General features: G+C 39.9%; 5 protein-coding genes across 5 annotated transcripts; all 5 read left to right on the top strand.

The window, feature by feature from the left end:
- The first annotated feature begins 6636 nt into the window (after window positions 1–6636).
- Window positions 6637–7599, top strand: LOC100756775 (olfactory receptor 4F3/4F16/4F29-like). Its single transcript, XM_027421001.1, has one exon. The coding sequence runs from the start codon at window positions 6637–6639 to the stop codon at window positions 7597–7599; it is 963 nt and encodes a 320-aa protein (XP_027276802.1).
- Window positions 7600–18029: 10430 nt separating this feature from the next.
- On the top strand, window positions 18030–20057 carry LOC100774008 (olfactory receptor 4F3/4F16/4F29-like). Its single transcript, XM_027420895.1, has 2 exons — window positions 18030–18959; window positions 20040–20057. Exons 1-2 carry the CDS (start codon window positions 18030–18032, stop codon window positions 20055–20057), a joined length of 948 nt encoding a protein of 315 aa, XP_027276696.1.
- A 3531-nt stretch (window positions 20058–23588) lies between these two features.
- On the top strand, window positions 23589–24236 carry LOC100774300 (palmitoyltransferase ZDHHC3-like). The gene is made up of 2 exons (XM_035446976.1): window positions 23589–23866; window positions 23906–24236. Exons 1-2 carry the CDS (start codon window positions 23589–23591, stop codon window positions 24234–24236), a joined length of 609 nt encoding a protein of 202 aa, XP_035302867.1.
- Window positions 24237–35509: 11273 nt separating this feature from the next.
- LOC100769971 (olfactory receptor 4F15-like) lies at window positions 35510–36448 on the top strand. The gene has a single exon (XM_027421000.1). It carries the CDS (start codon window positions 35510–35512, stop codon window positions 36446–36448), a length of 939 nt encoding a protein of 312 aa, XP_027276801.1.
- A 16911-nt stretch (window positions 36449–53359) lies between these two features.
- LOC100770256 (olfactory receptor 4F3/4F16/4F29) lies at window positions 53360–54298 on the top strand. Its single transcript, XM_027420999.1, has one exon. It carries the CDS (start codon window positions 53360–53362, stop codon window positions 54296–54298), a length of 939 nt encoding a protein of 312 aa, XP_027276800.1.
- The last annotated feature ends 17791 nt before the right edge of the window (window positions 54299–72089 follow it).

Genomic DNA, 72089 nt, shown 5'->3' with positions numbered 1-72089 from the left:
TGAAATCAACCACATATTCAGCAACATAGCAAAACTAAATAGATATGAAAAGAAATTGGAATAACCCCCTATATCTTATTAGACCACCATTCTTTAAAGTCAGAATTCAACAACACAAATTGCAGAAACCCTACAAACTCATGGAAATTGAACAATGTGCAATTGCACCATTCATAGGTCAAGGAAAAAATAAAGAAATTAAAGACTTCCTACAATTCAATGAAAATTAAGACACAGCATACCCACTCTGAAAGCAGTGCTAAGCGGAAAGTTCATAGCACTAAGTGCCCACATGATGAAAATGGAGAATAGTCACAATGGAGAATTAACAGCACAACTGAAAGCTCTAGAAGAAAAAGAAGCAAACTCATCCAGTAGAGCTATATACCAGGATATAATCAAATTGAGGACTGAAATCAATAAAGTAGAAACCAAGAAAACAATACAAAGAATCTGTAACAAAGAGTTGGTTCTTCGAGAAAATCAGAAAGATAGACAAACCTTTATCCAAACTAACCAAAAGGCAGAGAGAGAACATACAAATTAACAAATCAGAAATTAAAAATGGAACATAACAGCGGACACTGAGGAAATACAGAGAATTGTCAGGTCATACTTTGAAAACCCATACTCCACAAAATTTGAAAATTTAAACAAAATGGACAACTTTCTGGATAGATTTCACTTACCAAAATTAAATCAAGAACAGATAAGCAATTTAAACAGACTGATAACCCCTAATGAAATAGAAGCAGTCATCAAAAGTCTCCCAACCAAAAAAAGCCCAGGGCCAGATGGCTTCAGTGCAGACTGCTGCCAAAAATTCAAAGAAGAGCTAATAATCAGTTCTCCTCAAAGTATTCCACACAATAGAAGCAGAAGGTTCATTGTCAAACTCTTTTTACGAGGCTACCATCACCTTGGTACCCACACCACACAAAGATACAACTAAAAAGAAAAATACAGGCCAATATCCCTCATGAATATTGATGCAAAAATACTCAATAAATACTCAATACTGACAAATTGAATCCAAGAAAACAGCACACAAATCATCCATCATGAGCAAGTAGGCTTCATCCCAGGAATGCAGGGATGGTTCAACATATGAAAATCTGTTAATGTAATCCACCATATAAACAAACTGAAAAACAAAAACCACATGATCATCTTACTAGATACTGAAAAAGCCTTTGACAAAATCTAACACCCCTTCGAGAAAAAAGGTCTTAGAGAGATCAGGAATGACAGGAACATACCTAAACATAATAAAAGAAATATACAGTAAACCAACAGCCAACATCAAATTAAATGGAGGGAAACACAATCCAATTGATCTAAAGTCAAGAACAAGACAAGGCTGTCTACTCTCTCCATATCTCTTCAATAAGGTACTTGAAGTTCTACCTAGATCAATAAGACAACAAAAGGAGATCAAGGGGATACAAATTGGAAAGGAAGAAGTCTAACTCTATTTGCAGATGATATGATAGTCTTCATAAGTGACCCGAAAAACTCTACCAGGGAGCTCCTACAGCTGATAAAAAGCCTTCAGCAAAGTGTCAGGATACAAAATTAACTCAAAAATCAGTAGCCCTACTGTATACAAATGAGAAATGTGTGGAGAAAGAAATCAGAGAAACATCACCCTTCACAATTGCCACAAACAACATAAAATAACTTGGGGTAATGCTAACCAAACAAGTGAAAGACCTGTATAGCAAGAACTTTGAGTCTTTAAAGAAAGAAATTAAAGAAGATACCAGAAAATGGAAAGATTTCCCATGCTCTTGGATACGTAGGATCAACATAGTAAATATGGAAATCTTACTAAAAGCAATCTACAGATTCAATGCAATTCCCATCAAAATCTCAACACAATTCTTCACAGACCTTGTAAGAATAATACTCAACTTTATATGGAAAGACAAAAGAACCAGGATAGCCAAACAACCCTGTACAATAAACGAACTTCTGGAAGCATCACCATCCCTGACTTTAAGCTCTATCATAGAGCTATAGTACTGAAAACAGCTTGGTATTAGCACAAAAATAGACAGGTAGACCAATGGAATTGAACTGAAAGCCCTGATATTAACCCAAACATCTAAGAACACCTGATTTTTTACAAAGGAAAAAAGAAAACATCTTCAACAAATGGTGCTCGCATAACTGGTTGCTGTCCTGTAGAAGACTGCAGATAGATCCATAACTATCGCCATGCACAAAACTTAAGAAAACAGAGACCATAATAGGGGGAAACATTAGGTTTAAAGAGAAATCTGGCACTAGGGAAATGTCCAGAGATCTGCAAGGATGGCCCCAACTAAGAATCTAAGCAATAGTGGAGAGACTACCTTAAATGCCCTTTTGAAATAATGAAATTGATAACTACCATATATGCCATTCTAGAGCCTTCATCCAGTAGCTGATGGAAGCAGAACAGACACCCACAGCTAAACACTGAGCTGAGCTCCTGGAATCCAGTTGCAGAGAGGGAGGAGTGATGATCAAGGGGTCAAGCCCAGGCTGGAGAAACCCACAGAAACAGCTGACCTGAACAAGGGAGAGCTCATGGACCCCAGACTGATAGCTGAGAAAACAGCATAGGACTGACACAGACCCCCTGAATGTGGGTGTCAGTTAGGAAGCCTGGGCAATCTATGGGGCCTCTAGTAGTGGATCAGTGTTTATCCCTAGTATACAAATAGACTTTGGGAGTCCATTCCACATAGAGGTATACTTTCTCAGCCTAGACACAAGGGGGTGGGCCTAGGCCCTGCTCCAAATGATATAACAGACTTTAAAGATCCCCATGGAAGGCCTCACCCTCCCTGGGAAGCAGAAAGGGGATGCAATAGGAGGTTGGTAGAGTGCAGAGGAGGAGGGGAGGGAGAGGGAACTGGGATTGACATGTAAAACAAGCTTGTTTCTAATTTAAATTTTAAAAAAAGAAAAAATTGAAATCTATTTATGGAAAAGGTTTCAAAATATATTAACTATCCCCTTCTGATAAAAGATTCTTCAATGCCACTCAGCTCAGGACAGTGAAAGATACCCACAGGTAGCCTGAGTCCTCTGAGTCTGGGCTGGCTGAGGACAGTCACAGGCCTGCCTGTGTCTTGCAATCACTGGGCAGTTAAAAGCTGTTATGAAGAACAACTATAAGGTGGAGAAATGGGAGAGACAGAGAATCAGAACAGTTCATGTGTTATGGAGAGAGGCTGAACTGAAGAAGTAAAAGGCAGTGAGGAGCAGGCTGATGTGGGTGACCTGTGGCCAGGGTGACATTCAGACTTGAACTGCAGCCAGGGGCATGTCTGGGTCCATGGCCCTACTGCAATCAGATTCTGTGTTGACATCCATGACCCATGTTACCACATGGATGCCCAGGGTCTGGGCTGCTACCTGTGGCCATGTTGATGTCTGAGCGTCATGCCACCACCAGAGCCTTGCTTATCTGATTGGCCTGTGCTTCCTTCAAGGGCCATGATGGCACCTTCTCCTGGGCTGAGGCATACAGGCATGTTTAAGTACATGGACCTACAGCAGCCAGGTTCTGTTTTGATGTCCATTGTTCCTACTACCACCACAGACCATGCAAATACCCAGGGTCTGCGCTGTCACCTGAGTTCATGTTAGCATCTGAGGGACTTGCTGCAGGTGGAGCCATACAGATCTGAGTGGTGTTTGCTGCCACAAGGTGCCATAGTGATTTCCCAGTCCTGGCTGCAGCTGAGGGGCATGTCTGAGTCTGTGGCCCCACTGTAGTCAGGGTCTGTGTTGATGTCTGTGACTCCTGCTACCATTGAAGGCCATGCAGATGCCAGGTTTGGGCCACAGCCTGGGGCCATGTTGGTTTCCAAGGGCCATGCCACCAATGGGCCACACCAATTCAAATGGCCTGAGCTACCACCTGGGGACATGGTGACATTTGAGCCTGGGCTGCTGCTGAGGGTATGCTTCTACCACAATTGGGGTCTGTGTTGATGCCTGTGACCCATGCTACAACCAAAGGCCACAAGCATACCCATGGTTTAGGCTGCAACCTGTGACCATGTTGGGGTCTGAGAGCCATGCAGCCATCAGGGCCATGCCTATCTGGGTGGTCTGTGCTGCCATATGAGGCCACGGGGTCATATGAGCCCAGGCTGGTGCTGAGGGCAGTATCTGGGTCTGTGGCACTTACAAACACCAGGGTCTGAGTTGATGTTCACAGCTCCTGTTACCAACTATGGCCTGGGGTCTAGTCAGCCACCTGACACCATGTTGGTGTCCAAGTGCATGAAGCCCTCGGAGCCATACTGATCTGAGTGACCTGTGCTGGACTGGGACCATGGTGTATTCCAGGCCAGAGCTGCTGACTAGGGCAATGCCTGAGTATAAGATTCTGCTGCTGCTGGGGTCTAGTTCATGTCCATGACACATGTTACTATAGAGGACCATAGTAACCATGCATGTTGAAATCTGAAGAATAATGGAAATTGTAGAAATAGAGAAAACACTGTGAAAAAAATATAATATAAATTCTTATTAAATATATTCACAGATAGTTGTTTGAAAACTTTGTGACATAACTCTTCTACTTAGGAATTAGCACTCAATTGTTTGACAATACTTATACTGGAAAATCCCTATAGTCTAAGGTCTGGAGCTTGAGACTTTATGGAACTGGAAGACACAAACTGCCAAAGTGAGTGATAGCTTAGTGTTCCCTGGTTTCTCATTTGCTGAATCTTCATTGCTCATTCTAGGATAGGTAGTTAACTCTTTTGTCTAACCTCTCTGCCTCTTGGGTTTCTGAGATTCTGAATTTCTCATCAATTACTTTAATCACTCATTCTGAGAAAAAATATTTCTGAGCGTCTATGTATGAGTTGCTTTGGTTCCTTGCTTCTTTTGCCCTTTTTATTCCCTGGGTGACTATATAGACTCAGTGGACCACACTAATTAGAAGATTTTTTACTGGGAAAAAACAACATAAGGCTCTTTGTTTTGTAAAAGTGCTGCTCTCAGTCAGAATGTGAAGTTATCCTCCTCTAAACCTGGAGAGATTCTCCCATGTAAAATATTACCATCCAAATAAAACACATGTGTGAACAGATGGTTCACAGTAGAGCAGGTGTCAGTCCAACCTACCTATGGACAAGGATCTGCCTAAAGCAATTGGACTTGAATTATTTATCCTCAGTTTAAGCTATAATTTAGTTCTTGACATGTTGTTTGCTTTCTGTGTTCTAGAAGAAGCAAGGAGAAGAAGATCAAATGAGCATGTATGAATTTTCTCAAGCTTTTGAGGAAGATGTTTACAGGATGTTTCAAGATGGTTTAAATAAAGGTAGAATGCTTAACACAAAAAAGTATTATGGGAGAACAGTGCATAATATTTTAATATGTTCTATTCCTTTTATAATTTCTTATCCTTTTAGTTTTTCATAGCAATAAATTTCCAACTTATCCTTGTAGTTTCTGTATTCTTTACAGTCTTGACTCATTTCACTCATTTCTAAGCAACATCTAAAGTAGTCTTTTATCTTTCTTATTGGGAATTACAGTTCTCATATGATTGAAGCTTCTCATTATCTCTTAGTTCTTTAAGAGTGTGATTCCCATCTGAGGACAGATTCTGTTGAACTAACTCAAATGATACTGACACTTCTATTCAGTATCAGTCATTGGCAGACCAGGAGATAGAGTCCTCTATTGTTCTTCATTTCTATTTACAGTTTTCATAATCAATCATTAATCTGCAGTGGGCTCCAGACTGACCCTGCATAAAATTTCCATGGAAGGTAAGAGGCTCATGGGGCACTACCCTTTACTGGCTATAGTGGATTCCGGGAAAGGAAGAATCACTGTCTCCAGTTGTGTACGCAGTGCTGAGCCCTCCAGCCTCCAACAGAAAGCTCTAGACCCATAGTTACACAGATGTACCTGATTAGACTAACCTATCAAAAAGCAAAATAAATAGATATGAACATAAAAGGGAATTTTTCAGGGAGTGTGAATGGGGTAGTAGGTAGATAGAAGACAATGATGGATGGGGGATGACAATGGTCAATATATATGGCATACATGTATGAAATTATCTGAGAACAAATTTAATGAAAGAAAAAATCACTATTTTAAGCAAGCAAAGATTTATATTTTCATTGGTGACATTATTGAAAACATAAGAAACCAAGATGTGTTAGTAATTTAAACACACAAAACTCCAGAACAAAATGAGGAATTAATACACCAAGGCTAAAAACACAAATTTCTTTTAGCATGCCTCCATTTCATGGCACTCATTTCCTATGTGGAAGTTAGTGAGTACAAGTGTCTGTAGAGCTTGTTTGACTCTCCTTAGATTATTAAGTGCCTTGGTCTCTATTTTTCCTTTATTGGATATATGCTTAAATATAAACTTAGGGTTAAATGACCAAATAACCCTTAGTACATGACCATAGGAAAGTTCTGTACATAGTCTCTGTGAGAGATCTGTAAAACCTCCCTGTAAAGCAACAGGGTGTCTTTAGTGTTTTGTATTTGAGTCACTGCTTTATAACCAGGACATCCTTTTGCTTAAAAAGTATTTTCTCCCTCTGTGTCTTTCAGATAGTAGTCACCTCATGGTCAGACTTGCACAAGTTGATGGATGGAGGGAATCACTCTGTGGTATCAGAATTTGTGTTGCTGGGCCTCTCCAATTCACGGGGAGTTCAGATTCTCCTTTTTCTGGTCTTCACAGTATTTTATGTAGCAAGCATGCTGGGAAACCTTCTCATTGTGCTCACGATCATCTCAGACCACCACCTGCACTCCCCCATGTACTTCCTGCTGGCAAACCTCTCCTTCATAGATACAGGTGTGTCCAGCATTGCTACTCCAAAGATGATTTATGACCTCTTCAGAAAGCACAGAGTCATCTCCTTGAATGGCTGCATCACTCAGATGTTCTTCATTCACACAGTCGGGGGAACAGAAATGGTGCTGCTCATAGTCATGGCCTATGACCGCTACATCGCCATCTGTAAGCCCCTCCATTACCTCACCATCATGAGCCTAAGGATGTGCATTTTTCTCTTGGCTGTGGCTTGGACCATTGGTCTTATCCATTCTGTGGCCCAACTAGCTTTTGTTGTAAATTTACCCTTCTGTGGAGCTAATAAAATGGATAGCTTTTATTGCGATTTCCCTCGATTCATCAAACTTGCGTGTACAGACACATACACACTGGAATTCCTGGTAACTGCCAACAGTGGTTTCATCTCTATGGCCACCTTCTTCATCCTGGTTGTGTCTTATGTCTTCATCCTGATCACAGTTCGTAAACACTCCTCACGTATTTCTTCCAAGGCCCTCTCCACTCTCTCAGCTCACATCACTGTGGTGGTTTTCTTCTTTGGTCCTTGCATTATTGTCTATGTGTGGCCTTTCCCTACTTTACCCATAGATAAATTTTTAGCAATTTTTGATGCCATTATCACTCCTTTTATGAATCCTGTCATCTATACACTTAGAAATAAGGAGATGAAGGTTGCAATGAAGAGACTCTTTATTAGGGTTTTAAGTTTCAAAAATTCTTTCATTGACAGTTCAAGAGATTCAGATTAAAATAGAATATTCTTGAGGATAAATCCCTTTTACTCTTTACTGAGCGATATTCCCTAGAAAAATGCATGCAAGCAACATTGAATTGACTGAGCAGGTTGTATTTTATATGTTATATGGTATGTATATGTATATATGTATGTATGTGTGTATATATATAATTTATATATATATATATATGTAATAATGGTAAATGAAGATGAGACTTTGAATTTGGTAGGGGATGGGTTGTCAGACATGAGAGTAGTATGAGGGAAAAAAGGGAAGAGAGAAATTTTATAAGCATATTTTAATTAAATAATTTTTATTTTAGTTCTTAAAAAAGCAATTTCAAAGATCTATTCAATTTGGTATTTTAAATACTGTGAAATGCCTCCTCAAATATTCTCTGCAAATCTCATCAGGTTTCATTAAAGAATTTTGGGGTTTTAAAAGTACTGAAAAGTAGTAAATTCAGCCTAAAATGTGGTTTATGTCAGATGCTGTGTCTCTTATAGAAATAATGGCCACTTCTGCAACCTTACACTTTATTCTCATCTCAAATGTGGGGAACTTCACTTTGACACTGGTTCTCTCCAGACTACTTCTTTTTGTCTTCTTTTTTATTTAAATTAGAAACAAGCTTCATTTACATGTCAATCTCAGTTCCCTCTCCCTCCCTTCCTCCCCTACCCCCACCAGTCCACTATCCCAACCCCTTTCTGCTCCCCAGGGAGAGTGAGGCTTTCCATGGAGAATTTTCAAAGTCTGTCATATCATTTGGAGCAGGGCCTAGACCCTCCCTGTGTGTGAGACAGAGCACTTCTAATATATAAAGCTACCCAGTTATACACTGAATAATTTTGAATTATTCAGTGTCTCAAGCAACAGGAACACTCAAAATCAAGATCTTTAGCTAGACAACTTAAGAGTCCAAAACTTTTAGTCATTTAAATTTGTTCGCCAAAATGTAGATTTGCCTTGTTCAAACAGTTTTATACACCGTTATAATTGAAGAGCAAACTATGTGGTCAATTATAGAGAAAGAAAGGAAATTTTAATAATGTTAGTCAATACATATTTTTTGAGACTAGAAGATATAAATTTCTATTTCACTTATATATATGAAAACTATTTTACCTCCTTTCTTTGTAGTAATTGTTTTTGGCAAAGAAATCTGTGTCACTGATAGGTTATTATTAATGCCTTGAATATTTTGTAGCTAAAAAGGGAAAATGCTGATTAATCAATAAAATACAAAATAATATTATTGGAAACCTTGTTTATAACTATATGAAAAGGAAAGTATAGAAATTAGAAAAAGCATGACATTATAAATATAAAAATGAGGAAGAAATATTTTACTTTTCATATAACATATCATTTATTTGAAATAGAATCTTTATAATTAATAAAAGCACACAACTTGTGTTGTCAGGTTATTCAATCCAGGTGTCACCTGAATACATTATTTTTCAAGTTTGGGTTATACAACTGATATGAAGCTGACCTGCCACACATGGGCTCCCAAATGATCTATAGCACTTCTTGCAAAATACTATGAGAAAGACAGTAGAAGGACAATGCTAAGAACTTCAAGCAGTATCTTTCATTGATGTCTTGCACAAACATTCCACTGAACATCAGCTTCATTTGCAGACCATCTTTAACTTGAAAAGAGATGAACTGGCACTCCTCTTTAGTGTCAACTATTTCACAACCCTACTGAAACATCCCCAAAGGCTCCAATGCTGGCTTCTGTCACAAACTCCAGGAAATAATATTGAAAGAGAAATTCCAAGTACAACATACTAATAAGATTATCTCTTTCCCATGATACCCTGGCCCTTCAAATTGTCTCTAACCTGGCATAGCTATGAATCTTAGATGCAAAAGATACCTCAATTCTGTTGCCCCTTTGCTAGAATCCTTGTTCCTTGTTTTGGCCTGATTTGTTCCTGACTTTGGCTTCTTGTTTTGATTATACATGCATGCATGCATATGTATATATGCACACATCACACACACACACACACACATACACACACACACACACACACACACACACACACACACACACACACACGCATGCATGCATGTCCGCACAGCACAATAGGGATTAAACCCAGGACTTGGAACAAGCTAGTGTTAGCAAGCACTCTGTCAATGAGATGCATCCCCCAGGCACAATCAGTTCTTTCTAACCGTGTGTGTGTGTGTGTGTGTGTGTGTGTGTGTGTGTGTGTGTGTGGTGTTTGGTTTTTGGTTTTTCAAGACAGGGTTTCTCTGTGTAGCTTTGGAGCCTGTCCTGGCACTCACTCTGTAGACCAGGCTGGCCTCGAACTCACAGAGATTCGCCTGCCCTGCCTCCCAAGTGCTAGGATGAAAGGCATGCGCCACCAACACCTGACTGCATCTGTGCTTTTTCATCTCACTTTTCAATGCCTTTCCTTAGTCACTCTCTTACTCTTTGTCTCCTGAGTCCCTCTCAGAATTGAGCCACTTGGTAAATCCACCAAAGGTTTTCTGTGATGTAAATCTGGTCATATGACTGCTCTTGATAACCATCTACCACACAATTATTACAATTCTTCCCTTTCTCCACATTTCTTCTGTAGGAGTGATGAGACACTGGTGTTTGGAGTAACATGAATACATTCATATTTCATGTAGGTAAAACACATGAGCTTTCTTCCCTAAAGCCTGGTTTTTGTGACAGCAGTGAGGAGATTCAAAAATTGCTGTTTGGGACATAGAAACTCTAATAGCACAGCCCAAAATAAATTTATATCACTGAACATGATTCTGGAAGACAAACAGAGCAAGCAAGTGTCAATATTCACAGTGGGAATATTGCTGCAACATCATGAGGATTACAGGGAGATGGTGCATCCTGGGAGATCCATGAGGTTGTGGAAATCAGGAGAGTTTGTGGAAGTATCTAATGCTTGAGCACTCAAAACTCAGTTCTCATCACCTAGAAAAGCCATGAATCTATTTGCTGCAAAGAGAACTGTCATTTGTTGCAAAAAGAAGCTTCATTAATCAAGGCTGAAAACAGCTCTGGTCTATGAATATCAACAAATATTTAGGAGACAGTTTGATGATGTATCTAATTACCAATTCAAAAATGGTAGGTTCACCCCCTCCTATGACTTTCCAAGCCATGGACCTTCAGCCAGGAACTCCCTCCTCCTGAGAAAGCTTCAGATCCAACCAGAAGTGAGGTACCTTCCTAACAGTGATATCACTTTGTGCCAGTAAGCACTCAATGCCTAGCAAGTTGGTATTCTAGCATGCAAAGTATAAAGTTGAGGGAGACTGAGTTCCAGTACTATGAAGGCTATCCAGAAGGGAAGCTCCTATCTCAAATCCAACATGATTTCTCTGTATTCTGCAACCAAAGTATGTGGCATCTTCAACAATGGGGTCTTGCTGTCCAGTTCAGATGGGCAATCAATTACAGTGGTTGTTTTCTGTATAGTTTTGTGGGCCTCTGATAATTTCTTCTCTAACAACTCCTAAGGATGTGCCCTACAGCCATAACTGGGGTTTTCATTTAATAACCCATGACTTCTGGGATGGAAATTTACCAATTCACAGTATTTGTGTTCAAAATCCTTTGCTAATTACATTTCATAATTAACTTATAAAGTAGTGTAACAGGGTCCCAAACTTTCAAGGCCCTGTGACCTTAGCACAACTGACTCTATAATGGAAAAGTCATTCAAACTGTAAAACTCAGCAGGTACACAACAACACCTACAAAAAACTAAAACAAAGGCCTAATCTCTGAAAGTCCATATAATTCCAGGAAAGTCTCAAAATGTATTAACCTTGCTTTTTAGCTTCTGTAGATCCACTTCTGGCTAACTGTTTTTATTAACTGAAGTATATGAACCCAGAACTTGTTTTTTGTGCTTAAAAGCTCATACTGAGAAAGGCTCAGTGCTACACTGGGATCCTGAACACCTAGTGTAGTCATACGAATAAAAACTTTTTATAGACTTAAACCCATGTCTGAGCAATCTTCTCTGGCGAATAGCCCACAACAGTACTGGGTTTCCATGTGGCTTCTTCAAACATGCTTAGACTGGTTTAACTCTTCACCTGCACTGGTTTTCTCCTTCATGTGCCCTCTTGCTATTTAAACCTTGTCACCCAAGTATTCTCTCTTCTAATTTCATAACATGTACATTTTACCTTAAGGCTTGTGGTCCACACACACCCTCTCATAGACTTTTTTTCACTCCCAGGTCTCCTTAGACATTCTAACTTTAAAAAACAAATCCAGACATACAAAGCTACATTTGCAGAAAAGAGAAAACACACACTGCTTGGTTTGTGGGCCTAGGTTGTCTAGATCAATATAGCTTTCCTAATTCCATCCATTTACTTGCAAATTTCATTTTTCTTTACTACTGAATAAAATTCTTCTATGTGTTTGTATCATGTTTACAATATTTGTTCTTATGGTAATGACATCTGGGATTGATTCCATCTCCCCTCATTTTGTAAAGAGCAGCATGAACATGAAAGGAGAACACGTTTCTCTTTAGGGTAATATAGAGTCCTTCAGATGATGGTTAGGAGTGATATAGAAGACTCTATTTTTTTTACATCCAGACCACAGTTTCTCCCCCTTCTCTCCTTCTATTTCCTCCCCTATCTCACCTCCCTCTCCTTATCAACTCCTCCAATATTTCTGTTCAAAAAGGAGCAGGCCTCCAATGGGTATTAGCAAAACATTGCATATCAAGTTGCAGTAAGACTAAGCATGTCCCCTTGTATTAAGGCTGGGCAAGATAATCCAGTATGAATTATAGGCTCCAAAGAGCCAGCAAGTGTTAAAAACAGTCCCTTCTACCAATGTTAGGAGCCCCACAAGTAGATAAAGCCACACAACTGTCACTGATATGTAGAGGACTCAGGTCAGTCCCATGCAAGTTCCCTAGTTGTTGGTTTAAACTGTGAGTTCCTGTGAGCCCAGGTTATTTGTTACTGTGAGGTTTCTTGTGATTTCCTTAACCATTCTGGCTCCAACAATGAGAAGCATCTATTTCTATGGTAGTTCTATTTCTGGTTTTTAAGAAGGGGCCAGACTAATTTCTAAGCGGCTGTAGTACTGTACAGTCCCACCAGCAGTATAAAGACTCTCCTTTCCACAATTCACTCCATAATTTGTTGTCATTTGTATTCCTGATGATCATTATGAATGGGCTGGAGTCTTAAGTAGTTTAATCTTCACTCTCTTGAAGTTCCTAAAGGCTAAATAGTGAGCACGCATGTATTGGTAGTAGCAAGCTTCTAATTGGGCTTAAGGCCCACTCTACAGGATGGAAACAATGCCTAGTTCTGTAAACCTAGCCAACTATCTGGGGCAAGTGAGATCATGGATCTTAGAAGAGAACCTACTACCTTTATTTTTATCTGCTTTCTTCATACTTAGTGTTGTATCCACAAATAAGTGTAACTACCACCACTCATCAAGAGAGGACCAGCTCCTAGACCGCCCAGGGTTTGAAACAAATCTACAGCATCTGTGAACTAACACTTTTCTATCTGAAGGCTTAGGGGGGAAAGACACTCAAGCACTCTCCAGATGGTTTCCTTTCTTTATTCTCTCATGTGGTCCTTCCTTTCATGACGTTCCATCATTCTTTATTCTCTACAGCTAAATATACCTAACAAAATCTTTCAAACAATACAGGAGTTACATTTGAAGGTCACAACCCATTTCATAAGTAAATGATTAAAATAGAGACATCCTGACAACTCACATGAAATGAATCTAAATACCTTGTCACAGAGCAAGGAAGGAGCATTTTTTCTCAGACAACTCCCTAATTGAAGGGCAGTAACTTGTAGCTGCAAAGAATCAGTTGTTTTGTTATCTATCTAGAGAAGTAGTCTTGTAAAGGAGATTAAAGGAGTTATAAACTAAACTACTGAGAAGTCTAAGAAAATAAGAAGTTTGGTTACTATAACCTACAGTTCTGAATGCATAAACACTTTGAACTAACATTCTGTGGTCAGCAATCATAAAGGCTACGGTTTGTCAGACTCAGAGAGTGCTCTGTTTACACTGAGAGGTTCGTCATAAATTCTTTGGTTCAGGCCAAGGATTACTGTAAACCTTTTAGTATTAGCTCAACTAGCACTCTCCAAGCTGTAGTGACACTAAAAGCATCTTAAACCTTAACATGTATTTTCTGTCCTGAGTGTAATTTGGACCTTAGAAAAGGAAACTTGTAACTCTTCCTCAGAGTTATGAAGTCATATTATTTTTTGTAGCCCTGACCAGCCAAAACTTCTCTTTCCATGGTGTTTCTGACCAAAAGCTGTTGTCCCAGGTTATCAGTCAAACCAAGTAAATAAAACCCATGCAGCAATTAAGTTGTTTTGTACTTTTAACCCTGCTCAACAAAGCACACATATGGGTATATGCTTTGTGAATAAGATTGCTTTTCTGGGAAATTTGGTCTAATCTAAAGCTACTTTGAAGTTGTATATAAGCTGAAAAAGCACAGCTGTTCTGGCAACTGGGGGACATTCTGTTGTTTTCCTAATCATCAACATGAGCTGTGGTCTAAAACTCCTCATGAGAAAGTTCATAGGCCTTGACAAAGTAGCATTTCTTTGTATTCATTATTATTCATCAGAACTCTTTATAAGCTAACATTATAGATATCAATTAAACAATAGAGCTTAAGGAGGAGTCACACTCTAGACAATCTACAGATGAAAATTCCCAGTACATTATTGAAGAGGAATGGAGGGAGTGGACAGCCTTTTCTTGTTCCTGATTTTAGAGTAGATCATGAGGTATTCCTGAGATAAATACACGATGATACATGTAGTGGAGGACTCCCCATAGCTTGGGGGAAAATTGCAACAGCACATGTGAAGTTATACATGGAAGCAAAAGAAAAGTCAAGAGTCTGTAGCCTCATGGCCTTGCCTAAAGAGGTTACCCATCAGAGAGTTTTTCTTCGGGTGGACTGACAACTTGAATAATAATTGCCATCTGCTGCTCTTATGACATGGTTCCCATCACTCTTCTCTAAGGAACAGATGGAGATCATTGCAGAAAGTCACCACTGGCCAAAATGCAAAGAAAAATGATAATGATAATGATAATTGCAACACAATTCTATACCTAAGGCTCTGGTAACATCATGGAAGAAGGGCAGAAATGTTGTAAGGACCAGGGGACCAAGAAATCTGGTGGGATATTTTGTCTCCTGGAAATAACAGGGAAGCTTAACCCATGATACCTCAATAATACTGCTGCCAAAAAAGACCTGAACAAAATCAACACTGATAAACATGCTAACATGGAAAAGGATATTTCATAACCCCTTAGTAAAAGAACCACAAGCAATTAAGGGATACTGAGTGTATAGAAATAGCCTTTCCCAGGGATGAGCACCAATTGGTAAGCTTTGAAATCCTATGCACACAAGCAACACTAAACAGATAAGCAGGTAATATTTATATGTGTGTGTAAATATAACAAAGAAAAGGAGGCCATGAATTATAGCAAAATGGGGACAACAAGGGAAGAACAGGAGGGTGAAAATGAAATAAAGCAATGATGTAATTATATTTCAATTTATACATAAGTTTTAATACATAACTATATACCAAATATATGGTCACATATGTTGGCCCCATGAATACTGAAAAGTGAGGTACTTTTGATTTAAGTGTCGAGTCAACATTATCTTATTATGCAGATATCTTAGGTGTTTTATATCCATACATCTTTCTGTCTCTCTCCCATACCCTCCATTGTGAGTTATTTAAAGCTTTCTCCATTGACCTGCAGGATTCCAGGCTACAATTCTCTTGCACAAATGAGTTTATATTGGCAATTCCAAGTCTCTGTGGTATCATTTGGTCAGTAGTCCGCTGGGTACCAATTAGCTTTATCTCCCACATTAGCAACACTCATGTAGATATTAGTACATGAAATAGTGCTGCTTCTGACAAGGGGAAAAGTATACTATGCTTAAGACTTGGGAAATAAACCTTTAAAAGCACTAGTGACAAATATAGAAACAGCCTATTGGAGTACAATATCTAATACCCCAACCAGTTAGTTATGAATAGATTTTTTTCTAATGATAGATTATTCTCTATAGAAATCAATTAAACATTATCTTCAACCAGAGAAAATTCCTAAACTAAGGTTAAAGAGCAAAAAAAGTAAACTAATGAAAAGAAGAAAGGCACGATGTCAAACCTTAAATAACTTTCTTAACTCTACATTTCAGATCCAAAACCAAGGAGTTAGACTTACAGGAGGCAGCCTTGCAAGTGTTGGTAAGAACTGATTTTTCTGCATCTGTTCTTTGAAACTCTAAAGATCTTCATGTAAAAACAGGTAAAGATGGCTTGGAAACAGCCAGGATGTTCTGAGCTCCAGGTATTAAATGGATTGCTCACCTTCTCCATGTTTATTTTAAGATCTATGAATTATAGTCATTTGAAGAAATCTAAGAGACCTGGATGTTTATAAGTGCAGCCTGCCTTCTCTCTCAAGACTGTCCTCACTCATTTAGATCTTCCATGAACACTGTGAGTCACTATAAGGCTGCCAGAAAGCCACTAATGTGTAACACACAACTGAATAGTCATGAGAAAAAGGCCAAGTCTCCTGTATGTATTGGAGAAGAAACTGACCAGACTGTTAGGATTCCTACAACTCACTGTTCTAAAATGTTACTTCTCCTCTCATGTTCTTAATTCCTCCATGAAGGGGCAATAACATCAACTCCTGTGGTTGTTACGAGTAAGACAAGATAGTGTATGGAACAAAGTATGGTGCCATGCACATAGTTGTTGTTGGTTTTGTTTTAGATTGGGTTATTACTGTCATGGAGAACTCATCAACCATGGATGACTGCAGAGATTCCTTGGTTGTGTCAGGAAATCTTTGAGCTCAGATGTGAGCTATATATTGAAAAAGAACATGAGCTATCTGTGAATCTGCAACATGGGTTCTGATTTCCTTCAAACAGAAAGCCTCATCAGGCTGACTCTCACGTACACTTTCTACTTCAAAAGAGTTATATGAGCACAACCCTTGCTTGGAAATCTTTACAAGGTACATTTTTACTATTATTTACATTGTGTGTGCTAACATAGAAGAATAAATGCTACTGAATGTGTTACCACTTTAATAAATCCTGTGCACATTGAGTATCATAGACATTTAGTAATTGTTCATTAATCACAAATGGTTATGATAAGTGACAGAGTGAGTTTATAATGGCATTCTAACTGCATAACAAAAGGAAAGAGAAGTAGATTGTTCTGGAGAAAGCTCTTCCATAGAATATGAATTATAAATTACTACAAACAAGGGACAAGAGAGGACAGAGTAGCAGCCCAAATGGAAGAGGATGCCATCATTATGAAGAGTTTTATTGTAGAGCAAACTAATATATTATAAAATAACCCAAATATTAGATTTGGAATGAATATTTACCATCTACACTCAGCCCCTTTAGTTTTACAGACTATAAAATGGGAAAGAGGTAGTGAGTGAAATGTAAAATGATGGAAGGAAAAAACTTTCTTGAGTCCTCAGAGACTTGGGACTGGGACCTGATTATGTTTTCCTCATTCCAAATACAGTGTTCTTTCTATCATGCAATGAAGTGTGAAAAGACAAAACAGTGTGGAAGTGATCTTCAAGGATGAATCATGTAGAAATGTTTAGTAAATGGAATTTTATATATTTTATTCATACAACCCATGATTTTATCTCTGGATTCTATCTTTTCTGACCTTGTTCTTATTCTGATGCATCTACACCCTGGACTTGTAACCCTTTGTAGTCCCTACTCTGTTATAAAAGTTGAGTGCTATTTTAGTTTCTACATTATCTTCTCCATGTGTATGGAAAACCATCCTATATATGGTTTTATATAAGATGAACTATGAGACAGCATTAATGGGAGTAATAGTACTGCACCACTTTGCTAATTGGAGCAATCGAAGAGGTAAGAAAAACGAAGATCAACAAAAGTTCTTGGTATTTGGTAGACACCATGGAAAAGTGCAACAAACTGGGAGAAAAAAATCAGGAGTTTCTTCTCATTTATATTTTGTTCCATGTATATTATTGTCAGTGAGTCTTTAGTTCTTTTATAGACTCTCTTCAAGCCAGTCTCTTTTTTTTTCCTTTTCTAATACTTATCCCTGAATATTCCACAGTCTTTATTTGGATAATGTTAGGAAATAAAGGACAATAGTTGTGGTGGTTCATGGCATGGAGTGACTGCCAATTTTCTGAAGTTATGCTGAGGTGTAATGACTCTATGTAGCAATGTGTTTTGTTTACAGTTTGAAACTGATGTAGCTACTAACTTCACACAAAACATGCTTTTTCCCTTCTCTGCCTTTTTCAGGTTTTGTTGGATACAGCTCTGTTCTCCAGCGCAATGGATGGAAACAATCACTCTGTTGTGTCTGAATTTGTGTTCCTGGGACTCTCCAATACATGGGGAATCCAGTTACTTCTCTTCCTCTTTTCTTCAGTGTTCTATACAGCAAGTCTGATGGGGAACCTCCTCATTGTGTTCTCTGTGACTGCTGACTCCAACCTGCACTCCCCAATGTACTTCCTGCTGGCCAATCTTTCATTTCTTGACCTAGGAGTTTGCTCTATTGCAGCACCCAAGATGATTTATGATCTTTTTAGAAAACGCAAATCCATCTCATTTGGGGGCTGTATAACTCAGATCTTCTTTATTCATGCTATTGGAGGTACAGAAATGGTGCTGCTCACAGCAATGGCCTTTGATAGATATGTAGCCATATGTAAACCTCTGCACTATTTGACTATCATGAGACCAGGAATGTGCATTTTAATTTTGTCAGTAGCATGGATCCTGGGACTTATCCATTCAGTGGCCCAACTAGCTTTTGTTGTAGACTTGCCCTTTTGTGGACCTAATATTTTGGACAGTTTTTACTGTGATCTCCCTCAGCTCATTAAACTTGCTTGCACAGAGACCAATAAGTTGGAGTTCATGGTTACAGCCAACAGTGGACTCATCTCTGTGGGCTCCTTCTTCATACTGATTATTTCTTATATCTTCATTTTAGTAACTGTTAGGAAGCACTCTTCAGGTGGCATATCCAAGGCCCTCTCTACTTTGTCAGCTCATGTGACTGTGGTGGTTTTATTCTTTGGACCATTAATCTTCTTCTACACCTGGCCCTTTCCTTCATCACACTTGGACAAATTTCTTGCTATTTTTGACGCAGTCCTCACCCCTTTTCTGAATCCAGTCATCTACACATTCAGAAACAAAGAGATGAAAGCAGCAATGAAGAAGCTCTGCTACCAGATTGTAAGTTACAGGAAGGTATCCGAAATACTTTTTTAAAAAACAGTAAAAATGCAACTCTACACTCTATGACAATGAGGAAAATAAAGTCAGTGATATTTCAGCTCTCTATTAGTTTGTGTACCAGGTTTCATTTAGGAGTTTACAAAGTTATTATCCCTAATACCTTATCAACATGTGTAAGGGGAGTTAGAATGGAGTTAGAATAGAACATACCCTGTACTGTATGTTCCCTAGAAAGTATTCAATAGTCATGATTCTGTACAGTATTTTTCCTTGATATTCTTTCAAAACAATTAAGGAATGTTTTCCACTTGCTCCTTTTATAATTACTATGTAAAATACCTCAAAATAAAGTTGAATTTTCCCCACAACCTACCAGTTATAGTGTTCTTAAACCTCCAAGAGGGACCCAACAGAGAATATGTCCAGGTATTCACTGTTGAAGATGAGTATAACTTTTTTGTTCTTATATTTTCCCATTTTAATAAGTGTTTAATAAACTTTTTGGTGGTGGTGGTAAAAATTACGCAAATGGGAGACAATGTTTGTGGCTGCAGCTGAACTAAAACAGTAAATAGGCTCCTAAAATCCTAAAAGCTATGACAGTTCTACACAGACTAGTAAATGAGACACTAAGGACAAAAAGACTTATTACTGCCTGGGGATAGGGTCAGCCTCCAGCAGTTCAGGGAAGCTACAGACTCTATGCATACTAGATATTTATATCTGAGAAAGATAACAGACAAAGACACACATTCTCTTGATGGTTTCCTTCTTTATTCCTCTGTATTCTTCACTCTGTGTTCTATGGTCTCTTTTTTATCTCTATCCAGAAATATCCCTTCTATCTGTCCTCATGATTTCCTTGTTTTTCTAACTCTTCTGATGGTCTCCTCCTAATTCATTCTTGGAGTACTCCTTAAAGTCTACCTTTGTTCTTGATGTTTCCCTTCTAATTTTCTGACTCTTGATGCTTTCCTCCTAAATCATTTTAATTCTTTCTAACTCTCTTTTCTTTCCATTACAGGTTATATGCCCCAGAAAAATCTTTCAGACAATATTGAAACTATAATGTGCTTAAACTCTGTTTTTCAGCTGAATGAATACAAGTAAAAAAAAAAAAAGCATGTTTTCAATATCCCTTACATGATTAAATGTTTTACCTATTACTTGTCTTGAAAAGTAATCTTATAAGGAATCTTAAAGGAATTATAAGCCTAAACTTTTTTCTTTTTTTATATTTTTATTTAAATTAGAAAAGCTTGTTTTACATCTCAATCCCAGGTCCCTCTCTGTCCCCTCCTCCTCTGCCCCCCTCTAACCCTCTATCCCATCCCTTTTCTGCTTCCAAGGGAGGGTGAGGACTTCCATGGGAGATCTTCAAAGTCTGTCATATCATTTGTAGCAGGGCCTAGGCCCTCCCCTTGTGTCTAGGCTGAGAGAGTATCCCTCTCTGTGGAATGGACTCCCAAGTTCCATTCCTATGCTAGGGATAAATACTGATCTACTACCAGAGGCCCCATAAATTCCTGAGGCCTCCTAACTGACACCCATGATCAGAGGGTTTGGATCAGTCCTGTTCTGGTTTCACAGCTGTCAGTCTGGGGTCCATGAACTCCCCCTTTTTCAGATTAGCTATTTTTGTGTGTTTCACAAGCCTGGTCTTTACCCCTTTGGGCATCACTCCTCCATCTCTGTAACTGGATTCCAGGAGTTCAGTTCAGTGTTTAGCTGTGGCTGTCTGCTTCTACTTCCATCAGCTACTGGATGAAGGCTCTAGGAAGGTGAATAAGGGAGTTATCATTCTCATTATCAGGGAAAGGCATTTAAGGTAGTCTCTCCACTATTGCTTACAATGTTAGTAGGTGTCATCCTTGTAGATCTCAGGACATTTACCCAATGCCAGGTTTCTCTTTCAACCTGTAATGACTGCTCTATTACGGTATCTTCTATTTGGCTTTCCTCTATTCTTCCCCCAACTCAACCTTCATGCTACTTCATGTCCTCCTCTCCCCTCCTATGTTCCCCCTACTCTTTCTCCTACCTCCCTCCCCCCTCCCACCATGCTCCCAAATTGCTCAGGAGATCTTTCTCTTTCCCCTTCTTTAGGGGACCATGTATGTCTCTCTTAGGGTCTTCCTTGTTTGCCAGCTTCTCTGGCAGTGTGTATTGTAGGCTGATAATACTTTGCTCTGTGTCTGGAATCCATATATGAGTGAGTACGTACATACTATGTCTTTTTGTAATTGGGTTACTTCATTCAGAATGGTTTCTTCTAGTTCTATCCGTTTGCCTGAGAATTTCAAGATCCCATTGGTTTTTTTTTTCCACTGAGTAGTACTCCATTGTGTAAATATACCACTTTTTTTCCATCCATTCTTCAGTTGAGGGGCATATAGTTTGCTGGATATTACTACTATGAACATGGTTGAACAGATGTCCTTGTTGTATGAATGTGCAACTTTTGGGTATATGCCTAAGAGTGGATTGCTGGATCTTGTGGTAAACTGAATCCCATTTTCCTGAGGAACCACCATATTGATTTCCAAAGTGACTGTATAGGTTGGTACTCCCACCAGCAGTGGAGGAGTGTTCCCCTTTCTCCATATCCTCTCCAGCATAAACTGTCATTGTTGATTTTGATTTTAGCCATGCTGACAGGAGTAAAATGGTATCACAGAGATGTTTTGATTTGCATTTACCTGATGGCTAAGGATGTTGAGCACTTTCTAAAGTGTCTACCAGCCATTTTAGACTATCAATTGAGCATTCTCTATTTAGTTATTTACAATACTTTTTAATTAGATTAGTTGGTATTTTGGAGACTAGCTTCTTGAATTCTTGTAAATTTTGGTGATCAGTCCTCTGTCAGATGTGGGGTTGGTGAATATCTTTTCCCATTCTGTGGGCTGCCATTTTTTCTTGTTGACTGTGTCCTTCACCTTACAGAAGTTTCTCAGTTTCAGGAGGTCCTATTTATTAATTGTTGATCTCATCGTCTGTGCTACTGGTAATATGTTCAGGAAGCAGTCTCATGTACCAATTTGTTCAAGGGTACCTCTCACTTTCTCTTCAAAGAGGTTGAGTGTGGCTAGATTTATGATGAGGTCTTTGGTCCATTTGGAAATTCAACGAAATTCCTCTAAAATCAGAAACAAGACAAGGCTGTCCACTCTCTCCATATCTCTTCAATATTTTACTTGAAGTTCTAGCTAGGGCAATAAGACAACAAAAGGAGATCAAGGGGATACATATTGGAAAGGAAGAAATCAAACTTTTACTATTTGCAGATGATATGATAGTCTACATAAGTGACCCAAAAAAACTCTACAGGGAACTCCTAAAGCTGATAAACACCTTCAAGATACAAGATTAACTCAAAAAAAAAAAAAATCAGCAGCCCTACTATATACAGACAATAAATGGGCTGAGAAAGAAATCAGAGAAACATCACTCTTTACAATATCCACAAACAACATAAAATATCTTGCAGTAGCACTAACCAAACAAGTGAAAGATCAGTATAGTAAGAACTTTGAGTCTTTAAAGAAGATATCACAAAATGGAAAGATCACCCATGCTCTTGAATAGGTATGATCAACATAGTAAAAATGGAAATCTTGCCAAAAGCAATCTACAGATTCAATGCAATTCCCATCAAAATACCAGCACAATTGGTCACAGACCTTGAAAGAACAATACTCAACTTTATATTGAGACACAAAAGACCCAGGATAGCCAAAACAACCCTGTACAATAAAGGAACTTCTGGAGGCATCACCATCCCTGACTTCAAGCTCTATTATAGAGTTATAGTCCTGAAAACAGCTCGGTATTGGCACAAAAATAGACAGGTACACCAATGGAATTGAACTGAAAACCATGAAATTAACCTACATAACTAAGAACACCTGATTTTTGACAAAGAAGCTAAAGTTATACAATGGAATAAAGAAAGCATGGTGCTGGCATAACTGGATGCTGGCATGTAGAAGACTACAGATAGATCCATGTCTATAGCCATGCACAAAACTTAAGTCCAAATGATAAGACATGAACATGAATCCAGCCACACTGAACCTCTTAGAAGAGAACATGGGAAGTACCCTTGAATGGATTGGTACAAAAGACAGCTTCCTGCACATAACACCAGTAGCACAGACACTGAAATCAACAATTAATAAACCAACCACACATTTGACAGAGGGTTGATCTCCAAAATTTACAAAGAACTCAAGAAGCTAGTGTCCGAAACACCAAATAATCCAACTAAAAAGTGGGATACAGAACTAAATAGAGAATTCTCAATAGAGGAAAATAAAATGGCTGAAAGACACACAAGATAGTGCACAAGTCCTCACGATGGCAGCTGCAGCCACCTCCTGGAGCTCCATGGGCCTCTCCGCTGCCCAGTGTGAGGCCGAGGCTGGCAAGCCGTTCTGCCAGGTGTCCAAGCCATCACAGATGGATGCTGGAGGCTGGGCCCCGGGACTGCGAGCTGCCTTCAAAATGATGATACCAGTATGGACAGAATAGCTTATGATGCTTGTCCCCACTCAACACTTCTGAGACATTGTGAGGAAACCAGAGTACCTCCAGCCAGAGAAGTGAGCCCCACCTCCCTTCCCTGGTCCTGCGGGAACCATGTGGTTTATTTGTGATGGCTGTGGCATCGCCTGTGCAATTGTTACCTGGTTTCTGGTCCTCTATGCAGAGTTTGTAGTCCTCTTTGTGGTGCTGATTCCATCCAGAAATGGAATCATCAACGGAATTGTGTTCAATCTGCTGGCCTTCTTGGCCCTGGCCTCACACTGCCGGGCCATGCTGACGGACCCCGGGACAGTGCCCAAAGGAAATGCCACTCAAGAGTTCATCAAGAGCCTTCAGCTGAAGCCTGGGAAGGTGCTGTGCAAGTGCCCCAAGTGCTACCGCATCAAGCCCGACCGAGCCCACCACTGCAGTGTTCGTAAACGGTGTGTTCCCAAGATGGGCCATCACTGTCCCTGGATCAACAACTGTGTGGGCAAGAACAACCAGAAGTACTTCGTCCTACTTACAATGTACATAGCTCTCATTTCCTTGCACACCCTCGTCATGGTGGAATTCCACTTCCTGCATTGCTTTGAAGAAGACTGGACAAAGTGCAGTCCCGTGCCACCCACCACAGTCATCCTGCTAATCCTGTTGTGCTTCGAGACACTGCTCTTCCTCATTTTCTCATCAGTGATGTTTGAGACCCAAGTGCACTCCATCTGCACAGATGACATGGGAATAGAACAATTGAACAATTGAAAAAGGAAGAGAGAAGATGAAAGCTGTTTGGGGCCACCCTTTCTCTCTAACCAGCCCCTTTGCCACACCAGACCAAGGGAAGGCAGACCGGTACCAGTATGTGTTCTGAAGGACCCCTGACCAGCATTGACACACAGAACACATGATGGCACTGTCCCATCAGCTCTTGTGAATGTTTAAGCCAAACGCAAAACAAAGTGACTACTCTTAAAACTTTTTTATGTCTCCAGAAAAATGGCTGAGCATTGCAGAGAAAAAAAAATTCCCAACTTTTACTTTATTTTATTTTATTTAAAAAATCATCTTTTCAATTTTTTTATGAGTGAAGCTGCTCTTTTTCCTTTTAAAATCACTTCTCTGGCCTCTGTTTCTTCTCTGCTGTCTGTCAGCATGACTAACGTGGAAGGTGCTGCCCAGGCCCTGCCCCGTCTACTAATTGAATGCCTCCCAATGCTGTACTTGGATGAACTGGCCCAGTAGGGAAGCCAACAGGGCCCTGACCTCCTCCTGCCCACAAGGCAGCACTGGCAGCCACAGGACTCAGAACCTCATTGAAGATGATGCTAACTAACCCTTTGAAGCCTAAGAATGGCAAGATTGGGGCTGGAGCCTTCAGAAGGGCCCTTAGTGCGGTGGTTCACTGCCCTAGTGAACACAGTTTGCCTCATTCTCAAAATTAATTGTCATCCTTGTACTTCATGGTCATGGATTACAAAATGATTTGTGTGAGGTGGGAGAGGTGTTGGGGGCGGTGGTCTTTGAATCCTGAATCGGCAATTATGTCCCTCTGGCTTTCTGGAAGACTATGAAGGAGAGATGTTTACCAGGTCAAAATGCCTTATACAATCACGAGAGGAAGAACACAATTTCAGGCAAGCTACATTCCCCTGTGTTTTACAGCTGCTTCCTGCCCCAGTTCCCACCCTTTCCCAACAAAGGTATCAATCAAGCTGTGTTAATTCTGCCGGACACAAACAGGCCAGCTATCAGGATCATCTCTTTTTTGTTGTTGTTGTTCAATGTCCATATCATATTACTTGCAAACAGAGAATATGTCTGGAAAATAAAATTTTGACACACAATTTCATGAGATATCTATTATGGGTAAGGATCAAGGCTCTTCCAGTAAATATCACATTACATGGAAAATAATCTTTTAATGAGGAATGTATACCTGCAATACTGGCACATCGGAATTGACACACTTGGATTTTGAGTTTGAGGCCATCCTGTAAGAGAGAAAAACAAAGGGTATCCATTATTTATATAGAGGTCTTATCTTTTTTTTGTTCCATATCTTATTTTTTTATTAGTTCAAATCAGGAACAAGCTTGTTTCACATGTCAATCCCTTCTCCCTCTCCCTCCCCTCACCCTCACCCCTCCTACCCCACCCCAAACTACCCCCCACCGCATCTACTCCCCAGGCAGGGTAGGGCCCTCAACTGGAACTCTGCAAGGTCCACCACATCATCCTGGGCTAGGCCCAAGCTCTTCCCCATGTGTCCAGGGCAAGAGTGCATCCCTTCACGTGGGATGGGCTCTCAAAGGCCCCTCCTACAACAGGGAAAATCATTAATCCACTACCAGACCCCCATGGATGTCCTCATTGACATCCATGTTCAGGGGTCTGGATCAATCCTGTACAGGCCTCCCAGACAGCATCTGGGGCCAATGTGCCCCCCCTTGTTCAGGCCAGCTGTTTCTGTGGGTTTCTCCAACCGGGTACAGACCCCTTTGAATTCATTCCTCCCTCTTTGCAACTAAGTCCTTCTATCTTCATTCCTCCCTCTCTACACAGTGTATATCTGTGGATGTCTGCCTCTGCTTCCATCAGCCACTGGATGAGGGCTCAAAGATGGCATACACAGTAGTCAGCAATCTCATTTTAGGGGAAGGGCACTTAGGTTATCCTCTCCACCATTGCCTGGATTGTCAGTTTGTGTCATCCTTGTAAGTCTCTGGAAATCTCCCTAGTGCCAGATCTCTCCTCGGATCTAAAAGGCTCCCTCTAATATGGTATCTCTCATCCTGCTCTCCTCCATTCTTCCCCCAAATCAATATATCTGCTCCTCCATTTCCTCCTCTCCTTTGCTCTTCTCCTGCTCTCATTCTGGCAGCTCCCTCTCCCCTACCCTCAGGCTCCCAATCAGCCCAGGATCTCCTGCCCTTTCCCACTCCTGGGGTCCAAGCATTTATCCCCTAGAGTCCATCATGTTTCCTAATTTCTTTGGTGAAGAGGATTGTAGGCTGGTAATCCCTTGCTCTACATCTAAAATTCATATTTGAGTAAGTACATACCATGATTGTCTTTTTGTGACTGGGTTACCTCACTCAGGTTGATTTCTTCTAGTTCCATCCATTTGCCTGCGAATTTCAAGATCCTGTTGCTTTTTTCTGCTGAGTAGTACTCCATTGTATAAATGTACCACATTTTCTCTATCCATTCTTCAGTTGAGGGGCATCTAGGTTGCTTCCAGGTTCTGGCTATTACAAACAATGCTGCTATGAACATGGTTGAACATATGTCCTTGTTGTATGAACATGCACTATTTGGTATCTCAGAGTTGTTTTGAGTTGCATTTCTCTGATGGCCAAGGATTTTGAACACTTTCTTAAGTGTCTTTCAGCCATTTCAGATTCCTCTGTTGAGAATTCTCTATTTAGTTCTGCACCCCACTTTTTAATTTCATTGTTTGGTATTTTAGTGGCTAGCTTCTTGAGTCCATTGTATATTTTAGAAATCAGCCGTCTGTCAGATGTTGAGTTGGTGAAGATCTCTTCCCAATCTGTGGGCTGTTGTTTTGTCTTACTGACCATGTCCTTTGCCTTACAGAAGTGTCTCAGTTTCAGGAGGTCCCATTTATTAATTGAAGATCTCAATGTCTGTGCTACTGGTGTAATGTTCAGGAAGCGGTCTCCTGTGCCAATTAGTTCAAGGGTAATTCCCACTTTCTCTTCTAGAAGATTCAGTGTGTCTCGATTTATGCTGAGATCTTTGATCCATTTGCACTTAAGTTTTGTGCATGGTGACAGGTATGGATCTATCTGCAATCTTCTGCATGTCCAAATCCAGTTGTGCCAGCACCATTAAATGAAGATGCTATCTTTCTTCCGTTGTATAGATTTAGCACCTTTGTCAAATATAAGGTGTTCATAGGTGTGTGGGTTAATATCAGGGTTTTCAATTTGATTCCATTGGTCTATCTGTCTATTTTTGTGCCACTACCAAGCTGTTTTCAGAACTATGGCTCTATAATAGAGCTTGAAGTCAGGGATGGTGATGCCACCAGAAGATGCTTTATTGTACAGCGTTGTTTTGGCTATCCTGGGTTTTTTGTTTTTCCATATGAAGTTGAGTATTGTTCTTTCAAGGTCTGTGAAGAACTGTGTTAGGATTTTGATGAGGATTGGTTGAATCTGTAGATTACTTTTGGCAAGATTGCCATTTTTACTATGTTGATTCTACCTATCCAAGAGCATGGGAGATCTTTCCATTTTCTGGTATCTTCTTTAATTTCTTTCTTTAAAGACTCAAAGTTCTTATTGTACAGGTCTTTCACTTTTTTGGTTAGCATTACCCCAAGATATTTTATGTTGCTTGTGGATATTGTAAAGGGTGATATTTCTGTGATTTCTTTCTCATTGCATTTATCATCTTATGAAGTAGGGCTACTGAATTTTATGAGTTAATTTTGTATCCTGCTACTTTACTGAAGGTATTTATCAGCTGTAGGAGTTCCCTGGTAGAGTTTTTCAGGTCACTTATGTAGACTATCATATCATTTGCAAATAGTCAAAGTTTGACTTCTTCCTTTCCAACTTGTATTCCCATGATCTCCTTTTGTTGTCTTATTGCTCTAGCTAGAACTTCAAGGACAATATTGAAGAGATATGGAGAGAGTGGACAGCCTTGTCTTGTTCCTGATTTTAGTGGAAGCACATTGAGTTTCTCTCCATTTAGTTTGATGTTGGCTGGTGGTTTGATGTATATTGCTTTTATCATGTTTAGATATGTTCCTGTTATTCCTGTTCTCTACAAGATCTTTATCATCAAGGGATGTTGGGTTTTGTCAAAGGCCTTTTCATCATCTAGTGAGATGATCATGTGGTTTTTCTTTTTCAGTTTGTTTATATGGTGGATTACATTGATGGATTTTCGTATGTTGAACCATCCTTGCATCCCTGGCATGAAGCCTACTTGATCATAGTGGATGATTTTTCTGATGTGTTCTTGGATTCGAATCGCCAATATTTTCTTGAGTATTTTTTGCATCATTGTTTATGAGGGATATTGGTCTGTAGTTTTCTTTTTTAGTTGTATCTTTGTGTGGCTTGGGTATCAAAGTGATTATAGTCTCGTAAAAAGAGTGTGGCAATATCCCTTCTGCTTCTATAGTGCGGAACAGTTTGAGGAGTACTGGAATTAGCTCTTGTTTGAATTTCTGGTAGAATTCTGCAGTGAAGCCATCTAGCCCTGGCCTTTTTTTGGTTGGATGGCTTTTGATGACTGCTTCTATTTCATTAGGGGTTATAGGTCTATTTAAGTTGCTTCTCTGATCTTGATTTAATTTTGGTAAATGATATCTATCCAGGAAACTGTCCATTTCCTTTAGATTGTCGAGTTTTGTGGAGTACAGGTTTTCAAAGTATGATCAGATGATTCTCTAGATTTCCTCAGTGTCCGTTGTTATATCTCCCTTTTCTTTTCTGATTTTGTTAATTAGCACACTCTCTCTGCCTTTTGGTTAGTTTGGCTAGAGGTTTGTCTATCTTATTGATCTTCTCAAAAAAAAAAAAAACAACTCTTTGTTTCATTGATTCTTTGTACTGTTTTCCTAGTTTCTACTTTGTTGATTTCAGCTCTCAGGTTGATTATTTCCTGGTGTCTACTCCTCCTTGGTGTGTTTGCTTCTTTTTGCTCTAAAGCTTTCAGTTGTTCTGTCAATTCTCTAATGGGACTTTCCTCCAGTTTCTTCATGTGGGCACTTAGTGCTATGAACTTCCCTTTTAGCACTGCTTTCAGTGTCCCATAAGTTTGGGTATGTTTTGTCTACATTCTCATTGAATTCTAGGAAGTCTTTAATTTCTTTTTTTATTTCTTCCTCAACCCAGGAATGGTGTAATTGGGTGTTATTCAATTTCCATGAGTTTGTAGGTTTTCTGCAATTTGTATTGCTGTGGAATTCTAGCTTTAAAGCATGGTGATCTGATAAGATACAGGAGGTTATTTCAATTCTTTTGTATCTGTGGAGATTTGCTTTGTTGCCAACTATGTGGTCAATTTTAAAGAAGGTACCATGTGTCGCTGAGAAGAAGGTATATTATTTTGTGTTTGGATGGAATGTTCTATAGATATCTGTTAAACCCAGTTGGGTCATAACTTCTGTTAGAACCTTTGTTTCTTTGTTATGTTTCTGTCTGCTGGTCCTGTCTAGTGTTGAAAGCGGCATGGTGAAGTCTCCTACTATAAGTGTGTGTGGTTTTATGTGTGTTTGAGCTTTAGTAATGTTTCTTTTACAAATGTGCCTTTGTATTTGGGGCATAGATGTTCAGGATTGAGACTTCATCTTGATGGACTTTTCCTGTGACGAGTATGAAATGTCCTTCTTCATCTCTTTTGATTGATTTTAATTTGAAGTCTAATTTGTTAGATATTAGGATTGCTACACCAGCTTGTTTCTTGGGCCCATTTGATTGGAAAACCTTTTCCCAACCCTTTACTCTAAGGTAATACCTGTCTTTGAAGTTGAGGTGTGTTTCTTGTATACAGCAAAAGGATGGATTCTGTCTTCATATCCATTCTGTTAGCCTGTATCTTTTTATGGGCAGTTTAAGACCATTGACATTGAGGGATATTAATGTCCAGTGATTGTTTGTTCTTGTTTGTTTTAGATTTATTGTTGGTAGTGTCATTGTGTGTGAATTTCGCCCTCCTGTTTCTTTTCGTGTTTGGTAGAATTGGATTGCCTATATTTTTTCGAATGTAGTTATCTTCGTTGGGTTGGAGTTTTTCTTCTAGAACTTTCTGTAGTGCTGGATTTGTGGATATGTATTGTTTAAGTCTGGTTTTGTCATGGAATATCTTGTTTTCTCCATCTATTGTGATTGAAAGTTTTGCTATATACAGTAGTCTGGGTTGGCATCCATGCTCCCTTAGTGTTTGTAGGATACCTTTCTAGGACCTTCTGGTTTTCAAAGTTTCCATTGAGAAGTCGGGTGTGATTCTGATAGGTCTGTCTTTATATATTACTTGGCCCTTTTCCTTTGCTGCTCTTAATATTTTCTCTTTATTCTGAAGGTTTGGTGTTTTGATTATTATGTGTTGAGGGGACTTTTTTGTGGTCCCATCTGTTTGGTGTTCTGTAAGCTTCTTGTACTTTCATAGGCATATCCTTCTGTAGGTCGGCGAAGTTTTCTTCGATGATTTGGTTGCATATGTTTTCTGTACCTTTGAGCTGTATTTCTTCACCTTCTTCTATACCTATTATTCTTAGGTTCGGCCTTTTCACGGTGTCCCATATTTCCTGGATATTTTGTGTTAAGGATTTGTTGGCCTTGAGATTTTCTTTGGTTGATGAATGTATATCCTCTAGAGAGTCTACAACAACTGAGATTCTCTCTTCCATCTCTTGTGTTTTATTGGTTATACTCACGTCTTTAGTTCCTGATGGTTTATCCAGCCTTTCTATTTCCAGCATCACCTCATTCTGTGTTTTCTTTATTGTTTCTATTTCAGCTTTCATACCTTGAACTGTTTCGAGTGCTTCCTTCACTTGTTTGGTTGTTTTTTCTTGGCTTTCTTTTGATTCGTTAAGAGATTTGTTTACTTCTTAAATTTTTTGGTTTGTCTTTTCCTCCATCTCATGTAATTTTTTGCTTGATTTTTCTTCTATTTCTGTAAGGGATTTTCTTGTTTCCTATTTAAAGGACTCTATCATCTTCCTAAGATACTTTTTGAGATCCATCTCTTCTTCATCCTCTATGTTGGGCTTTTCAGATCTTGCTGGTGTGGAGTCCCTGGATTCTGGTGGTGTCATATTGGTTTTTCTGTTGTTGAAGGTGTTATTACTCTGTCTTCTTCCCATCCCTTTTTCCAGTGAGTGCAGGTGGGGGTCCCTCTCTCTCTCTCTCAGGTGGCTGGTGGAGGGCTCAGCCTCTGGCAGCAGCAGGATTGAAGAGGGTAGTAGGTGGACAATGGTGGGGTGTATCTGGACTCAGGGTGGATCTTCCCAGACTGGGGAGGTCCACTCTTGGCCGGGTGGGCTCAGGCAGAAGCAAGCAGGGGTTGAAGTGGGAGTTTGGGGGTGGCAGAGCAGTGCCCAGACTCACCTGAGGCTCTGGCACCCTCAGCAGGACAGAGGGTGTAGAGTGAACTGGGGTGAGGTGTGTTCAGACTCAGGGTGGGCCTTCCAGTCTGGGCAAGTCCACTCTTGGGAGGGGTGTTTCAGGCAGAAGTTAGCAGGGGTTGATGTGGGAGTTTTGGGTGGGGGAGGGCCAGAGCAGTGCCCAGACTCACCTGAGGTTCGGGCGCCCACCAAGGACAGAGGGCAGAGTGTAGACAGGGGTGAGGTGTGTCCAGACTCAGAGTGGGCCTTCTAGTCTGGGCAGGTCCACTCTTGTCCAGGTGGGCTCAGGCAGAAGCAGGTGATGATGGGGGAGGTTAGGGGGAGGGCAGAGCAGCGCCCAGACTCACCTTAGGCTCGGGCACCCTCAGCAGGACAGAGGGCAGAGAGTGGACTGAGGTAAGGTGTGTCCAGACTCAGAGTGGGCCTTCTAGTCTGGGCAGGTCCACTCTTGTCTGGGGGGGAGGGGTTCAGGCAGAAGTCAACTTTGAAGTTTTATGTAAGCTTATAAAGCACAGCTGTCCTTGCAGTTGGGGAAAACTCTACTGTTTTCCCAATCATCAACCTGAGCTGTGGTCTAAAACTCCTCATGGGGAAAGTTCATAGGCCTTGACAAAGTAGCATTTCTTTGTATTCATCAGAATTTTGATATCTGATACATTATAGATATCAATTAAACAATACAGCTGAAGGAAGAGTCACCCTCTAGAAAATACACAGATGAAAACGTACTGTAGATCAGAATGTATTCATGACATAAATACATGGTAGCAAAGGATATTCAAGAGTCTGTAGCCTCATGGCCTTGCCTAAAGAGGTTACCTATCAGAGAGTTTTTCTTCTGGTGGACTGATACCTTGAATATTAATTGCCATCTGCTGTTCCTGGCGCTCTTCTCTAAGGAACAGATGGAGATCATCACAGAAAGTCACCACTGGCCAAAATGCAAAGAACAACTAATGGTGAGGAGCCCAGCCCCAGTTGTTCTATCTGCAACACAACTTGTGTACCTAAGGCTCACAGAACGTCATGGAAGAAAGGCAGAATTCTTTTAAAAACTAGGGGACCAAGAAATCTGGTGTGATATTAAGTCTCCTAGAAATAACAGGAAAGCTTAACCCATGATACCTCAATAATATTGCTGCCAAGACAATATTATGCAGATACCTTAGGTATTTTACATGCATACATCTTTCTGTCTCTCTCCCATACCCTCCTGTGTTACTTATTTAAAGCTTCCTCCATTGACCTGCCAGGATTCCAGGCAACAATTCCCTTGCACAAATAACTTCATATTGGCAATCCAAAGTCTCTGTGGTATCATTTAGTCAATACTCCTCTGGGTGCCAATTAGCTGTGTCTCCCACAGTAGCAGCATTCATGTAGATATTAGTACATGAACTAATGCTACTTCTGACCAGGGGAAAGGTATACTATGCTTAAGACTTGGGAAATAAACTTTTAAAAGCACTAGTGACAAATATAGAAACTGCCTATTAGAATTCAATATCTAATATCCCAACCAGTTAGTATTGAATAGATTTTTCTAATGATAGATTATTGTCTATAGAAATCAATTAAACATTATCTTGCAGGCGAAAAAATTCCTAAACAGAGGTTAAAGAACAAAAACAAGTAACCTAAGGAAAAGAAGAAAGACACAAGGTCAGAAACTTAAATTACTTTTTTTAACTCTACATTTCAGATCCAAAACCAAGGAGCTAAAAGTATAGGAGGCAGCCTTGCAAGTGTGGGTAAGAACTAATTTTCTGCATCTGTTCTTTGAGACGCTAAAGGTCTTCATGTGAAAACAGGTAAGGATGGCTTAGAAACAGCCAGGATGTTCTGAGCTCCGGGTATTAAATGGATTGCTCACCTTCTCCGTGTTTATTTTAAGAGCCATGGTGAGTTATAGGTGCATTTGAAGAAAGCTAAGAACTAGACTTATGAATGCAGCCTGCCTTCTCTCTCAGGCCTGTCCTCTCTTATTTAGATCACCCATGAACACTGTGAGTCACTATAAGGTTGCCAGAAAGCCACTAAGGTACAACACACAACAGAATGGTCATGAGAAAAAGGCCAAGTCTCCTGTATGTATTGGAGAAGAAATTGACCAGACTGTCAGGATTCCTACAACTCACTGTTCTGAAATGTTACTTCTCCTCTATTGTTCTTAATTCCTCCATGAAGGAGCAATAACATCAACTCTTGTGGTTGTTACAAGTATCAGACAAGATAGTGTGTGGAAGAAAAAATGGTGCCATGCACATAGTTGTTGCTGGTTTTGTTTTGGATTGGGCTGTTATTGTCATGGAGAACCCATCAACCATGGACGACTGCAGAGATTCCTTGCCTGTATCAGGAAATCTTTGAGCTCGGATGTGAGTTCTATATTGAAACAGAACATGAGCTATCTCTGAAACTGCAACAGGGTTTCTGATTTCCTTCAGACCACAACCCTCATCAGCCTGACTCACATGCATTTCTACTTCAAAAGAGTTATGAGAGCACATTCTTGCTTGGAAAATGAACAAGGTACATTTTTACTGTTATTTACATTGTGTGTGCTAACATAGAATAAGCACTACTGAATGTGTTACCACTTCAATAAATTCTGTGAACATTGAGTAGCATAGACATCTAGTAAGTGTCTGTCCATTGATCACAAATGGCTATGATAAGTGACACAGTGAGTTTCTAATGGCATTCTAACCGCATAACAAAAGGAATGAGAAGTAGATTGATCTGGAGAAAGGTCTTCTATAGAATATAAATTATAAATTATTATAAACAAGGGACAAGAGTGGACATAACAGCAGCCCAAAGGAAAGAGGAGGCCATCATTGGGAAGAGTATTATTGCATAGGAAACTAGTATTACATTATAAAATAACCAAAATATTAGATTTGGAATGATTATTTACCATGTACATTCCATCCCTTTAGTTTTACAGACTAAAAAATGGGAAGCAGGCTTAAGTGAAGTGTGGAATGGTGGAAGAAAAACCTTTCTTCACTTCTCAGACACTTGGGACTGGGACCTGATTATATTTTTCTCACTCCAAATAGAGTGTTCTTTCTATCATGCAATGAAGTGTGAAAAGACAAAGCAGTATGGAAATGAACTTCAAGGATGTAGAAATTTTAATGAACTTCATTATAAGATGGAATTGTATGTATATTAACTCATGATTTTTTTCTGCATTCTATCTTTTCAGACCTTCTTAATCTGATGCATCTACAAATTGGACTTGTAACCATTTGTACTCCCTAGATATTATTAAAGTGGAGTGCTGTTAGAGTTCCTATATTATCTTCTCCATGTGTATGGAAAAGGTGGATATGGTTTAATATAAGACAAACTATGAGGCAGCATTAATGGGAGTAATAGTAATGCACCACTTTGATAATTGGAGCAATCAAAGAGGTAAGAAAAACGAAGATCAACAGAAAGTTCTTAATGTTTGGGAGACACCATGGACCGGAGCAACAAACTAGGAGAAAAAATTGAGGGTTTCTTCTCATTTATATTTTATTCCATGTAGGGCTAGAGAGATGGCTCAGCTGTTTAAGACAAGGCTCACAACAAAAAATATTTTATTCCATGTATACTATTGTCAGTGAGTCTTTAGTCTTTTCACAGTCTTTCTACAGGCCAGTCATTTTTTTCTTTTCTAATACTTATCCCTAAATATTCCACAATCTTTATTTGGATAATGTTAGGAAATAAAGGACAATAGTTGTGGTGGTACATGGCATGGAGTGACTGCTAATTTTCTGCAGTTATGTTGAGGTGTAATGACTCTATGTAGCAATGTGTTTTGTTTACAGTTTGAAACTGATGTAGTTACTAACTTCACACAAAACATGCTTTTCCTCTTCTCTGCCTTTTTCAGGTTTTGTTGGATACAGCTCTGTTCTCCAGTGCAATGGATGGAAACAATCATTCTGTTGTGTCTGAATTTGTATTCCTGGGACTCTCCAATACATGGGGAATCCAGTTACTTCTCTTCCTCTTTTCTTCAGTGTTCTATACAGCAAGTCTGATGGGGAACCTCCTCATTGTGTTCTCTGTGACTGCTGACTCCAACCTGCACTCCCCAATGTACTTCCTGCTGGCCAATCTCTCATTTCTTGACCTGGGCTGTGGCTCTGTTACAGCACCCAAGATGATTTATGATCTTTTTAGAAAACACAAATCCATCTCATTTGGGGGCTGTATAACTCAGGTCTTCTTTATTCATACTTTTGGAGGTACAGAAATGGTGCTGCTCACAGCGATGGCCTTTGATAGATATGTAGCCATATGTAAACCTCTGCACTACTTGACTATCATGAGACCAGGAATGTGCATTTTAATTTTGTCAGTAGCATGGATCCTGGGACTTATCCATTCAGTGGCCCAACTAGCTTTTGTTGTAGACTTGCCCTTCTGTGGACCCAATATTTTGGACAGTTTTTACTGTGATCTCCCTCAGCTCATTAAACTTGCTTGCACAGAGACCAATAAGTTGGAGTTCATGGTCACAGCCAACAGTGGACTCATGTCTGTGGGTTCCTTCTTCATACTGATTATTTCTTATATCTTCATTTTAGTAACTGTTAGGAAGCACTCTTCAGGTGGCATATCCAAGGCCCTCTCTACTTTGTCAGCTCATGTGACTGTGGTAGTTTTATTCTTTGGACCATTAATCTTCTTCTACACCTGGCCCTTTCCTTCATCACACTGGGACAAATTCCTTGCTATTTTTGACGCAGTCGTCACCCCTTTTCTGAATCCAGTCATCTACACATTCAGAAACAAAGAGATGAAAGCAGCAATGAAGAAGCTCTGCTACCAGATTGTGAGTTACAGGAAGGTATCCTAGATACTTTTGTAAAAAACAATAAAAATGCAACTCTACATTCTATGACAATGAGGAAAATAAAGTCAGTGATATTTCAGCTCTCTATTAGTTTATGTACGAGATTACAGCTAGGAATTTACAAAGTTTTTGTCTCTAGTACTTATCAACCAGCATAAGGGGTGTTAAAATTGGAATTTCTATGATTCAGATCCTATGCTGTTTGCTCCCATAAATTATTTAATAGTCATGATTCTGTAAAGTATTTTACCTTGATATTCTTTCAAAATAAATTAAGGAATGTTTTCTACTTGTTCCTTTTATAATTACTACGTAAAATACCTCAAAACAAAGTTGAATTTTTCCCAACAACCTAGCAGTTATATTGTTCTTAAACCTCCAAGAGGGACCTTACAGAGAATATGTCCAGGTATTCACTGTTGAAGATGAGTATAACTTTTTTGTTCTTATATTTTCCCATTTTAATAAGTGTTCAATAAACTTTTTGGTGATTGTGTTAAAAATGATGCATACAGGAAGCAATGGCTGTGGTTGCAGCTGAACTAAAATAGTAAATAGGCTCCTAGAATCCTGTAAAGATGATGATGGGGTGAAAGCTATGACAATTTCAAACAGACTAGTAAATGAGACACTAAGGACAAGAAGACTTACTGCTGATTGCAGGGTGAGAGGGTGGGCAGCTTGCAGCAGCACAGGCTCAAAGGGAAACTACAAAGTGTGGGCATACTAAACTTTTATATGTGAGAAAGTTAAGAGACAAAGACACACATTCTCTTGATGGTTTCCTTCTCTATTCTTCTGTATTCTTCACTCTGTGTTCTGTGGTCTTTTTTATCTCTATCCAGAAATGTTCCTTCTATCTGTCCTCATGTTTTCCTTCTCTTTCTAACTCTCCTAATGGACTCCTCCTAGTTCTCTCATTCTTGATGTTTTCCTTAAAGTCTACCTTTGGTCTTCATGTTTCCCTTCTAATTCTCTCACTCTTGATGCTTTCCTTTCTAACTCTCTATTCTTTCCATTACTGGTTATATGCCCCAGAAAAATCTTTCAGGCAATATAAAAATTATAATGTGCTTAACACTCTGCTTTGCTTTTTTTATTAGAAACAAGCTTCTTTTACAGGTCATTCCCAGATCCCTCTTCCTCCGCTCCTCCCATGCTACCCTCACCTCCCAACCCAACCCCTTTCTCCTCCCTAGGGAGGGTAAGGCCTTCCAGGGGATATCTTCAAAGTCTGTCATATCACTGGAGCAGGGCCTAGACCAGCCCCCATGTGTTTAGGCTGAGAGAGTATTCCTCTATGTGGAATGGGCACCCAAATTTCATTCATATACTAAGAATACTGATCCACTACCAGAGGCCCCATAGATGACCAAGGCTACCTCAATGACACCCATTTTCAGGGGTCTGGATCAGTCTTATCCTGGTTTCCCAGCTATCAGTCAGGGGTCCGTAAGCTCCCCCATGTTCAGGTTAGCTGTTTCTGTGGGTTTCACCAGCCTGATCTTGACACCATTGCTCAACAATCCTCCCTCTCTGTAACTGGATTCCAGGAGTTCACTTCAGTGTTCAGCAGTGGGTGTCTGTTTCTGTTTCCATCAGCTACTGAATGAAGGCTCTAGGATGGCATATAAGGTAGTCATCAATCTCATTATCAGGGAAGGGCATTTAAGGTAGCCTCTCCACTATTGCTTAGATTGTTAGTTGGTGTCAACCTTTGGACATTTCCCTAGTGCCAGATTTCTCTTTAAACCTATGATGGCATATAAATCAAAACAACTCTTGAGATACCATCTTACTCCTGTCAGAATGGCTAAAATCAAAAGCACCAATGACAGTTTATGCTGTAGAGGATGTGGAGAAAGGGGAACACTCCTCCACTGCTGGTGGGAGTGCCAACTTGCACAGCCACTTTGGAAATCAGTATGGTGACTCCTCAAGAAAATGGGAATCAGTCTACCACAAGATCCAGCAATTCCACTCCTAGGCATAAACACAAAAGAAGCACATTCATACAAGAAGGACATCTGTCCAACTATGTTCATAGCAGCATTATTTTTAATAGTCAGAACCTGGAAGCAACCTAGATGCCCCTCAACTGAAGAATGAATAGAGAAAATGTGGTACATTTACACAATAGAGTACTACTCAGGGGAAAAAAACAATGGAATCTTGAAATTTGCAGGAAAATGGATGGAACTAGAAGAAACCATTCTGAGAGAGGTAACCCAATCACAAAAAGACAAATATGATATGTACTCACTCTTATGTGGATTTTAGACATAGAGTAAAGGATTACCAGCCTACAATTCACACTGCCAGAGAAACTAGTAAACAAGAAGGACCCTAAAAGAGACAAACATTGATCCCTGGAGAAGGGGAAAGCGTCACGATCCCCTGAGCAAATTGAGAGCATGGGAAGAGGAGGGAGGGAGCTATGAGAATGAGAATGGAAAAGAGGAAGGATGCAGAGGTCATGAAGGAGCAGAAAGGTTGAGTCAGGTGAAAAATAGAAGAAAGGGTATGTGATAGTGTTTTAGTTGGGTGGTGGTAGGGGAGGAAGGGAGGGAGATGGGAACTGGTATTGTCATGTAAATCAATCTTGTTTCTAATTCAAATAAAAAATGATAAAAAAAAATAACCTATGATGGCTCCCTCTATTATGGTATCTCTTATCTTGCTCTCCTCTATTCTTCCCCAGACTCAACCTTCCTGTTCTCTTATGTCCTCCTCTCCCCTCCTCTTCTCCCCTTCTCTTTCTTCTAGCTCCCTTCCCATCCCCCCCCTCATGCTCCCAATTTTCTCAGAAGATCTTGTCCCTTTCCCCTTCTCCAGGAGACCGTGTATATCTCTCTTAGGATCCTCCTTGTTTCCTAGCTTCTCTGGCACTATGGATTGTAGGCACGTAATCCTTTGGTCTATGTCAAAAATCCATATATGGATGGCTAAGGATGTTGAGCATTTTAAGTGTCTACCAGGCATTTTAGACTCCTCTATTGAGAATTCTCTCTGTACCCCACTGTTTAATTGGATTAGTTGGTGTTTTGGAGACTAGTTTCTTGTGTTCTTTGTAAATTTTGGAGATCAGCCCTCTGACAGATGTGGGTTGGTGAATATCTTTTCCCAGTCTGTAGGCTGCCATTTTGTCCTGTTCACTGTGTCCTTTGCTTTACAGAAGCTTCTAAGTTTCAAGAGGTCCCATTTATAAATTGTTGATCACAGCGTCTGTGCTACTGGTGTTATGTTCAGGAAATGGTCTCCTGTACCAATTTTTTCAAAGATACTTACTACTTTCTCTTTTAAGAGGTTCAGTGTGCCTGGATTTCTGTTGAGGTCATTGATCCCTTTGGACTTAAGTTTTGTTCATGGTGATAGATATGGACTTATCTGCAGTAATCTACATGCCAGCATCCAGTTATGCCAGCCCCATTTGTTGAAGATGCTTACTTTTTTCCATTGTATAATTTTAGCTTCTTTGTCAAAAACAGGTGTTTTTAGGTTAGTGGGTTAATATCAGAGTTTTCAATTCGATTCCATTGGTAGCAATATCAAGCTGTTTTTAGGATTATAACTCTAAAATAGAGTTGAAGTCAAGGATGGTGATGCCTCCAGAAATTCCTTTATTATACAGGATTGTTTTGGCTATCCTGGGTCTTTTGTTTTTCCATATAAAGTTGAGTATTTTTCTTTCAAGGTCTGTGAAGAATTGTGCTGGAATTTTGATTGCATTGAATCTGTAGATTACTACTGGCAAAATTACCATTTTTACTATTGTTGATCCTATCTATCCAAGAGCATGGGAGATCTTTCCATTTTCTGGTATCTTCTTTAATTTCTTTCTTTAAAGACTCAAAGTTCTTGCAATACAGGTGTTTCACTTGTTTGGTTAGGGCTACCCCAAGATATTATATGTTGTTCACGGCTATTGTGAAGGGTTATATTTCTCTGGTTTCTTTCTCCGCCTATTAATCATCTGTATATAGTAGGGCTACTGATTTTTTTAGTTAATCTTGTATCCTGCCACCTTGCTGAAGGTGTTTATCAGCTGTAGAAGTTCCCTGGTAGAGTATTTCGGGTCACTTATGTAGACTATCATATCATCTGCAAATAGTGAATTTTGACTTCTTCCTTACCAATTTGTATCCCCCTTGATCTCCTTTTGTTGTCTTATTGCTTTAGCTAGAACTTCAAGTACAATATTGTAGAGATATTGAAAGAGTGGACAGCCTTGTCTTGTTCCTGATTTTAGAGGAATTGCTTTGAGATTCTCTTCATTTAGTTTGCTGTTGACTATTAGTTTACTGTTTATTCCTTTTATTATGCTCAGGTATGTTCCTGTTATCCCTGATCTCTTCAAGATCTTTATCATGAAGGGGTGTTGGATTTTGTCAAAGGCTTTTTCACATCTAGTGAGATGATCATGTGGTTTTTTCTTTTTCAGTTTGTTTATATGGTGGATTACACTGATAGATTTTCATATGTTGAACCATCTCTGCATCCCTGGGATGAAGCCTACTTGCTAATGATGGATGATTTCTCTGCTGTATTCTTGGATTCGATTTGCCAATATTTTATTGAGCATTTTCACAACAATGTTCATTAGGGATATTGGTCTGTAGTTCTCCTTCTTACTTGTGTCTTTGTGTGGCTTGGGTACCAAGGTAATTGTATCCTCATAAGAAGTGTTTGGCAGTGACCTTTCTGGTTCTATTGTGTAGAACAATTTGAGGAATATTGATACTTTCTTTTCTTTGAATTTCTGGTATTATTCTGTACTGAAACTGTCTGGACCTGGGCTTTATTTGCTTGGGAGATTTTGATGACTGCTTCTATTTCATTAGGGGTTATAGGTCTGTTTAAATTGTATATCTGTTCTTGATTTAATTTTGGTAAGTGATATCTATCCAGAAAATTGTCCATTTCCTTTTAATTTTTGAATTTTGTATAGTACAGGTTTTCAAAGTATGACTGAAGATTCTCTGGATTTCCTCAATGCGCGTTGTTATTTCCCCCTTTTTATTTCCAATTTTGTTAATTTGTATGTTCTCCCTCTGCTTTTTGGTTAGTTTGGATAAAGGTTTGACAATCTCATTGATTTTTCTCAAAGAACCAATTATTAGTTACACTGATTCTTTGTATTATTTTCTTTGATTCTACTTTATTGATTTCAGCCCTCAGTTTGACTATTTCCTGGCATATACTCCTCTGGAGTGAGTTTGCTTCCTTTGTTCTACAGCTTTTAGTTGTGCTGTTAATTCTCTAGTGTGACTATTCTCCAGTTTCTTCATATGGGCACTTAGTGCTATGAACTTTCCTCTTAGTACTGCTTTCAAAGTGTCCCATAAGTTTGGGTATGTTGTGTCTTCCTTTTCATTGAATTGTAGGAAGTCTTTAATTTCTTTCTTTGTTTCTTCCTTTACCCAGGAATGTTGCAATTGCCTATTGTTCATTTTCCATGAGTTTGTAGGTTTTCTGCAATGTGTATTGCTGTTGAATTCTAACTTTAAAGCATGGTGGTCTGTTAAGATACTGGGGATTATTACAATTTTTTGTACCTGTTGAGATTTACTATGTTGCCAAGTATGTGGTCAATTTTACATAAGGTTCCTTATGGCACTGAGAAGATATATTCTTTTGCATTTGGATGGAATGTTCTATAAATGTCTGTTAAACCCAATTGGGTCATAACTTCTGTTAGTTTCTTTGCTAAGTTTCTGTCTGGTAGTCCTGTCTATTGGTGAGAGTGGGGTGTTGAAGTCTCCCACTATAACAGTGTGAAGTCTTGTGTGTGATTTGAGTTTTAATAATGTTTCTTTTATAAATGGGGGTGTCTTTGTATTTGGGGCATAGATGTTCAGAATTGAGACTTCTTCCTGATGGATTTTTCCTGTGATAAATATGAAATGACCTTCTTCATCTCTTTTGATTGATTTTAATATAAAGTCTACTTTGTTAGATATTAGGATAGCTACATAAACTTGTTTCTTGGGTCCATATGGTTGGAAAAGCTTATCCTAACCCTTTACTCAGAGGTAATGTCTGTCTTTGAGTTGAGGTGTGTTTCTTGTATGCAGCAAAAGAATGGATTCTGCCTTCATATCCATTCTGTGAGCCTGTATCTTTATATAGTCGAGATAAGATCATGAGGAAAATGAAGGATCATTGAGTGTTAATTTTTGTTTGTTTTGGATTTGGTGGTGGTGGTGGTGGTGGTATTGTGTGTGGATTTATCCCATTTTTTCTTTTGGTTTTGTAAAGTGAGATTATCTATTGCCTATATTTTTATGAATTTTTGTTAACGTCCTTAGGTTGGAATTTTCTTCCAGTACTTTCTGTAGTTATGGATTAGTGGATATATATGTTTTAAATCTGTTTTTTGTCGTGAAATATGTTGTTTTCTCAATCTATAGTGATTGAAAGCTTTGATTGGTATAGTAGTCTGGGCTGGCATCCGTGGTCTCTTATTTTTGGTAAAGTAAAGGGTATCCAGGGCCCTTTGGCTTTCAGAGTTTCCATAGAGAAATCAGTTGTAATTTTGATTGATTTGCCTTTATGTATTGCTTGACCTTTTTCCTTAGCTGCTCTTAATATTTTTTCTTTATTCTGTATGTTTGGGGGGTTGATTATTATGTGTCCAGGGGACTTTTTTGTGGTCGATTCTATTTGGTGATCTGTAAGCTTCTTGTACTTTCATTGGCATGTCTTTCTTTAGGTTGGGAAAGTTTTCTTCTATGATTTTGTTGAGTATATTTTCTGCACCTTTGAGTTGGGTTTCTTCACCTTCTTCTATACCTATTATTCTTAGGTTTGGCCTTTGCATGGTGTCCCATATTTCCTGGATATTTTGTTTTAGGGATTTGTTGGACTTTAGATTTTCTTTGGTCAATGAATCTATTTCTCCTAGTGTATCTTCAATGCCTGAGATTCTCTCTTCCATCTCTTGTATTATGTTGGTTATGGTTGCATCTGTAGTTCCTGATTAATGTGGGAAATTACCAATACAGAGCCAGGTAAAAATACAAGGGAATTTAAAAGGGAAAAGCCTTACTTACAGAGCGACCTAGCCAGCCAGCCAGCAGACAGCAGTCAATACAGCAAGCCGAAGATGAAACCGAAACTGAAACAAAGTGCCACGTAAGCGTCCCTCACTCAACTTCACCCTGACCACGCCCTCGAAGGCATGGTCAGGCACACCTGTAGCCAGCCCCTAAGCAGGTGTGGCTACAGGATCCCCTAAAATTCCCCTTTTAGTCTAAAAGAGGATTAAAACTTAATAATGTAAAGTATCCAAAATTAACAATCATAAAGGTGAAATATAAGAAGATACAACAATCTGCTTATGTCACATCCTAACTATGTCTATTTTAGCTAAACCCTAAAGTCATCTGAAAGAGGTGTCCAAGCCTGAACAACTCCTTCCAATCCCAACCATAAACAATAGGAAGCTATCCCTAACTAGATATATACACTATCCTAAGAGACAACAATGGGGGAAAGGGGGTGTAGCATCCTCCAAGTTACTTCCTGCTAAAATGGGACAATGATAGCCTTGTGGGGTCCTGTAGGAAGAAAATATTAGTATAGTGAAAGTCTTGAATGTATTGTATCCAGCCCATGCTAGATGGGATTCACTTGATTGAAGATCTCGCTTGAAATTCTCAACTTGATTGAAGTCAGTACCCAAACCTCTGGCCTGAGTGTCAGTTGAAATGGAGAAAGTTGGATCCAGTGCAGTTGAGGAGGTGTGGCCCATTTTCTTTCTGGGGTGTCCAGGGATTGCTGTCAGGCAGGTCTTCATTGGCTGTGTGGGACTCAAACATAAACAGTTATCAGAGAAATGTTTGCTTATGTAAGTATGTATACTAGAAAAGGCAACCATGGGAGCATAACAATTATGAGAGAGTGTACACCTTGAAAGAAAGAGCTAAGAAAAGACAAAGACAGTCTCCAAATTTCTTCTCTTATTCTGTATTACATCAATTGGCTTCCTGGTTCAATACAGAAACTAAAGTTTAGTTAAACAACGTGCTTGGATTTTAGAGGAGGAAAGCCAAATCCAACTCTAAATCCAGCATTGATTTACTTGAATAGGGACTAGGAAATTAAAAGAAATACAGTTATTTGAGAGACAGCTGTAAAGTTTACTGTATGGCACATTCCTTTTGTTTGATGGTTATAACTACCTTCTCTTCTTAAGTATCTACCCATGCAGTGTCCTTTGACTTCTGGAGATGAGTTTTCTGTGAAGATAAAAGCAAAACACTTCCCTTTCCTTTGGGAGGGTTCTATTTAGTTTATGAGATATACCATAGTAGAATACCTGTCATTTCTTCTCATCAAGAGGTTTTTCCTTTTAAACTCGAATCTTGATTAACTTTGATGGTATCCAAAGTTTTTCTTCTCCTGTGGAAACCAATGCAAAACCCCTACCCCATCGTAACACATGTCCTGGTTTCCATACAGAGGTTTGTACATCTTTGAAGTATACCGGCTGATTCAATGCAGCAGTTTTTTCTGTCGTCCAGTGTCTTTCCGCAGATGTTTGTCCTTTCTCATTGGCATTAAGAAAGTTTAGTGTTAATAAAGCATTATGCAACCTATGCAAGTCTTCCAAGATTGTTTGTGGAGCATCTCCTTAAGTGTTCTATTTGATCTCTCAACCACTGCTTGTCCCATAGGATTTTGTGGAATACCAGTGACATGGTTTATGTTATAATATTTGAAAAACTGTTCTAATTTAGTGGAGACATATGCTGGAGAATTGTCAGTTTTTATTTGTGCAGGTATACCCATAACTGCCATCACCTCTAGCAGGTGTGTAATAACAGAATCAGCTTTTTCAGAGTTAAGAGCAGTAGCCCATTGGAACCCTGAGAATGTGTCTATAGAATGATGCATGCACATATTTCAAATTTCCAAACTCTGCAAAGTGAAAGACATCCATCTGCCAAACCTCATTTCTCCGAATGCCCTTAGGATTACAGCATGTTGGCAATGGAGTTTGGTTATAAAAGGAACAAGTAGGACAGTTTCTCACTATCTCCTTGGCTTGTTGCCAAGTGATAGAGAAGTCCTTTTTCAAAGCTTTGCTATTTACATGATGTTTCTTATGAAATTCTGAGACTTTTAGCACACTTCCAATTAATAAATGATCAATCTCATCATTTCCTTGTGCTAGTGGGCCTGGCAGACCTGTATGGGATCTGATATGTGTATTGTATATAGGATTACTTCTGTTTCTGATTGTTTCCTGTAATTGTATAAACAGTGAAGTTAATTCTGTATTATCAGGAATGAATTCTGCAGTCTCAATGTGTAACATGACTCTCTTTGCATATTGAGAATCAGTAACTATATTAAGAAGTTCTGTAAAATCCATAAGCACCATGAGAATTGCATGTAATTTTGCCTTCTGTACACATGTATATGGACTTTGAACTACTTTACTTACCTCACCTGCTTTATAATCTGCCTTACCTGATTTGTTGGCATCAGTGTAGAAGGTAAGAACTCCAGAAATGGGAGTTTGTCTTATAATATGTGGAAGAATCCAGACTGTCTTTTTTATGAGTTTAATTCTCAGTTTTGGGTAATTGTTGCTAATCATTCCCAAAAGTTCAGTAAGAGCTATTTGCCAATATTCATTATCCTTCCACAAGGAGGAAATTTCCTCATTAGATAAAGGTACTATAATTTCTGCTGAATCTTTTCCAGTCAGTGGATGGAGTCCTAATTTGCCCTTTAAAATCAAATCAGAAATCTTTTCTATATATGTCTTTAACTTTTTATTCTGTTTATGTGGCAGAAATATCCATTCCAATATGGTGTCTTCCCTCTGCATCAGAATCCCAGAAGGGTATTCTCTGGATGGCAAGATAGTCAGAATACAGTCTAAATTAAGGTTTATCCAATCAACATGTACATCCAATATTCTGTTTTCTACCCATTGCAACTCTTTTTCTGCCTCAGCGGATAATATTCTTAGACTGTTTAGGTCCTTATCACCTTAAGGGCCATTTTTAAATGCTTTAAGTCATGTCCTTCTGCCCCAATAATTGTCTGTAATTGAGAAATTTCTCCTAATAATTTCTGAAGAGAATTAAGAGTTTGATAACAATCTCTCCTAATTTTACCTTCTGTGGCCTGATTTTTTGTAAGTCTATCTTGTGTGGACCTATCTAATCTGTCAGCCCTGTTCTGTAAATTATCTTCCAAACATTGAATCTCAGATTCAAATTTGTGATCTGGTACCTTAGATGCTTCAATAATTGATTGAATGGCATTGTCCAATTCTTCAACCCTATCCTGGGTATTTTGCACCTTTGCATCTAGTTTCTGGGTCACAGTGCCTATCTGAGTTTCTAGCTGGCTACAGATATTCTTTAGTTCATCACAGTCCTCTGACAGCCTAGCCTCTAACGCCTCAGACATGGAGGATCTCTCTGTGTTTATCTTATCATAAATATGCTGCATCTCATCTTGGGTAACAGACAGCTCTGTCTTTAGCGTATTGGACACAGAACCAAGCTTATCATCCAATTTCTGTTCCATTTGCTACACAATTGTGGCCTGGCCTAATCTGTTCTCCCAAACCTCATTGCGTAAAGCTGTTACTTCCTGCAAGCAGGTGGTGAGGTTAACTTTGTCCCTGTTCCTGAAGACTCTGGCTAGGAATGTTATTTGTACCAGCAAGCTAACTGCCATTACTGCATATAGGCAGGTAATTGGCAGATTAGCATCCTCCTCAAACATTGAATTCACGTAACAAGCAAAAATATTACCAATTATAGCAAATGATAAATATTCCGCCATGATTTTACCTGAATTCTACTCCAGATGCAGTAATTATCTTTGATTAGCAGGTGGCACAGGCATTCAGTTAGTCTGCAAAGTGTTTGGCAGCAATTGGTCAGGCAAGATGGGGGAAGCAGTGGAGAGAGATCAAAAAGGCGACTACGCTTAGCTTAAGAGAGTACAGCCTGTCGGCTGCAACCACTGAATGAGGCACAGCTTTACGGCTGCCATGGCCAGGGGAAGCTGCAGGCCCTGATGAAAGCCGAGGCCTACTCAGCTCTAGGGAAGGAGACCTCAGGGCACCAGTAGGCCACAGTCTGAGCTGGCCTGAAGCTAGAAACTGCAACATTAACCGTGCGGAGGTCTGTGGAAGTCTCCCAGCTGGGCAGACAGTTCTGAGAGGCTCAGCAGCAGCAGGATGCACTTGTGTGGTGCAGCAGGGTGGGTCAGCTGAGAGCCAGGAGCACCTGTGGAGACAGTCTAGGCCACTGACCCGGTGAGAACCACAGGCTCCCCCAACTGGGGCATAGGTTTACAATATCCCACTTCTGACAACCAGATAATGTGGGAAATTATCAATACAGAGCCAGGTAAAAATACAAGGGAATTTAATAGGGAAAAGCCTTACTTACAGAGCAACCTAGCCAGACAGCAGACAGCAGTCAATACAGCAAGCCAAAAATGAAACTGAAACTGAAACAAAGTGCCACGTAAGCGTCCCTCACTCAACTTCACCCTGACCGTGCCCTCGAAGGCATGGTCAGGCACACCTGTAGCCAGCCCCTAAGCAGGTGTGGCTACAGCATCCCCTACACCTGATCGTTTACCCATCTTTTCTAATTCCAACATTCTATCAGACTGTGGGGGGGGGGGTTGATTGTCTCTTTCATCTTTCAAACCTTGCACTGTTTTAATTGTTTCTTGCAATTTTGGGGGTTGGCTTTTCTTCCATTTCTTTAAAAGATTTTCTCATTTCCTCTGTTAAGGCCTCTATCACCTTCATGAAGTTGTTTTTAAGGTAATTCTCTTCTGCTTCATCTGTATTGGGATGTTCAGGTCTTGCTGGTGTAGAGTCCCTAGAATCTAGTGGTGTCATATTGTTTATTCTGTTGGAAATGTGTTCTTACATTGTCATCTTCCATTCCCTTCTTCCAGTGGGTGCAAGTGAGGTCTCTTCCTCTCCTGTTGGGTATGAGTCCAAGGTTCTCTTCTGGTGTATGGAAGCAGGACCAATACTCTGATGCATCTCAAGGATCTCAAGGTGGGTCTGAGGCACTCCCTCTCCAGGTGGGTGGGAGCGAGACTAGCACATGCATGTCAGCAGACTTGTGGTGACTCACTCGGAGTGAGTCCACCTGCCTGCAGTCCCCAGGCCAGGATATGCCAGAGTGGACAAGCTGAAGTCGGGCCTGAGACAACGGCCCAGGCTCACCTCTGCCCTGAGTGGGATTGGGAGAGGCCCCGGGATATCAGCAGACTCAGGTTTCTTGGTCCACCAGGGGCAAATCAACCTGCCTGCAGTCCCCAGGCCAGGTAATCCCAAAGTGGGCAAGCACTATTACCTATACTTCTGAATGTATAAACATTTTGAACTATCATTCTGTGATCAGGAATCATAAATGCCAGTCATTCTCAGACTCAGAGAGTGCCCTGTTTACACTGAGAGGTGTGTCATAAATTCTTTGGTTCAGGCCCAGGATTACTATAAATCTTTTAATATTAGCTCAATTAACACTCTCCAAGCAATAGTGACAATAAGAGCATTTTAAACCTTAACATGTATTTTCTGTTCCGAGTATAATTTGGACCTTAAAAAAGGAAACTTGTAACTCTTTCTCGGGGTTATGAAGTTATATTGTTTTTGTAGCCTGGCCAACCAGAACTTCTCTTCCCATGGTGTTTCTGAACAAAAGCTGTAATTAATTATTGTCCCATGTTGTCAGTCAAACCAAGCAAATAAAACCCATGCAGCAATTTAGTTGTTTTGCACTTTTAACCCTAGCTCAACAAATCAGACAGCTGGCTATATGCTCTGTGAATAAGATTGCTTTTCTGGAAATAGTTTATCTTAAAAAGCATTAGCAATGCATCTGGTCTAATCTATAGCTACTTTGAAGTTTTATATAAGCTGATAAAGCACAGCTGTCCTGGAAGTTGGGAAAAATTCTACTGTTTACCTAATCATCAACCTGAGCTGTGGTCTAAAAAAGCTCCTAGGGGGAAGTTCATAGGCCTTAACAAAGTGCCATTTCTTTGTATTCATTATTATTCATCAGAAATCTGTATAAGCTGACATTATAGATATCAATTAAACAATAGAGCTTAAGGAGGAGTCAAACTCTAGACAATCTACAGATAAAAGTTCCCAGTATATCACGATGTATTCATGAGATAAATACTCTATGATACATGTAGTGGGGGACTTCCCCTAGCCACTAGGGGAAATTGCAACAGCATATGTGAAGTTATACATGGAAGCAAAAGATAGTAGAGTCTGTAGCCTCATTGCCTTGCCTAAAGAGGTTACCTATCAGAGAGTTTTTCTTCTGGTGGACTGACAACTTGAATATTAATTGTCATCTGCTGCTCTTATGACATGGCTCCTGGCACTCTTCTCTAAGGAACAGATGGAGGTCATTACAGAAAACCACCACTGGCCAAATGGCAAAACACAACTGATCTTAAGGAGTCCAGCCCCGGTTGGTATATCTGCCACACAACTTCTGCACCTAAGGCTCAGAGAACATCATGGAAGAAGGGCAGAAATGTAAAAACCAGGGGACCAAGAAATCTGATGTGATATTATGTCTCCTAGAAATAACAGGAAAGCTTAACCCATGATACCTCAATAATTTGCTGCCAAGACAATATTATGCAGATACCTTAGGTGTTTTACATCCATATACCTTTCTGTCTCTTTCCCATACCCTCCTTTGTGAGTTATTTAAAGCTTCCTCCATTGACCTGCCAGGATTCCAGGTAACAATTCCCTTGCACAAATGAGTTTATACTGGCGATCCCTAGTCTCTGTGGTATCATTTGGTCAGTACTCCTCTGGGTGCCAATTAGCTGTGTCTCCCACAGTAGCAGCACTCATGTAGATATTAGTACATGAACTAATGCTACTTCTGACCAGGGGAAAGATATACTATGCTTAAGGCTTGGGAAATAAACTTTTAAAAGCACTAGTGACAAATATAGAAACAGCCTATTAGAGTACAATATCTAATATACCAACTAGTTAGTATTGAATAGATTTTTTCTAATGATAGATTATTCTTCTCTATAGAAATTAATTAAACATTACCTTGCAAGAGAAAAATATTCCTAAACTGAAGTTAAAGAGCAAAAACAAGTAAAATAGGAAAAGAAGAAAGACACAAGTCAGAAACCTAAATTACTTTTTTAACTCTGAAAATCAGATTCCAAAACGAAGGAGCTAGAAGCATAAGAGCCAGCCTTACTAATGTGGGTAAGAACTGACTTTCTGCATCTGTTCTTTGAAACTCTAAAGGTCTTCATGTGGAAACAGGTAAAGATGGCCGGGAAACAACCAGAATATTCTGAGCTCCAGGTATTAAATGGATTGTACTCCTCCTCCATGTTTATTTTAAGAGCCATGGTGAGTTGTAGATTCATCTGAAGAAAGGTAAGAAATCTAGACGCTTATGAATGCAGCCTCCCTTCCTTCTCAATCCTGCCTTCTCTCACTGTAAGTCTGCCAGACAGTTACTAAGGTGCAACACACAACTGAATGATTCTGAGAAAAAGACTGAGTCTTCTCATATTAGAGAAGAAACTGACCAGGCTGTCAGGATTCCTACAACTCACTATTCTGAAATGTTACTTCTCCTCTATTGTTCTTAATTCCTCCATGAAGGAGCAATAACATCAACTCTTGTGGTTGTTACAAGTATCAGACAAGATAGTATGTGGAAGAAAATATGGTGCCATGCACATAGTTGTTGCTGGTTTTGTTTTGGATTAGGTTGCTAATGTCATGGGGAACTCATCAACCATGGATGACTGCAGAGATTCCTTGCCTGTATCAGGAAATCTTTGAGTTCTATATTGAAACAGAACATGAGCTATCTCTGAAACTGCAGAATGGGTTTTGATTTCCTTCAAACCACAACCCTCATCAGCCTGATTCACATACAATTTCTACTTCAAAAGAGTTATATGAGCACATTCTGGCTTTGAAATCTTACAAGGTACATTTTTACTATTATCTACACTATTTATTATTATAAACACTACTGAATGTGTTACCACTTCAAAAAATTCTGTGAACATTGGGTAGCATAGACATCTAGTAAGTGTCTGTTCATTGATCACAAATGGCTATGATAAGTGACACAATGAGCTTCTAATAGCATTCTAACTGCATAACAAAAGGAATGAGAAGTAGAATGATCTAGAGGAAGAAATATGAATTATAAATTATTACAAACAAGGGACAAGAGAGGACAGAGTAGCAGCCCAAATGGAAGAGGATGCCATCATTATGAAGAGTTTTATTGCAGAGCAAACTAATATATTATAAAATAACCCAAATATTAGATTTGGAATGATTATTTACCATCTACACTCAGCCCCTTTAGTTTTACAGACTATAAAATGGGAAGCAGGCAGTGAGTGAAGTGTGCAATGATGGAAGGAAAAACTTTCTTGAGTCCTCAGAGACTTGGAACTGGGACCTGATTACGTTTCTCTCACTCCAAATACAGTGTTCTTTCTATCATGCACTGAAGTGTGAAAAGACAAAACAGTGTGGAAATGAACTTCAAGGATCAATTATATAGAAATTTTTAATGAACTTTATTATAAAATGGAATTTTTTATATTATTCACATAACTCTTGATTTTTTTTCTGCATTCTAAGTATCTTTTCTGACCTTCTTACTCTGATGCATCTACAGCCTGGATCTGTAACCCTTTGTATTCACCAGTGTGTTATTAAAGTGGAGTGCTGATAGAGTTTCTACATTATCTTCTCCATGTATGTGGAATAGGAGAATATGGTTTTATATAAGATAAACTATGAGACAGCATTAATGGGATTAATAGTACTGCACCACTTTGCTAAGTGGAGCAATCAAAGAGGTAAGAAAAATGAAGATCTACAGAAAGTTCTTGGTATTTGGGAGATAACATGGACAGGAGCAACAAAGTGGGAGAAAAAAATCAGGGGTTTCTTCTCATTTATATTTTATTCCATGTATATTACTGTCAGTGAGTCTTTAGTCTTTTCATAGTCTTTCTTCAGGCCAGTTAATTTTTTTCTTTTCTAGTATTTTTTTATTAGTTCAAATTACGAACAAGCTTGTTTCACATGTCAATCCTTTCTCCCTCTCCCTGCCCACCCCCCTACTCCTCACCAGTTTCCCACCCCCTCCCTCCTCTGCTCCCCAGGGAGGGTAGGGTCCTCCACCAGGGCTCCCCAAAGCCCACCACATCATCCTGGGCCAGGCCTGGGCCCTCCCATATGTGTCCAGGCCAAGAGACCATCCCTTCACATGGGATGGGCTCTAAAAGTCACTTCTTACACCAGGGAAAAATACTGATCCACTACCAGAGGCCCCATAGACTGCCGAGGTCTCCTTGTTGATATCCATGTTCAGGGGTCTGGATCAGTCTCGTGCTGGCCTCCCAGACAGCAGTCCAGGATCCATGTGCTCTCCCTTGTTCAGGCCAGCTGTTTCTGTGGGTTTCACCTGCATGGTCCTGACCCCTTTGATCTTCATTCCTCCCTCTCTGCAACTGGGTTCCAAAGTTCAGTTCAGTGTATAGCTGTGGGTGTCTGCCTCTGCTTCCATCAGCCACCAGATGAGGAATCTCAGGAAAGGTAATGTCGGCCCTTTTCTAATATTTATCCCTAAATATTCCACAATCTTTATTTGGATAATGTTAGGAAATAAAGGACAATAGTTGTGGTGGTTCATGGCATGGAGTGACTGCCAATTTTCTGCAGTTATGTTGAGGTGTAATGACTCTATGTAGCAATGTGTTTTGTTTACAGTTTGAAACTGATCTAGTTACTAACTTCACACAAAACATGCTTTTCCTCTTCTCTGCCTTTTTCAGGTTTTGTTGGATACAGCTCTGTTCTCCAGTGCAATGGATGGAAACAATCATTCTGTTGTGTCTGAATTTGTGTTCCTGGGACTCTCCAATACATGGGGAATCCAGTTACTTCTCTTCCTCTTTTCTTCAGTGTTCTATACAGCAAGTCTGATGGGGAACCTCCTCATTGTGTTCTCTGTGACTGCTGACTCCAACCTGCACTCTCCAATGTACTTCCTGCTGGCCAATCTCTCATTTCTTGACCTGGGCGGTGGCTCTGTTGCAGCACCCAAGATGATTTATGATCTTTTTAGAAAACACAAATCCATCTCATTTGGGGGCTGTATAACTCAGATCTTCTTTATTCATGCTATTGGAGGTACAGAAATGGTGCTGCTCACAGCGATGGCCTTTGATAGATATGTAGCCATATGTAAACCTCTGCACTACTTGACTATCATGAGACCAGGAATGTGCATTTTAATTTTGTCAGTAGCATGGATCCTGGGACTTATCCATTCAGTGGCCCAACTAGCTTTTGTTGTAGACTTGCCCTTCTGTGGACCCAATATTTTGGACAGTTTTTACTGTGATCTCCCTCAGCTCATTAAACTTGCTTGCACAGAGACCAATAAGTTGGAGTTCATGGTCACAGCCAACAGTGGACTCATCTCTGTGGCCACATTCTTCATACTGATCATTTCTTATATCTTCATTTTGGTAACTGTTAGGAAGCACTCTTCAGGTGGCATATCCAAGGCCCTCTCTACTTTGTCAGCTCATGTGACTGTGGTAGTTTTATTCTTTGGACCATTAATCTTCTTCTACGCCTGGCCCTTCCCTTCATCACAGTTAAACAAATTTCTTGCTATTTTTGACGCAGTTCTCACCCCTTTTCTGAATCCAGTCATCTACACATTCAGGAACAAAGAGATGAAAGCAGCAATGAGGAAACTCTGCTACCAGATTGTGAGTTACAGGAAGGTATCCTAAATATTTCTTTTAAAAAATGGTAAAAATGCAGTTCTACACTCTGTGACAATGAAGAAAATAAAGTCAGTGATATTTCAGCTCTCTATTAGTTTATGTACCAGGTTACATTTAGGAATTTACAAAGTTTTTGTCTCTAGTACTTATCTACCAGTATAAGGGGAGTTAAAATTGTAATTTCTATGATTCAGATCCTATGCTGTATGCTCCCTAAAAATTATTTAATAGTCATGATTCTGTAGAGTATTTTACCTTAATATTCTTTCAAAATAAATTGAGGAATATTTTCTACTTGTTCCTTTTATAATTACTATGTAAAATACCTCAAACAAAGTTGAATTTTTCCCCACAACCTACCAATATTCTTAACTGTGTTCATAAACCTCCAGAAGGGACATTACAGAGAATATATCCAGGAATTTACTGTTGAAGATGAGATTAACTCTTTTTGTTGTTATATTTTCCTGTTTTAATAAGTGTTCAATAAACTTTTTGGTGGTGGTGGTAAAAAAATGATGCATACGGGAAGCAATGGTTGTGGTTGAAGCTGAACTAAAACAGTTAATAGGCTCCTAAAATCCTGTAAGGATGCTGATGGTATGAAAGCTATGGCATTTTCAAATAGGCTAGTAAATGATACCTTAAGGACAAGAAGACTTACTGCTGATTGTAGGGTGAGAGGGTGGCAGCCTCCAGCAGCACAGGCTCAAAAGGAAGCCATGAAGTCAGAGCATACTAGAGTGTCATATGTGAGAGGGTTAATAGAAACAGACATACATTCTCTTTTTATTTATTTAAATTAGAAACAAGCTTGTTTTACATGCCATTTCTAGTTCCCTCTCTCTCCCCTCCTACCCTGCCCCCCACTGATCCCCTATCCCTTTCCCTTTCTGATACCCACGGGGGTGAGGCCTTCCATGGGGATCTTTAAAGTCTGTCATATCATTTGGGGCAGGGTCTAGGCCCTCTCCCGTGTGTCTAGTCTGAGAGAGTATCCCTCTATGTGGAAAGGGCTCCCAAAGTTCATTCATATACTAGGAATAAATACTGATTCACTGCCAGAGGCCCCATAGATTGCCCAGGCATTCTAACTGGCACCCAAGTTCAGGGTTTCTGGATTGCTCCTACGGCTGGTTACCCAGCTATCAGTCTGGGGTCCATGAGCTCACTCTTGTTCAGGTCAGCTGTTTCTGTGGGTCTCTCCAGCCTGGTCTTGACCGTTTGTTCACCACTCCTCCCTAGATTCCAGGAGTTCGGCTCAGTGCTTAGCTCTGGGTGTCTGCTTCTGCTTTCATCAGCTACTGGATGATGGCTCTAGAGGTAGTCATGAGTCTCATTATCAGGGAAGACCATTTAAAGTAGTCTTTCCACTGTTGCTTAAATTCTTAGTTGGGGTAAGAATTTAGAACTTGTAGAACTCTGGACATTTCCCTAGTGCCAGGTTTCTCTTTAAACCTATAATGGCTCCCTCTATTATGGTATCTCTTTTCTTGCTCTCCTCTATTCTTCCCCTGACTCAATCTTCCTGCTCCCTCATATCCTTCTCTTACCTCCCTTTCTCCCCTTCTCATTCTCCTAACTCCCCCTTCCCTCCCCCATGCTGCCAATTTGCTCTGGAGATTTTGTCCCTTTCCTCTTTTCAGGGGGACCACTATATCTCTCTGAGGGTCCTCCTTGTTTCCTAGCTTGTCTGGCAGTATGGATTGTGGGTTGGTAATCCTTTGCTCTATGTCTAATATCCGTATATGAATGAGTACATACCATGTTGGTCTTTTACCTCATGCAGAATGGTTTCCTCTAGTTCCATCCATTTGCCTGCAAATTTCAAGGTTCCTTTGATTTTTTTTCCTGTGTGTATGTGTGTGTGTGTGTGTGTGTGTGTGTGTGTGTGTGTGTGTGTGTGTGTGTATGTGAATTTGTTATACTTTGCTCATTTTGATCTACCTTTCCAGCCCTTCCTTGTACCTCTATCACACTGATAGATACTGTCTTTGAGGAAAATCAGAATTTTAAGTGGAAACACATAGAGCAGAGTAATTGACCATAAGGAATAAATTCAGTGAGGAATTTGCAACATATCACCCATCAATGAAAGTGTACAAGTCAGAGCAATGAGCAAACACCAGTGGCATTTCATGGAAGTCTTACATGTGCAACCTACAAAAGGAATGCAATAGAGAAAATAAAAATGTTGGACAACAATGAAGAAACTAGAGCCATATGTATGAGTTGAAGGGCTGAATTTTAACTGTAAATACAATGTTATATATTGTATTATGTAACTGTAAATACAGTTACAATAACAACTAAGTATACAATTAGCTATTAAGAAACATGCTCATATCGTATCATCAAATTGTAGCAAACTAAACATTTATTATTCCTACATAGTGAAATCTTTAAAACCCACTCTTCTTACAACTTCATCCACAGGATGTGTTATGATTCCTTGGGCCACAGACAGGACACAAACTGTAGGATAATCACAGTAAAATAAAAGGGCAGAATGAAATAATAAATAAATCTGGGACTGATGAGGCCAAGAGTCAAACATGATTACTCCAGATTTGCCAACATTTTTTTCTGTGACTTAAGCAGAGTCCTCACCATTCGTGATCCTCTGTTTCCTTAATTTAGAACCAAAAGAGCATCACAGACACTTAGCAAAGTTTCACTGGGTGGCAGTAGCTTTACAGTCTGACCTGGTCTCTCCACACAATGTCTGAAACACTGAATGATGTCCTGATCTCTCTGTCCATCACAGGAAGAAGAAACAGAGGAGCTTCTGATGATATTGTTAAACTCTTTTGAGGACATTTTCAGCACTACCCAGAAACTCTAATTTAATTCAACATTTTTAGTAATTGTGGAAAAAAGTTTACCAAGTAAAGAATAGCCAGTCTTTTCCTGAGCAACTTCAAATGGTAATTTACGATTTGAAAAAAAAAAAAAAAAAACTCTAATATTATCAGCCTGCTCAGCAGTGCTAATTTCACAAGATTTAAAGTTCATTTCCTGTTGATGTAGACCCAGAGAAAGGATAAGCTGCCCTGAGCACAGGAGGAAATACCCTGCTCAGTAGAGGTCTCCGAGGCTTGTCCTTCTGTTACACTTTACACATAGCAGTGGAAGTGTGAGCAGAGACTTTTGCTCTGTGATGAACACAAGTCTGAGATTTAGGACACTGCAGAGACAGTGGGACTGAAGTCCACGTCATCGTTAATAAACTATATTTGATTAGCTATGTGACTTTAATCTGTTTTCACTGAATAACCAAATTTAAACGACTTCCATGCCTTTTTTAATGAAAAGTAGATTCTTCTCTCAATACATCCTGATGACAGTTTCCCCTCCCACCATTCCTCCCAGCTCCTGTCACCTCTCCTGTTCCACAGATCCACTCCCTCTCAGTTTTCCTTCAGAAGGGATTTGGCCACTAAGAGACAACAACCAAACACACCAAACAGGTTACAATAAGACAAGGTGAAAGCCCTCAATTGGAGGCTAGACAAGGCAACCCAGTAGGAGAAAAAGAATCCTAAGAGCAGGCAAAAAGAGTCAGAGATAAACCCACTCCCACTTTTAGGAGTTCCACAGAAACACCATAACATATAAATAGAGGACCTGGTGCAGACCCATGCAGCCCCCATGATTTCAACCTCAGTCGTTATGAGCCCATAGGCACCATGCTTAGTTGATTCAGTGTGTCAAGGTCTCCTGTTGTCCTCCATTCTCCCATGGCTCAATTTTTCCTCTCCTCTCCCACTGGGTTCCCCAAGTACAGAAGAGAAGGACCCAATGTAGACTCTCTCTCTCTCTCTCTCTCTCTCTCTCTCTCTCTCTCTCTCTCTCCATAATGTCTGGCTCTGGGTCTCTACACCAGCTCCCATCTTCTACCAGAGGAAGCCTCTCTGATGGCAACTGTATGAGGCCCTTATCCACGAGTATAGAAGAATATTACTAGGAATCATTTCATTGATTTTTTGCCAGTCATTTTTGGTTCTACCCTAGGTCCCTGAACTACCCAGTCTCAGGTTCCTAGACGTCCCAGGCAGTGTAGGTCACAGGTTTCCTCTCATGGTATGGGCATCAAGCATTGATTGGGTACTCCCACAAATTCTGTGCAACCATTGCCCACCACATCTTGCAGACAGGACAGATTTTAGTCCAGGGTTTCGAAGTAGGGTTGGTATCTGTGTTTCTCATGCAGTGGCCTATAGACTACCTTCCCACACCAAAAAGACTAGAACAAACAGGTCTTCACCTCAATACAGGCACCAACTCATCCTCTCTACATTCAGTAAGCTGTGTGGATGTTGACCTCTACAATAGGGCCCTGCTGACAGTTTGAGAAGAGCAACCCCCTGTCCTACCAGCAGCAACCTGACCCACAATTCTGCCCTCTTTTAAAGGAAACCAATCTGCAAAACAAACAGAGAATGTGAAAACTGAGTAACTGAGTTTTAAGTAGAAAATTGACTAACTGGACAGTCCACCAACAATGTACACATCTTACACATCTGCTTTCCAGCCTTTTTTGCAGATGTTTTTAATTTGTATTAGGAATAATATTGTTTTACATGTCACTCCCAATTCCCTCTACCTTCCCTCTACCTCTATCACCTCCCCCACTAAAGCCCTAACTATCACATATCCTTTCTGCTCCCCAGGGAGGGTGAGGCCTTCCATAGGAGGTCATCAAAGTCTATCATATCCTTTGGGATAGGGCCTAGGCCCAACCCTGTGTGTCTTGGCTCAGGGAGTATCCCTCTATGTGGAGTGGGCTCCCAAGATCCACACCTATGCTAGGGATAAGTACTGAACTACTACAGGAGGTCCTGTACATTTCTTAGGTTTCCTCACCGAAACCCATGTACAGGGGGTCTGGATCAGTCCCATGCTGGTATCCCAGCTATTAGTCTGGGGACCAAGAGCTCCCCATTGTTCAGGTCAGCTGTTTCTGTGGGTTTCACCAGCCTGGTATGGACCCCTTTGCTCATGACTCCTCCTTCTCTGCAACTGGATTCCACTTCAGTTCAGTGATTAGTTGTGGATGTCTGCTTGTACTTCCACCAGCTGCTGTATGAAGGCTATAGGATGGCATATAAGTCAGTCATCAATCTCATTATTAGGGGAGGACATTTAAGGTAGCCTCTCCTCTGTTGCTTAGATTATTAGTTGGTGGCATCCTTGTAGATCTCCAGATATTTACCTAGTGCCTGATTTCTCTGCAAACCTAAAATGTCTCCCTCTATTATGGCATCTCCTTTCTTGTTTTCTTCTACTCTTCCCCAAACTCAAACTTTCTGCTCCCTCATGTACTCCTATAGTCCTGAAAACAGCTTGGTATTGGCGCAAAAATAGACAGGTAGACCAATGGAATAGAGTTGAAAATCCTGATATTAACCCAAACACCTATGAACAACTGATTTTTGACAAACAATCCAAATATAAATGCTGGAACACAGAGAACATCTTCAACAAATGGTGCTGGCATAACTGGATGCAAACATGTAGAAGACTACAGATAGAACCAAGCCTTTTGCCCTGCACAAAACTTAAGTCAAAATGGATCAAAGACCTCAACATAAACCCAGCCACACTGAACCTATTAGAAGATGAAGTGGGAAATACCCTTCAATTAATTGGTACAGGAGACTGCTTCCTGAATATCTCAGCACAGACGCTGAGATAACAATTAATAAATAGGACCTCCTGAAACTGAGACGCTTCTGTAAGGCAAAGGACACAGTCAGCAAAATAAAACGGCAGCCCACAGACTGGAAAAAGATATTCACCAACCCCACTTCTGACAGAGGGCTGATCTCCAAAATATACAAAGAACTAAAGAAGCTAGTCTCAAAAACACCAAACAATCCAATTAAAAAGTGGGGTATAGAACTAAAAAGACAACTCTCAATAGAGGAATCTAAAATGGCTGAAAGACACATAAGAAAGTATTCAACATCCTTAACCATGAGGGAAATGCAAATCAAAACAACTCTGACATACCATCTTACTCCTGTCAGAATGGCTAAAATCAAAAACACCAATGACAGTTCATGTTGGAGAGGATGTGGAGAAAGGGAAACACTTCTCCACTGCTGGTGAAAGTGCCAACTTGTACTGCCACTTTGGAAATCAGTATGGCGACTCCTCAAGAAAATGGGAATGAGTCTACCACAAGATCCAGCAATTCTACTCCTCGGCATATACCCAAAAGAAGCACATTCATACAACAAGGACATCTGTTCAATGATGTTCATAGCATAGCACCACTATTTGTAATAGCCAGAAACTGGAAGCAGCTTAGATGCCCCTCTACCGAAGAATGGATACAGAAAATGTGGCACACATACACAATGGAGTACTACTCAGCAGAAAAAAACAATGGAATCTTGAAATTTGCAGGAAAAATGGATGGAACTCGAAGAAACCATTCTGAGCAAGGTAACCCAATCACAAAAAAGACAAACATGATATGTACTCACTCATATGTAGATTTTAGACATAGAGTAAGGGTTTACCAGCCTACAATCCACACGGCCAGAGAAACTAGTAAACAAGGAGGACCCTAAAAGAGACAAACTTTGTCCCCTGGAGAAGGGGAAAGGGTCATGATCCCCTGAGAAAATTGAGAGCATGGTAGGAGGGGGAGGGAGCTACAAGAATGAGAAGGGAAAAAGAGGAAGGATGCAGATGTCAAGAGGGAACAGAAAGGTTGAGTCAGGGGAAGAATAGAAGAAAGGATATGTGATAGTTAGGGTTTTAGTTGGGGGGTGGTAGGGGAGGAAGGGAGAGAGAAGGGAACTGGGGTTGTCATGCAATTCAATCTTGTTTGTAATTCAAATAAAAAAAAAGAAAGAAAAACACCTCAACTTCAAAGACAGGCATTACCTCGGAGTAAAGAGTTGGGAAAAGATTTTCCAATCAAATGGGCCCAAGAAACAAGCTGGTATAGCAATCCTCATATCTGACAAATTAGACTTCAAACTAAAAATCAATCAAAAGAGATGAAGAAGGGCATTTCATACTCATCACAGGAAAAGTCCATCAAGATGAAGTTTCAATCCTGAACATCTGTGCCCCAAATACAAAGGCAGCCACATTTGTAAAAAAAAAAAAATTACTAAAGCTCAAACCACACATAAAACCATACACACTTATAGTAAGAGACTTCAACACCCCGCTTTCAACACTAGACAGGACCACCAGACAGAAACTTAACAAAAAAAAAAGGATCTAACAGAAGTTATGACCCAACTGTGTTTAACAGATATCTATAGAACATTCCATCTAAACACAAAAGAATATACTTTCTTCTCAGTGCCACATGGAACCCTCTCTAAAATTGAACACATAGTTGCCAACAAAGCACACCTCCACAAATACAAAAGAATTGAAATAACCCCTGTATCTTATCAGATCACCATGCTTTAAAGCAAGAATTCAACAGAAATACAAATTGCTGAAAACCTACAAACTCAAGGAAATTGAATAACTCCCAATTGCACCATTCCTAGGTTGTGTGTGTGTTTCTAGCAGTATCCCATTTCTATGGGCCAAGAAAGAAACCACTCCAACAGTTCATCCTCAATTTTATCTTTTGTTTGTTTGGTTCGTTGGTTGGTTGGTTGGTTGGTTAACTGGCTGGGGTTTCTTTTTGAGAAAGGGTCTTCCTTTGCAGCTCTGTCTGTTCTGCAACTAATTGTGTAGATCTGAGTGGCCTCAAACTCATAGAGATCCTCCTGACTCTGCCTCCTGAGTGCTGGGAGTAAAGGCATGCTCCAGCACTGGTTTCTTTATTATCCTTCTTAATCTTTCTATTTTTGGATTAGTGAATCCCTTTGTATTGCTATTTACTGTGCATTTAATAGTTTCTTACTTTGCTGTATTTTTTAGGTTTTAGTTTTACATATTATTCCCTACCAAAATACATGGCAAAAGATACAAGAAATCCTTGTGGGGAGGAAAGAGATAGCAGGGAATTAAAGTGTATGAGGACTAGGAAGGTTACAAGGGGGTGAATACAGTCAGAATCCATGATATAGTATAAGAAATTGTTACCCTGAATCTGGACGCACAGCACCCCTGAACCCCTTCCACCCTACCCTCCCCCCACTTGCTGCTTGATTGAGTCTGGGCATGGCTATGCTCTCAACCTCCCCCATCACCCCTTGCTTGGTTCTTCTTGGTTCTTGCTTGGTTCCCCCTGGACAAGAGTGGACCTGCTCAGACTGGAAGGCCCTCCCTGAGTCTGGATGGACTTCACCCTTGTCCCCCCTCTGTCCTCCTCCCTCTGTCTGCTGCCTGAGAGAGGGAGAGACCCCACCTGCACCCACTGGAAGAAGAGATGGGAAGAAGACAGAATAAGAACACACTCAACAGCAGAAAGACCAATATGACACCACCAGAATCTAGGGACTCCACACCAGCAAGAACTGAAAATCCCAACACAGAGAATGAACATGAGATGGACCTCAAAAATTATCTCAGCAAGATGATAGAGACCTTTAAAGAGGAAACAAGAAAATCCCTTAAAGAAATAGAAGAAAAAGCAAACAAAACATTAAACGAAATGGAGGAAAAGACAAACCAAAAAATTCAAGAAATAAACAAATCTCTTAAAGAATCTAAAGAAAGCCAAGAAAAAACATCCAAACAAGTGAAGGAAGCTCTTGAAACAGTTCAAAGCATGAAAGCTGAAATAGACATAATAAAGAAAACACAGAATGAGGCCATGCTGGAAATGGAAAGGCTGGATAAACGATCAGGAACTAAAGATGTGAGTATAACCAATAGAATTCAAGAGATGGAAGAGAGAATATCAGCTACTGAAGACTTGCTAGAGGATATACATTCATCAACCAAAGAAAACCTCAAGTCCAACAAATCCCTAACACAAAATATCCAGGAAATATGGGACACCGTAAAAAGACCAAACCTAAGAATAATAGGTGTAGAAGAAGGTGAAGAAACACTGCTCAAAGGTACAGAAAACATATTCAACAAAATCATAGAATAAAACTTCCCCAACCTACAGAAGGATATGCCTATGAAAGTACAAGAAGCTTACAGGACACCAAACAGACTGAACCACAAAAAGAAGTTCCCCCAACCGACACATAATCAAAACACCCAATCAACAGAATAAAGAGAAAATATTAAGAGCAGCAAAGGAAAAAGGCCAAGTAACATTTAAGGCAAACGAATCAGAATCAGAACCGACTTCTCAATGGAAACTCTGAAAGCCAGAAGGTCTTGGATAGATTCCCTACAAGCACTAAGGGAGCATGGATGTCAACCCAGACTACTCTACCCAGCAAAACTTTCAATCACTATAGGTGGAGAAAACAAGATATTCCATGACAAAAACAGATTTAAACAATACATATCCACAAATCCAGCACTACAGAAGGTTCTGGAAGGAAAACTCCAACCCAACAAACATAACTACACTCACAAAAACTCTGGCAATAGGTAATCTAATTTCACCAAACTCAAAAAGAAACAGGAGGGCAAAATCCACACACAATGACACCACCAACAATAAATCCAAAACAAAGAAGAACCAATGAACAATGGACATTAATATCCCTAAATGTCAATGATCTTAACTTATCCATAAAAAGATATAGGCTAACAGAATGGATACGAAGACAGAATCCATCCTTCTGCTGTTTACAAGAAACACACCTCAATTTCAAAGACAGGCAACACCTCAGAGTAAAAGGATGAGAAAAAAATTTTCCAATCAAATGGGCTCAAGAAACAATATAGCAATCCTAATATATAACAAATTAGACTTTAAACTGAAAGTAATCAAAAGAGATGAAGAAGGACATTTCATACTTATCACAGGAAAAGTCCATCAAGATGAAGTCTCAATCCTAAACATCTATGCCCCTAATACGAAAGCACCCACATTTGTAAAAGAAACATTACTAAAGCTCAAACCACACATAAAACCACACACACTTACAGTAGGAGACTTCAACACCCCCCTTACACCACTAGACAGGACCACCAGACAGAAACTTAACAAAGAAACAAAGGATCTGACAGAAGTTATGACCCAACTGGGTTTAACAGATATCTATAGAACATTCCATCCAAACACAAAAGAATATACCTTCTTCTCAGCGCCACATGGAACCTTCTCAAAAATTGACCACATAGTTGGCAGCAAAGCAAACCTCCACAGTTACAAAAGAATTGAAGTAACCCCCTGTATCTTATCAAACCACCATGCATTAAAGCTAGAATTCAACAGAAATACAAATTGCAGAAAACCTACATTCGCATGGAAAATGAATAACACCCAATTGCACCATTCCTGGGTTGAGGAATAAATATAAAAAGAAATTAAAAACTTCCCAGAATTTAATGAGAATGTAGACACAACATACCCAAACTTATGGGACACTCTGAAAGCAGTGCTAAGAGGGAAGTTCATAGCACTAAGTGCCCACATGAAGAAACTGGAGGAAAGTCACATTAGAGAATTGACAGAACAACTGAAAGCTTTAGAGCAAAAAGAAGCAAACACACCAAGGAGGAGTAGACGCCAGGAAATAATCAACCTGAGAGCCGAAATCAACAAAGTAGAAACTAGGAAAACAGTACAAAGAATCAATGAAACAAAGAGTTGGTTCTTTAGAAGATCAATAAGATAGACAAACCTCTAGCCAAACTAACCAAAAGACAGAGAGACAGCATGCTAATTAACAAAATCAGAAATGAAAAGGGGGATATAACAACGGACACTGAGAAAATCCAGAGAATCTTCAGGTCATACTTTGAAAACCTGTACTCCACAAAATTCGAAAATCTAAAGGAAATGGACAGCTTTCTGGATAAATATCACTTACCAAAATTAAATCAAGATCAGATAAACAGTTTAAATCGACCTATAACCCCTAATGAAATAGAAGCAGTCATCAAAAGCCTCCCAACCAAAAAAAGCCCAGGGCCAGATGGCTTCACTGCAGAATTCTACCAGAAATTCAAACAAGAGCTAATTCCAGTACTCCTCAAACTGTTCCGCACAATAGAAGCAGATGGGATATTGCCAAACTCTTTCTAGGAGGCTACAATCACTTTGATACCCAAGCCACACAAAGATATGACTAAGAAAGAGAACTACAGACTGATATCCCTCATGAACATCGATGCTAAAATACTCAATAAAATATTGGCCAACCGAATCCAAGAACATATCAGAAAAATCATCCACCATGATCAAGTAGGCTTCATCCCAGGGATGCAAGGATGGTTCAACATAGGAAAATCCATCAATGTAATCCACCATATAAACAAACTGAAAAAGAAAAACCACATGATCATCTCACTAGATGCTGAAAAAGCCTTTGACAAAATCCAACATCCCTTATTGATAAAGATCTTGTAGAGAACAGGAATAACAGGAACATATCTAAACATGATAAACGTAATATACACCAAATCAATAGCCAACATCAAACTAAATGGAGAGAAACTCAGTGTTTCCTCTAAAATCAGGAACAAGACAAGGCTGTCCACTCTCTCCATATCTCTTCAATATTGTACTTTGAAGGGACCAGCTTCCCTTTTGGCAGCCATAACGGCCGAACACGTGCTTCTATGACCTTGTCCTAGACACTAGAAAGTCAAATGCCTGCCTCGTGACAAGGAACCAATCAGAACTTAGCTGGTGGCGCTATGCTTTACGACCCTGGGTGTGCTTTACGGACAAGCACACAGCAATGACGAACAAAGCATAGCAACCACCCTGGGAGGGCCTATGGGCCATAAGAACCAGTTGGCCAATCAACACAGGGCAAGCCCGCCAAGCCTGGAGGCACACCAATCGTGAGCCTGTGCGTACCCCTAGACACTCCCCTCTAGCTGTCCTATAAGATCTCTTGGGAGGCCCTAGGAGCTGTCTTTTGCTATCCATACGCCATGGCAGGTGGGTGAAAGACCCGAGCTAACATGGGGTTAGCTCGTTAAATTACAATAAAGCCTCGTGCAGTTTGCAGCAAGCTCTCGAATCGGCCTGGTGATTGGGGTGACTGCAGTCATGGCCTGGGACCCCCAGATACCTGAGTTTTCCGGGGATCTTACAACTTGAAGTTCTGGCTAGAGCAATAAGACAAGAAAAGGGGATCAAAGGGATACAAATTGGAAAGGATGAAGTCAAACTTTCACTATTTGTAGACGACATAATAGTCTATATTAGTGACCCGAAAAACTCTACCAGGGAACTCCTATGGCTGATAAACACCTTCAGCAAGGTAGCAGGATACAAAATTAACTCAAAAAAAAAATCAGTGGCCCTACTATATACAGATGATAAATTCAATGAGAAAGAAACCAGGGAAACATCACCTTTCACAATATCCACAAGCAACATAAAATATCTTGGGGTAACACTAACCAAAAAAGTGAAAGACCTGTACAATAAGAACTTTGAGACTTTAAAGAAAGAAATTAAAGAAGATACCAGAAAATGGAAAGATCTCCCATGCTCTTGGATAGGTAGAATTAACATAGTAAAAATGGCAATCCTGCCAAAAGCAATCTACAGATTCAATGCAATCCCCATCAAAATCCCAACACAGTTTTTCACAGACATTGAAAGAACAATATTCAACTTTATATGGAAAAATAAAAAACCCAGGGGACCAAAACGACTTTTTACAGCTTGGTATTGGCACAAAAATAGACAGACAGACCAATGGAATCAAATTGAAAACCCTGATATTGACCCACGCACCTATGAATACCTTATTTTTGACAAAGGTGCTAAATCTATACAATGGAAAAAAAAGATAACATCTTCAACAAATGGTGCTGGTACAATTGGATTCGGACATGCAGAAAATTGCAGATAGATCCATACCTGTCACCATGCACAAAACTTAAGTGCAAATGGATCAAAGATCTCACCATAAATCCAGCCACACTGAATCTTCTAGAAGAGAAAGTGGGAATTACCCTTGAACAAATTGGCATAGGAGACCGCTTCCTGAACATTACGCCAGTAGCACAGACATTGAGGTCTGCAATTAATAAATGGGACCTCCTGAAACTGAGAAGCTTCTGCAAGGCAAAGGACATCAGTAGGACAAAATGACCACCCACAGAATGGGAAAAGATCTTCACCGATCCCACCTGACAGAGGACTGATTTCCAAAATATATAAGGAGCTCAAGAAGCTAGCCAAACTGCAAGGCACATGGTCAGTAGGACAAAATGACCACCCACAGAATGGGAAAAGATCTTCACCGATCCCACAGCTAACAGAGGACTGATTTCCAAAATATATAAGGAGCTCAAGAAGCTAGCCACCAAAACACCAAACAATGAAATTAAAAAGTGGGGTGCAGAACTAAATAGGGAATTCTCAACAGAGGAATCTGAAATGGTTGAAAGACACTTAAGAAAGTGCTCAAAATCATTGGCCATCAGAGAAATGCAACTCAAAACAACTCTGAGATACCACCTCACACTTGTCAGAATTGCTAAAATCAAAAATACCAATGACAATCTATGCTGGAGAGAATGTGGAGAAAAAGGAACACTCCTCCATTGCTGATGGGAGTGCAAACTTGTCAGACCACTCTGGAAATCAGTATGGCGGTTGCTCAGAAAAATGGGAATCAGTCTACCTCAAGATCCAGCCATTCCTCTCTTGGGTATATACCCAAATAGTGCATGTTCGTACAACAAGGACATGTGTTCAACCATGTTCATAACAGCATTGTTTGTAATAGCCAGAACCTGGAAGCAGCCTAGATGCCCCTCAACTGAAGAATGGATGGAAAAATGTGGTACATTTATACAATGGAGTACTACTCAGCAGAAAAAAGCAATGGAATCTTGAAATTTGCAGGCAAATGAATGGAACTAGAAGAAACCATCCTGAGTGAGGTAACCCACTCACAAAAAGACAAACATGGTATGTACTCACTCATATATGAATTTTAGACATAGAGCAAAGGATTACCAGCCTATAATGCTCTTCACCAAAGAAACTAGGAAACATGAAGGACTCTAAGGGATAAATGGTCCCCAGGAATGGAAGTGGCATGAACTCCTGAACTAATTGGGAGCATGAGGGTTGGGGGGGGGAAGGAGCTGCTACAATAAGAGCAAGAGAAGAGGAGTAGAGGAGAGGAAATGGAGGGGCAGAAATATTGAGTTGGGGGAAGAATAGAGGAAAGAGAGCAGGATGAGAGATACCATATCAGAGGGAGCCACTATAGGTCCGAGAAGAGATCTGGAACTAGGGAGATCTCCAGAGACCTACAAGGATGACACGATCTGACAATCCAGGCAATGGTGGAGAGGATAACCTAAAAGCCCTTCCCCTAAAATGAGATTGATGACTTCTCTTTATGCCATCCTAGAGCCCTCATCCAGTGGCTGATGGAAGCAGAGACAGACATCCACAGATATACACTGAGCTGAAATCAGGAATTTAGTTGAAGAGAGGGAGGAATGAAGAGCGAAGGGGTCTGTACCAGGTTGGAGAAACCCATAGGAACAGTTGGCCTGAACAAGGGAGAGCACATCGACCCCAGATGCTGTTGGGGAGGCCAGTACAAGACTGATCCAGACCACTGAACATGGATGTCAATAAGGAGGCCTCTGCACTCCAGGGAGCCTCTGGTGGTGGATTAGTATTTTTCCCTGGTGCAAGAAGGGACTTTGAGAGCCCATTCCACGTGAAGGGTTACACTCTGGCCCTGGACACATGGGGAAGGGCCCAGGACCAGCACAGGAAGATTTGGTGGACTTTGCAGAGCCCCCTTTGAGGGCCCTACCCTGCCTGGGGAGTGGTGAGTTGATGGGGTGGGGGATGGGCTGGGGGTGAGGGAGGAGGGATGGGGGTGAGGGGAGGGAGAGGGAGAAGGGACTTACATGTGAAACAAGCTTGTTCCCTAACTAGAGCTAATAAATAAATTTTTTAAAAAATTATGAAGATGATAGACTATTAAAGAGGAAACAAGAAAATCCCTTAAAGAAATAGAACAAAAAACAAGCTAAAAATTACATGAAATGGAGGAAAAGACAAACCAAAAAATCCAAGAAATCAACAAATCTATTAGAGAATCTAAAGAAAGCCAAGATAAAACAGCCAAACAAGCGAAGGAAACAATTCAAACAGTTCACAGTTTGAAAGCAGAATTAGAAACAATAAAGAAAACACAGAATGAGGGGATACTGGAAATAGAAAAGCTGAGTAAACAATCAGGAACATCTGATGTAAGCATAACCAATAGAATACAAAAGATGGAAGAGAGAATCTCAGGTGTTGAAGACTCATTTGAGGATATACAGCCATCCACCAAAGAAAATCTCAAGTCCAACAAATCCCTAACACAAAATATCCAGGAAATATGGGACACCGTGAATAGACCAGACCTAAGAATAATAGGTATAGAAGAAGGTGAAGAAATTCAGCTCAAAGGTACAGAAAACATATTCAACAAAATCATAGAAGAAAACTTCCCCAACATAAAGAAGGATATGCCTACGAAACTACAAGAAGCTTACAGAACACCAAATAGATTGGACCATAAAAAGAAGTCCCCTGGCAACATAATAATCAAAACTCCAAACTTACAGAATAAAGAAAAATATTAAGAGCAACAAAAGAAAGAGGCCAAGTAACATATAAAGGCAGACCTATCTGAATTACACTCAACTTCTCAATAGAAACTTTGAAAGTCAGAAGATCCTGGATAGATGTCCTATAAACGCTAAGGGAACATGGATGCCAACTGTATCCAGCAAAGCTTTTAATCACTATAGATGGAGAAAACAAGATACTCCATGACAAAAGCAGATACAATCAATACATATCCACAAATCCAGCCCTACAGAATGTATTGGAAGGAAAACTCCAATGCAATAAAGATAACTATGCTCAAAAAACCATAGGCAATAGATAATTCCACTTTACCAAAAACACCAAAAAAAAGTGGGGAAATAAACATACAATAACACCAACAACAACAAATCCAAAACAAGAATCAACAATCAATGATCATTAATAGCCCTCAATGTCAATGGTCTTAACTTGCCTATAAAAAGATATAGGCTACCCTGATCATGGATGCCATCGGGAAGGCCCCTGCACTCCTGGGAGCCTCCGGAGGTGGACTGGCTTTTTGCCCTGGTGTATGTGGGGGCCTTCGAGAGCCCATCCCACTTGAAGGGATGCACTCTGTCTCTGAACACATGGGGTGGGACCCAGGCCCAGCACAGGAAGATTTGCTGGACTTGGTGGAGGCCCGGTTGGGGGCCCTACCCTGCCTGGGGAGTGGTGGGTGGATGGGGTGGGGGGTAGGTTGGAGGTGGGGGAGAAGGAATGGGGGTAAGGGGAGGGAGAGGGAAAGGGGAAGTACATGTGAAACAAGCCTGTTCCCTAACTTGAATTAACAATAATAAAAAGAGAGGAAAAAAAAAAACCTTTAGTAGCTGGGTGTGGTGGCCCCCTCCATCTCAGAAAAACAAAAAAAAAATTAAAAATTTAAAAAAAAAGATACAGGCTAACAGAATGGATACCAAGACAGAATCCATCCTTCTGCTGCATACAAGAAACACATCTCAACTTCAAAGACAGATGGTACCTCAGAGTAAAGGGTGGGGAAAAAAATTTCCAATCAAATGGGCCCAAGAAACAAGCTGGTGAAGCAATCCTAATATCTAACAAATTAGACTTCAAACTAAAATCAAAAGAGATGAAGGGCATCAAAAGAGATGAAGAAGGGCATCAGAAGAGATGAAGAACAGCATTTCATACTTATCACAGGAAAAGTCTATCAAAATGAAGTCTCAATCCTGAACATCTATGCCCCAAATACAAAGGCACCCATATTTGTAAAAGAAATATTACTAATGCTCAAATCACACATAAAACTTCACACACTTATAGTAGCAGACTTCAATACCCAACTCTCATCCCTAGATAGGACCACCAGACAGAAACTAAACAAAGAAACAAAAGAACTAACAGATGTTATGACCCAATTGGGTTTAACAGATATCTATAGAACATCCCATCCAAACACAAAAGAATATACCTTCTTCTCAGTGCCACATGGAACCTTCTCTAAAATTGACCACATATTTGGCAACAAAGCAAACCTCAACAAGTACAAAAAAATTGAAATAATGCCTTGTATCTTATCAGATCACTATGCTTTAAAGCTACAATTCAACAGCAATACAAACTGCAGAAAACCTACAAACTCATGGAAATTTAATAACACCCAATTACCATTTCTGGGTCAAGGAAGAAATAATGAAAGAAATTAAAGACTTCCTAGAATTTAATGAGAATGAAGACACAACATACCCAAACTTATGGGACACTTTGAAAGCAGTGCTAAGAAGAAAGTTCATAGCACTAAGTGCCCACATGAAGAAACTGGAGAATAGTCACTACAGAATTGACAGAACAACTGGAAGCTCTAAAACAAAAAGAAGCAAACTTACCATGGAGGAGTAGACACCGGGAAATAATCAAATTGAGGGCTGAAATCAATAAAGTAGAAACTAGGAAAACACTACAAAGACTTAATGAAAGAAAGAGTTGGTTCTTCCAGAAAGTCAACAAGATAGACAAAGCTTTGTCCAAACTAACCAAAGGCAGAGAGAGAGCATGCTAATTAATAAATTCAGAAATGAAAACAGGGACATAACAACAGACACTGAGGAAATTCAGAGAATCATCAGGTCATCTTTGAAAACCTGTACTCCACAAAATTCAAAAATCTAAAGGAAATGGATAATTTTCTAG

This window comes from Cricetulus griseus, chromosome 6, assembly GCF_003668045.3.
Source record: "Cricetulus griseus strain 17A/GY chromosome 6, alternate assembly CriGri-PICRH-1.0, whole genome shotgun sequence".
Lineage (NCBI taxonomy): Eukaryota > Metazoa > Chordata > Mammalia > Rodentia > Cricetidae > Cricetulus > Cricetulus griseus.
This window is presented reverse-complemented; position numbering and strand designations above follow the sequence as displayed.

Coding starts and splice junctions, on each gene's coding strand:
- LOC100774008 (XM_027420895.1), top strand. CDS start 18,030: ATGGATGGAAACAATCACTCTGTTGTGTCTGAATTTGTGTTCCTGGGA.
- LOC100769971 (XM_027421000.1), top strand. CDS start 35,510: ATGGATGGAAACAATCATTCTGTTGTGTCTGAATTTGTATTCCTGGGA.
- LOC100770256 (XM_027420999.1), top strand. CDS start 53,360: ATGGATGGAAACAATCATTCTGTTGTGTCTGAATTTGTGTTCCTGGGA.
- LOC100756775 (XM_027421001.1), top strand. CDS start 6,637: ATGGATGGAGGGAATCACTCTGTGGTATCAGAATTTGTGTTGCTGGGC.
- LOC100774300 (XM_035446976.1), top strand. CDS start 23,589: ATGTGGTTTATTTGTGATGGCTGTGGCATCGCCTGTGCAATTGTTACC. Junction 23,867..23,905: donor GTGCTGTGCAAGTGCCCCAA/GTGCTACCGCAT, acceptor CCACCACTGCAG/TGTTCGTAAACGGTGTGTTC.